This window comes from Cimex lectularius, unplaced genomic scaffold, assembly GCF_000648675.2.
Source record: "Cimex lectularius strain Harlan isolate CLEC.00 unplaced genomic scaffold, Clec_2.1 scaffold439, whole genome shotgun sequence".
Lineage (NCBI taxonomy): Eukaryota > Metazoa > Arthropoda > Insecta > Hemiptera > Cimicidae > Cimex > Cimex lectularius.
Genome location: NW_019393005.1, coordinates 721 through 72,809, shown reverse-complemented (window position 1 = coordinate 72,809; position 72,089 = coordinate 721). Strand labels below are relative to the sequence as shown.

At 34.0% G+C, this 72,089-nt stretch overlaps 1 protein-coding gene across 1 annotated transcript; it reads right to left on the bottom strand.

Moving 5' to 3' along the window:
- Positions 1 to 16,909: 16,909 nt before the first annotated feature.
- LOC112126129 lies at positions 16,910 to 71,533 on the bottom strand. Its single transcript, XM_024229745.1, has 3 exons — positions 71,477 to 71,533; positions 36,230 to 36,530; positions 16,910 to 17,074 (listed from the first exon to the last, which is right to left on the bottom strand). Exons 2-3 carry the CDS (start codon positions 36,443 to 36,445, stop codon positions 16,910 to 16,912), a joined length of 381 nt encoding a protein of 126 aa, XP_024085513.1. The 5' UTR covers positions 36,446 to 36,530; positions 71,477 to 71,533.
- Positions 71,534 to 72,089: the final 556 nt, after the last annotated feature.

The following is a 72,089-nucleotide window of genomic DNA, read 5'->3' as shown; positions in this document are numbered from 1 at the left end:
CTCTCTCTCTCTCACACACACACTGCTAATTTGCTATGTTTTTGTAATTTCTTATTATTTCATTTATCCAAACATAGTGATAAATAATTTTAATATATAATTAAGGAATGGCACTTTCCTAATAAGATTAGATCTATAGTTATCAGTGCAAATTTGCGATGGTTAAATAATAATAGTATTAGACGTATCTCACATTAACAAATAACAACATCGATCGAACGCAACGCCCCCAGCGACCAGCGACGGACCCAATACTATATAAACCGTACTCAGACAAAATGACAGACAGTTTCTCACTGAAGATGGCGCAATGCGGAAACGCGTTTGAATAAGTCAAACATTCATCCGCGTATGAAGACAGACCCAGTAGTGCTGTGTGCCGGTTCAACATGAGTTCACCGACTCGCAGACCAAAACCCATCATCTACTATAACATCAATTTTATTATACATCCTAGAAAACCGAACATTTTCCTCATTATCTCTCTCTCACTCTCTCTCTCTCTTTCTCTCTCTCTCTCTCTCTCTCTCTCTCTCTCTCTCTCTCTCTCTCTCTCTCTTTCTCGTTTTATGTTAGCTTTTGTTTCCGTATTGAATATGGACTAGTTACAGGTTAAAACAGTGGAAGTAATATGTCTATGAAGTAATATAACAAATAGATTATATCATTTTTCTTAAGATGTTAAAGAAAAATCACTTTAAACCCGAGAACAAGAACAATTCTCCTTGTCCAATATCTCTAATGGTGTAGCGTTTGACCGCAAGAGACGTAGTGGAGAGAGCGGGGAAGGCAGGGATAAAATTACAGTGAAACAAATTGAAAGAGGTCCCTTAGGTCCCAGAGCCCTTATGTGCAGCATTATTCAAAGACGGCGTTCTGTTCAGACGGGTGCACTTATTAAAACAAATGCACGGCCCTGGTCTGGGTACTTAGAGGGATTGGCTGAATGGTGCTGGGCCATCAGTCAGAAGGGGCGACCCTCCTATCAAATATACACGCCGATATCTCAATCCGAAGGCAGGAAGTTACCAATTGTTATGTTCTCCAGACACTTTCCTGCCCACTACGTGATCCCGACGTCCACCTTTCTGCCTTTATTGCACTTTAATTCACTTTCATGCTGTACCCTCTTACGTCCATGTCACTGTTGTGCATACTGATTAAACGACGTCTGCCTGCACTTCCCCACGTAATTCAGGAAGGGTAATGGCTGTGATTCATTTGGAATTAATTAAGACGGCTCGGTTAACTGTCACGTACAAAGAAGACATTGGAACATTTATTTTTTAGTAGACATTGAATTGGAAAATCTGATGACTGAAACAGTGTAACTTTTATCCAAAACCCTTCTTTCTCTTTTCATCTATATATATCTCCCTTTTAATCTCTCTCTCTCTCTCTCTCTCTCTCTCTCTCTCTCTCTCTCTCTCTCTTCTCTCTCTGTCTTCCTGATATTATTTCGTTCTTAATCAGTTTTTAATAAATTTTCTTCGAGTATATGCAACTTAGCCAACTACACGATAAAACTTGCTAATTGTAATAGCACCATAAGTGCAGTTTTATGTAATTAAACTTGCTACTTTCTTGGCTCAGCGAATAGGGTTTATAGCCTGATTAGGGTCTTTAATGAAACAAAGTTTAAATTAAAATGGCTAAGAGCCGGAGAGTTTGTAGGTCGGTTGTCAGTGGAAGGGCAGTACGAGTTAAATGTCCTGTAAAACCCACGACATCCAATGGCTCATTAGCATTGAAGCAGATTTATGTGCCATTTCACTGCAGGGATTCGTTTATGTCGACTAACAAGTCGAATGACCGGGTTGAAACTTGTATGTGCTATTTCCTCAGAAGACTTTCACAATCCCTAGCTCCCTTCTAATTACTGGCCCATTTTTCTCAGTTGGTTAAAACATCCCTTTTTTAAAAGTATCCATAAAAATTCTATCATGTAATTTACTCTCCAACTTTATCCCTTTGGCTGACAGCTCATCAACGCCAGTTAAAGCCAGACAAGTCGTTTAGCTGAAGTTGGGAGAACAATGAGATAAATAACTATCCTAAAAATTGAAAACGAAAAGTATATACGTACAAAAGTGAGTTTGTTTCCTCAAGGTAGCAATAAAATCAATATCATATGGTTATTTTCAATGTTCTTTCCATTGGTGTAGTTAAATTTGTAGTAGGATTAACTAAGATTCACATTTTAAGCGATATGCGTAACTTGTGCGTAAAGTTGTGATAGGTTGAAGCAACTTGAAAAGAGAGATATCTCAAAGATACCTGAAACTCAGACATTCCTTAATAGAGACTTTCTAGTCCAATTTAACACGTAGGGATGACCTCCTCCAGTATTAATCTCATCGAAGGTCACCCTACATATATGTTGTTGAATTTTTCATAATTTTCGAGTACGCATAAAATAAAGAACTATCAGAGCCAACTGTCGACTCTAGGTTATCTTATCCAAAGGTGGCTTATAATAAATATATGATAAGTTCACTAATTTCGTGGTCCGCCTGAACAATTAATACATTACAATTAATTAAGGTTTTTAGTTGAGATGAAAAAAAATTAATGGCACGAGCGGGATTCGAACCCACGATCTTCGGCTAGATAGTTGAGATAAAAAATGACAATTGAAAAATGGCAAAAAGGAGGGAAAATTCAAAAAGGTGAGGTTGAGATGGGAAGTTAGTATCCGAGTGGATCGAGGTCACGATAGCTCAAGTGGTAGAGCAGCGGCGTATCTAGCCGAAGATAGTGAGTTCGAATCCCGCTCGTGCCATTAACTTTTTTTCAACTCAACTAAAAACCTTAATTAATTGTAATATATGATAAGTGTATACTTATGCATATGGATTAATGTTTGTTATATGTCAAAATATTTTAAGTTTACAAACGAATAAATAAATTTATAATTATATTGTATAATATGTAAAGAACTCGTGGAATCGATGAAAACAAAATTTTACTTGTATATATTATTTATTTTTTACCATAAATAAGTTTGGATAAAAAACCAAAAAATAAAATTTTACTACAGATGTTTGCTTTTGTGTTTATATGTCATGGAGTATTTTTGTAGAAGCAAATACGAAACAGTTACACTTTCAGAAAACAAACATGTTCAAGATGAAGCGGGATGGCAACTAAGAAACTTTATAGATAAAAGAAGTAGTAGATACTCACGTATTTCTATTGTGGCTCATGTAAATAGATTAGCTGAACGTAAAAGGAAGATAAAAGTTGAAAAGTAAGTTAGCTGTATCCGATCGCTGTAATATTTCATCGGAAGTAAAATAAGAGAGTGCATTATAAATTATTGGCTGGAAAGCAAACGGATCATATTTTATACAACTCAAGGATAAGATCGAGAGCTGGTGAATTGAACTGATATTCATGGGCATAATGATAAATGGATGCTCTTGAATTATTTAACCCACCCTTCTCGGTGAGGACGTATCAGACCAGCGATATATTGTACAAATCAACGTAAAATCGAAAACGTTCCGGTGAAAATTTCTGTTAAAACAATCTACGAAAGAAAATCGCGCGCGCGAAGAAAACAAAACTTCATGAATTCGATAGACGTTTGAATGATATAAAATGGAGATATGGCGTTTTTTGGAGACGGATCATTGGGATTCTTGAGGGGACTTACCTAATAAAAAAGATTGTAGGAATCGATCTATCCTTTACTTGATATTCCAAAGGTGGCCCGGCAGCACAATGCATGTATTGCCGAGTTAAGGGAACAGAAACAAAGACTTGAACAACGGCAAATGTACAAAATATCTTATACGCACGTCACGAACTCCAGGAAAACTTTGAATGATGAATGATCCATACCTGTAACAATTTACGAAAAATAACGTTAATGATGTATACTCACACTCGTTTTTTCTAAATTAACGTTTAATATTGAACAGAATATCCCATCAGTAGTCTTCATGAAAGAACATATTACGCAATATATTCCATGATGTATTCAGTTTTATATTCATCAGTCCTTTCTATCTTTCATAAAATCTCTTTATACATTCATAAAAAAAAATTATCTACTGGCTTGTTGCTGTGTTTATTTTAAATGATTTTCTGCTGATTTAATTAAATTATAATCAGAAGTCATAGACAATGGGAATCTAGTGGCTTTAACTTTTTTGGCGATAGTAGGACGAAAAAATATTATCCTCCTGTCCGAGTGTTCTTGCCAATAAGCCCAAAGTACTGGAAAAAAATATTTTAAGAATGCTAAATATATTTTAAAATAATGGCTTCTGTTTTTGTTTTAAATGGATTTCAAGATTCAATATATAACAATAAGAAGCATAAGGTTCAGAATCATATTAAATTAGATTAGATATAAAAATTTACACAAATTAAAACGTTTCTACTAAAGAAGGAAAAAAATTCAACTTTATGTAGGCCAAGTAGATTTCAAAACACTTATTTTCTCTTTTTTTCTAGACAAGTGCATATCTCTTGACTTTTGTGGGTAATTTTTTTTGTTACAGTAAGCCCAGTTTACAACAATATTCAATATTGTCTTCGTCACATTTGAAGCATTTGATGGATCAAAACTTAACATTGAAAGTGAAATTCAAACATGTAAACAGGAGAAGAATGAAAAATGTACCCATTCTAAAAGATGAAGGCATATCCTTCTCCAAAGAAACCAAGGTCCTCCAACCCAAGGGATAGGAACAACAACTACATGCTGTCGAGAGCGTTAAATGCTAAAATTGGAGCTGGAAAAACGGCTTGGGAAAGATAAACTCAAATTAAATGAAAAAGCTGAAAAAGCACGTGGTATGAAGCAAGTTAAGAGATTTATAAATCTCTCAAATATATGCAAAAACACACCTCCCTCGCAGCTGGCAAGAGGAAAATAATACTCTATTCCGGGCACTGCCTTCTTAACTACAATCTCAAGATGGCCAAACAAGGGACAGTGACTCGACTCTATCGAAAGAACATCGGCATTATCCTTTACGAATATGAGCTACTAGCTATACGTCTACCTAGTACGGTAAGAAAATTTTTACAAAAGAAGTTAAGTGCTTAATTTTGTGGTAAAAACGTGCATTCCAAGGTCTTAATTCACGATAGTGTTCATCATGGGAGTTACACAATTAGACCTATACAGACGAAAGGTGCTTAAGTTTTCGTATTCAGTAAGTAAGTTATGAGCTGCCCTTAGAATCAAAACCGTTGCCAAATAATACACCAATCAGAATCAATAGACCACTGGCAGTTTAATTATTCATGTATAAACGGGGAATTAATGACGAAATCAATGATTATTGACATCGTGTGGGCTGGATGGGGGATGTCAGCATTGATTGTTCCTCATCATCGATGGGTCACCTTCAATGCCAACGTACAGTGGGCCGGATCACGATATTTTCGAAAATAATGGAACCCCCTATTAAAAAAGCTGAAATTGTTGACCAAGTTTAATCTTTAGGGGTACAAAATTTGAGAATAATTTAATTTACATTTAAAACGTTCTCACCGAATTCCACAGAGTTGTAAACAAAAATTGAAATTTTTCATAAAAGCGATTGATACGGGAGAGTTGTTGGTCCAATACGTAGTAGTTTTCCTCCTAAGTATTTTATCCTAAAAGAGATAAAATACTCGTAGAATTTCGGCAATGCTTATACGTAATCGATTCATACCATCGTTGAAATTTATTATAAAAAATTTCATTTGTCGCCGAGAATCAAATAGATTATACGGCATTTGAAAAATTGCAAAAAAGAGGGAAAATTCAAAAGCTGGGGTTGAGATGGGAAGTTGGTGTCAAGATCACTCAAGTGGTAGTGCAGCGGCGTATTTAGGCGAAGGTCGTGGGTTCGAATCCGCTCGTGACGCTGACTTGTTTATCTCAACCAAAACCTTAATTAAAGATTAATTAATTGAAAAGATTATACCAAAATTTAATAACAAATTGAAAAATTACTAAACAACCATACTACTACAAGCAACCATTTTGAGATGGATAAGTTAATTTTTAGCAGTAACAAAATTTAAAAATAACAATAATAAAAATATTATAATAATATGTTTGTATAAAATGTTAAATTGCGAGCTAAAAATTAAAGATTTTTAAAATAGTTTTAGAGCTAATATTGTCATATAAAGAATAAACTTGGCCCAAAAGTTCAGTTTTTATTATTTTATATTTTTAAATTTCCTAAAATATCGCGATCCGGTTCACCTTGCGACTATAACTCTATAGGCAATGAATCGATACTAAAAACTGTCTGACGATATCATTACAATATTTTGTTTATAGACCTTTTTACTCGTCGTTTAAATGATGATTAATCCTATTTGAACCTTTTGTTTATAATAGAAATGTTTTCAGTGAATGCATTTGGTACATCGTTACCAACTAGATGTGAGCGAATTTGCATTTACGTTGGTGATTTTAGCCAAATAGGAATGAAAGTTTATAAACATATAAATAACGTTTACTTTAAATCTTTTAAAACTTACTGTTTGCGCTCTTAAGTCCATAAAGCAAACCGGTTGTGGTTACTCGTGGACGAATTAAAAAGGAAATTCGTAAGATCATAAATCAACCAGGTTGGTTGGAAGAAAAGTCGTAATTTTCGTCCGGTTTATGTCGTTTCGACAATCCTTGATTTAAAACCACATCACTATACATTTTAATTATAAATTATTGCATTGAGTAAACAGTTTAACGTTTTTCAGCATACTATGAATTGAACTTTTCATTAGCAAAAGTCTTTTCTCGATAATATACAGGTGATTATGTCGGATTTTGAAGATTGATTGAAGTTAGAATGGATTCAGGCCCTTCAACGAACCACCGACAACATCCCTCGTTCTTATTAAGATAAATGCAATCTTGTAAGTCTACCAACAGTAAATTGGGTTATATCATGATGTATTTACATACTTTGTAATCAATCTTAGTTCAAATCCCATTGCGCAGGAATAAAAAAGCGTGGCACCTTGTTTTATAAATCATTTAATGCTTTGTCATCTATATTTGTATGTTTACATAATTGATTATCTGTCCAAGTGGTTAGGATGTTGACACATAGTTGCCACGCTAACGGTTTTGGTTCTAAATTCCTGCATAGACCTTTGAATATTATTTTAGATTAATTTGGACAAACTGGTGTAAAGTAATCCGACGTTCTGAATGACAGGAATTGCTTTTAACCGATTATCTGACTTCTGAACTGAGATATATATTTTCTTCGTATATAACGTGTATTAAAGTGCCCAAAAAATTAATGTTTGATTGAATGTTGACTTGAACATATTAAAAATCGGGGCATTATATTAAATTGCCACAACAAATTTAATATTCTTTCCTCGATTATTACCTTCAATAATATTCTCGATAACTAATTTTTTTCAACTGTAACAGTGTTAGTCGTACACAACGGTTTGGTTTTCTCATGCTGTTATGGGTCACTTCGGTGTCCCATCCTAGCTCACCACAGGATAGATCAGTGGTTACAACATGGGATTACAATGAGAGCTTAAAACATAAATGAACTTTGAACTGCTTTGACGCAGTTCTCCTGATGATGAATACAGAATTAGCTATTCCTTCTGCTGTAGGTTTGTTAAATCTACGCACATGCATCTTTAAACAATAAACAAAACACTAATTGAAGTTACAACTTTCGTCTTGAAACTGTTTCAGCTCCATTCCTGTATGCTTCGGCATAAGGGGTTTTAGCCAAAATGTCACCAAGGGCGGACAAAACTGCATGGTCTTTTTTCACTTTCTTGGCGTCCTAAACGCACATGATCATCTTGGGAAGAGTCTGAAAAATATGATGGACGGGATGTCGTAAATTCACCCTCACGTGGCAATACGATATGAATCGATGAATCTGTCGTTGTATTTTAAAATAGCACGGTCCAATTCCTGAAATTTCTTTCCTACCGGGAGAAAAAAAAGCAAATGCCATTGCGCTGTTATACTTCCATATACTGGTCATCAAATTTGGACAATAAAGGAATAAATCCTTCACGTTCAAACTGATTTGTGTTTCTCTGAGTGACGTAAGGCCATTGTAGCAATAAAACAGTCGCTGGTTTCCTTGGCCAAGTGATCAAACATCCCCATTGACCCCAAGCTGTGGTCAGGTGTTTTCATTCAACATATTTTTTTCGGAAATCGTATACGGCGCGAGTAAGAGGTCTTTTTCTAGGTTTTTCGTGTTTGAAACGGAAAACCTACCCACTCTTAGATGGGCGGGCACTTCTTCCTTGGTTATTCTAACTATCAGATTATTAAGATTAGTGGTTAGTACAACAAAAAACAATACAAAAATCTATGGTATATGAATAAATAAATACAACAATATATAATCCCCAATACAATACATTTGGGCAGTTATTTGGTTTCACAGACCACTGATTAATGCAACGATTAAAAAAAATAATGCCATAAGAAAAAATATAAAACCCAATATCAAAGCAACATTAGTACCAAGTTTTTTTTTTATCGCGTTGTTTTCCATTTTGTGCCTTTTTCTTTGAGGAGTTGGCCAAAAAAGAAAAACATTTAATGATAATTGTCGACTTTCTTTTCATCGGGCTATTTAATTAAAAACTTTATTATAACGATTATCTGCAGATCGTGAGATGCAGTCTAGTATGACGTAGGCTTTAGAAAATATTTTCTTTTACTTTATTGAGACATCAGGGCTAAAAAAAGACCGAAACGTTGGCACGATAAAGAAAATTTTTTTCTAAAAAATACGCCACCAGACCGCATCTCACCATCTCCAAATAATCATTAACTAACGGACACTAAACACCACACTTTATTATAACCCAAGTTAATATAAAAGATGTCGTTTAACAAAATTTGGATACACTGATTGAACCCATTATCCGCTAACACGGCAAGCCAGAAGGTAATAAGGCATGGGAATGGGTGTAAGGTGGCTTTAATCTTCGAGCTAACCAACTTGTGAGGGAAGAGTCGTGAACCCTTTGAGCTAAGGACAAAACGCAATTAAATTTTGCCGATGATGGTTCATGAACTAACACTAATATTATTAATTTATGTAGCCTAAATTGCTATCTTTAGGATACTGTCTAATGTAAGATCAGTAATTTTCATTGTAAGATAGAAAAAAAATTAGTGCAACGGTCGGGCGGTTTGTTACGCCTGATAAAAACAGTGGAAAAACACGCAAACGAACGAATTCGCCGTTACAATTGTTCGAATTACTAATAGTGGCAGGATACATAATAAAAGATACCGTGGAATTACTCCGGGAAACTCATTATATTCCTTAGTCTTATTTTGTGTAACGGGAAGAGGGAATGAACCGAGGCCCGGTCAATTAGCTGAGATATAATTCGGGGAAAGTTATACCCAGTTTAATAACATTTCACATGAAAGGCTCTTTGAGACCGGCCTAATGGAATTGCTAACATCAGTTTTGCCGAATACATTTTGGAGAGAGCGCAGTAAACTTCAAGTCCGATTTCAATTTCAAAGAGTGGTAACGAAATAAGTTAGGGAATAAAGCACAAGGAAAATTGCTATTACTAATCTTTCTCATATTTCAAGCTCCCTTATTCTGACGCTAACGAATATAGCGATGTATTTATCATTTTCTCCTTGAAGCTCAAGTCCCTTATTATTATTTACAAAAGAAGTGACGCATTCGATCTCCTTTCTCCGGTGAAAAATAGTACAGTTGTATTGACTGAACAACTATTTTTAGCGTCCACTTATAATACCATTTGTCAAAATTGGCTTTATTTGATTTTAAGAAGTGTAAATTAAATATTCTTGCAAAAACTTAAAATGCAAGAATAAAAATGTATTTGCCATTTTGAAGTTTAGGCTATATTTTGCCAAAAAGTTAGTTATTAAAAATATGCAATTTTTCATTCAACAACTATAGTTATGAAAGGTTCATATTTATTAATTTTTAACTAAAAAGTCACTAAAAATGTAATAAATAATTATTAAAAACAAAATGGCAGCGACAGTGAGTCGGATCGGCAGGAAAGCTTCAACATAGAAAATTCGGTCGGGTCGACCGGTGGCCTTCGGATTATCTGAATCGTAAAAGAGCGGTCATCCTAACCTTATTTTTGGGCAAGCCCACGGAAGTGTCCAGTATATAGAGAAGGTTGCTCGATGTGTTGCAATTTATAGAAGGGTGCCAATTTTTGGATCCTTATAGACAGCATGTAGAAATGCTGCCCGACATGAGAAATGTGCGCGTTGCTAGAATTTGGGCTAACCTGAATAGTTAAAAAGGAGGGTTCTATTAACGAACTGACGGAGTAGAACTGACTGACTAGCATATTCATAAAAAATATAATTTGTGAGTAGAACCGTCTGTTCTCATTCAATAGATCGTACATATTCAAGCCATCATAACCATTTTTTATTTTGTATCCCTGTTTCAATAGAGCAAACAAGACAGTTTTATTGACTATATCATTGATACTATCTCACATTGTGTTCCCATGTTGTAAATATGACGAGTAAATGTATTGATTAGAGTGAATTTAGAGAATAGTGTTATATTGAGTATATTAATATTTATATAGGGTGGTGGTGGCATATCTAGTACATCACCAACCAATTTCATTGAATGGTGGAACAGGGAAGAAAGTATTTAAGGATGAGTGAAAATGAAGTCAGTTTGGATTTAAAAAATGTAGGCCTTGAGGGCTGAAATTTCTGAATCTCTCTTTCTCACTCTCTCCCTCTCTCTCTCTGGATAATCATAATTTTAGAAAGTCCTTCATCATGACCTTCGAATGGAGAATACAATGTTTTTCAAAAGTTTCTTTGCTCGGATAGTGCTGAATTTCATTCGATTTATATCAATCAATCACATTAATAATTAAATATATATAATTTAATAATATTCAATTGATAATGCATGTTAAAGCATATATTTCACAGTCTTATTTACACTTACCATGACCTAAACAAACCTATTACAGGACAGACCAGATTATTAGGAATGAAAGTAGTTGGGCGTCAATGGTTTTCTTGGGGTTTCGAGGAGAAAGGGAATGTATGATGTGTCATTCAAAGATCAGTGTAGACTATGTATTGCATTGATATGTAATGCATAGGTTTGTAGCTTTAAGTAGATAGCTTAGACAATGGTTCCAAGAATTCTCGGATTGGAATGGCTGGATTGGTTGGAGATTTATACGAGGGTGTACTCCCGCAACAGTCCGATTCCGCCCAGATTGGTGTAGTGGTAAACAGTTGTAGTAAATTGGAAGAGAAGATACGGCGATTGGTGAAGGCTAGGTTTTGTTGAGAATGCTCACCCGATTTCTTGAATTATGCTTTCAAACAGGAGAGATGGTCGTACAGTTTTCTGAAGGCTAGTGGATGCTGGGATTTGAGGAAAGGGAATTAATGGTAATATCCGCTATGTATACCGGATAAAAAACGAGACAAGGAGCTAATTTACGGAACATATGACCTTAAAAAAATTAACACAAAACATACTTCAATTTCAGTACTTTTGAGGATATAATACCAATTGAACAACAATTACAGTACTATAACGAAAAAAAAACCCGGAAAAAGCTAAATAAACGTAATAAAATAAAATACTATGTTCCAAGGATATTTTTTTATTTCTAGTACATTACTACTACCTTCAAATAGGTATCATGGAACAATGGGAAAGGAAATATATATAAAATTAAAAACCAGAATGAAGGAAATATACATTGGAAGTACTCCAATGGTACTACAATGTTGTCTGTTTATGTAATTATCACTTTCGCTACCATCGCCATTACATCCTAAGAGATCTCGCGTCCATCGAATCTTCAGTCGGCGCGAGGGTTCAAGAGAATTCGAGTGGATGAGAGGTTTCTGACGTGCTGATTTACGGTAGTTGGGAGGGTTTTGTGAAATTTGATGTAACGGAAACGGATTTCAACTTGAAAGAAAAGAACATTTATGTCTGTATGTGTAGTTAGGTTGGCTACATAAAATAGACCGTTTAGTATTTTTCGTAGAATTTTTTTAGTAGAATTAAGAGGATTGGGCAGTTTCTATGGGACGGATGTTGGAATGTTTGGCTAAACCCCTAGCTTCCAGTTCCCAAGTCCATATCGACTTAACTATGGTGTTGTAAAGCAGCCTTTTATTTTTGAAAGGAAATCAAAACTTTAAATTCACTAATTTTGTGGTCCGCTTGACCAATTAATATATTACAATTAAGGTTTTTAGTTGAGATAAAAAGTCAATGGCACGAGCGGGATTCGAACCCACGATCTTCGGCTAGATACTTGAGATAAAAAATGACAATTGAAAAATGGCAAAAAGGAGGGAAAATTCAAAAAGGTGAGGTTGAGATGGGAAGTTAGTATCCGAGTGGATCGAGGTCACGATAGCTCAAGTGGTAGAGCAGCGGCGTATCTAGCCGAAGATCGTGGGTTCGAATCCCGCTCGTGCCAGTGACTATTTTATCTCAACTAAAAACCTTAATTAATTGGAAATCAAAACGTTCTTCAAGAAGTCGTGTAAGAGACATCGTGTCATAACTTCCAGACGTTTCAGTCGAAAAACAGATAAACTTATTTAATAAAACGGCACAAACATATATGATACAATATGAGTGTTCGTATGTTAACATTTCTGTAAGCAGATTTTATAGAAGAAACAATGCCGTGTTGAAAATAGCACCGATGGAAAAATAGCATCCCAGTGGGATATCGATAACAAAAGATTCTTCAACCCTATTTTTATATCTTTTTATTGTATCGAAAGCCTAGGGGGTGGGAATTTTACATTTCTAATTCGCCAGGTAGGCTGTTTGCATGAGAATTGTGCGATAGGCCGGAGGGCGGCTACTAGAGAGTCAATACGCCGAGGAAAGCGAGAAGAAAAAAAACCGAAAACCGGAAAGAAAAATTGTGTCCCATTCGTAAGAAAGCGGACAAGCGTGGATGGTAAATAAATCAAACTGAACAATTATCACGATTATAGACTCGGGTAAGTGCGAAGGCGCCGGGACCCCACCTAGAATATCAATGAGGTGTTGACTCCAGTTATGGCTCCATCTATCAATTTCCATTTTCCTTTCTACGATAAAAGAACTCCCATCCTTGTAACAATTGTATACGTTGTGCTCAAAGAGTAAAGTTATTCGGTAGATTTCACCGTAATAATATAAGAAATCCACATTTAAAATTGTTCGTTATTTTAATAATTTTTTTAAATTAAAAAAAATAAAAATGCCATATAAACTTTAACTAAGCATAAAACGACAAGGTTGTGTTTTTATTTTATTATTTTTTAAAATTTAATATACGTATATGTTTTGTATATGACCTGACAAATCAATCTGATTTGCAATATAAGAAAATAATGTGGGATTTTTTTTATCACGCGTACAGATTTTAGTTTTCAGAATTAAAAATATAAAATTTATTAATATACGATATTTAGTTATGATAAGTAAATAGATTGCTAGACAACAAAAACGAGTTTTTTCTTAACAAAAAAGTTCACGAAAGTGGTAATGCCTGTTTCGAAGGATTTATTTAAACATTATCTTCGAAACGTTTCGAGAGAATATTTAACATAACAGGTTTAACACTTTAAACATTATATTACTAAGGAAACTCTTTACTATCCATTACTTCTTGAGAATGTATCCAAAGATTTCCATATTTATTGTTGACCAAAGAGTGCATTTAACAAATAAGAAAGGTAGTATTATTTGTCAAAACTACTTGTAATTCGGAAATTCGAGGCAAAACATTACTTTGTTATTTGTATTCTTTTATCTTTCACAATGTGTTTCCACAATGTTGCGTCGCCCTAACACAATTCCACTGATTGTTAGGCCGGGGGGCGATTTAATTGTTATAATTGGATGGCTGTTACTAAAAAAAAACAACCTAAAACTAATATTCCAAAATTAATGCCGCCACGTGCAGATGATACGGTGAGGAAGCAGATAGCACTGCTTAACGGGCGTTGGGGTGACATAGCGAGGCGTGAATGGCCCGAGGAGCGTCTTGGACCGCTGTAAATTCATTAGTGTGAATTAAGCGGTATCGTCGAGAGGTGCATATGCTCTATCAGCATATATAACGGGTTAAAGCCCCCTCCAACTCCCCGTGTTGCACATTTTACCCTGGGGACGGACATGATTAATTTCGTAGCTCCTATTCCCGTTGTGCCCGACTGTTAATCTTCCAATTATAACCGGTAATTCCTACAATTTACCCTTCAGACCTCACGAACAATTACTTAGTAACTTTCACGGGCCGTCATATGATTATGGATGTGCATATCATGCAACACCCATTCCAATCTTTCCCAGCTTGCACAACACAATTTAAATATTAATTTTTAAGACATGAGTAAAATAGACAATATAGATTATTATATTTGCTACATGAAAACATTTATGTCAAATAGGAAAAATTGAGATAAATGTTGTGAAATTGCGAATATATGAAGAGATGAGTTTAATCAATATTTTTCTAATCGTTTCCACTCAAAATGATTTCGCCATAACAAAGGTCACAATCTAAGGGTAATCCATCTCGATCGAACAGCTGTCAACAATATCTGTGTAGTTGTAAGAACCATCAAACCTATTTCATACATTCGAACTGACGATTCCATTATTCATGACCTACTTTAATATCCGATCAAATTCACTTACACAATTACATTTATTGTTCTGAATTACAATAGATAGATTTATTCTCTTCAAAAGAAATAATGATTCTATGTAAAAGCCGATGTTTTATCCCGATCCGATGTTTCAATTATCTGATATGAAGGTCTGTCAAGATTTACGAACCACGTGTATTGATTGGTATGAGGTCGAAGAACTGTCAAAACCCATCCCGAAGTGTAATCGGATAGGTAAACAATCGAACAGATAGTACATTCGAAACTGGTCAATCTATATGTTTACTACAAGATGGGGTCCATTACGTTGTTTAGACAACCTTAATGTGTAACCTAATATAAATTAATTAACATGCAAATATAAGATCAATTCTATACTGACTGACAAATAACCGCTTTTTTGCTGAACATCCCAGAGGTCTATATAAATAGATTAATTTTCATAACTATGTTTTATAATATAAAAGATATAGAAAAGTAATATAAGGGACAGAGAAAAATAAACGGAGCTATAGACCAACAGTTCAGTCTGACTTCTAGACGTTGCGGGCTTAGCCTATTCTAGTTTCATATTTGATTATTAACAACACAAAAATTATATGTGTTAACATGGGGGTGTCTCATGGATTTTAACGACCCTTCTTTTTGGTGTTGGGTACTACATCGAAAAATATTAGACATTGTGCGTTCGTTCGTGCCAATGATACTAGGAGCCGAGAAAAAATATTTTATTTAAGTTAAAAAGATGTATTTCTGCTTTATTGTGAATGATTATTTGGTGATCGTGAGATGAGGTCAGGTGTGACGTAGGTTTTTACAAAAGCATTTTCTTTATCGTGCCAACGTTGCGATCTGTATTGAGATAATCGTCAGGGCCTGGGATTTATAAACATTGTTTAAATTTTACAAATACAAGTAGGATGTGGAAAAAAATGAATTTATATTATATTTATAGAAATTTTAGATTCTATCAAAGTATTTGTACTCACTCAAAGTATTTGTTTTCTGATAGATGTGACATTCTTGTGTTCTCACTAAACACCACACATTTATTGTGAATGTACCTCAAGATTATTAGTATATTAGACAATTTTTTTTTACCTTAGATAAACAAAAAATATTTAGGATCGTAATAAATGATATTAAATATATAAAATGTTACAGAATTCGAGAAAAGTAGGTAAAAACATTGTTTTAGCAAAAGCAATTAACATTCTTAATAACTACCCTTAAAAATATTAAATACGAAGTTGCTTGGCAGTAAAGTGCATGGTCTGATTCCACTGGGCAAATTTTTTTTTGTAACTAATGTCGTGTGTTTCACTTAATATCGCATAACATAACTAACAAGATTTTATTTAAATTAAACGCTATTAAAATCGTTTGAAGTAGAATAATTCTACTTTCAAGCTATGCAAATAATGTTTTATATTATCTCATTAAATGTGAGAAAAATAAGAAAGATATCAACAAAAACTCCTCAAATGTTTTATTTTTTTAATCACTGGTTGTAATCCATTTCGAAAGGCGACCTTTGTGCCATAACATGTAATGTATTATGTTCAAAACTCCAGTAAGTGTCCTATAGATGGGTTGGGTTATTTCAATGTTATCACTATTTTGGTTATTTAAAAAAGTGGAAGCAAAACAGTTGAAAAATAACGATCGTTTAATCATTTTCCTAAAAGTTTGTTTTCAGGGGATACTCGTATGTCGAGATGCCAAATGCAATACAAGTAGTGACTTGGCAGAGTAGTTTCAAGAAATAATTTTGCAACAAATTCACTTAGAAAACGTTAATGATGATTTCTTTCGTTCCAACCTTAAGTTTCTCACTTATGACATAGTATGTTGCACACATAGGATGAAAAACGAACAAGCTACCCAACGGTTACACTGAAGTTGGATAAAATCCAGAAAAGTTATACATTTTTAAGTGGAACACCGGACACGGAGACAAAACAATTTTCCTTGGATAATTGGGACCAAAAATATTTATTTTTGCGATGGAAATTCGTATTTTATGGTTTTTCAGGGTAGTGAAAAAGAATACAATTTTTTAAAACCATTTTATTAAATGCTTTATTCGAAGCATCTTTTAGTTTATGAGACTTTTTGCACATTTAATCTCATTTAGTACAATTCAGCATATTATTTTGTAATCCAAGATTTAAAAATATCCACTGGTATATAATACCATGAAATACATGCGCAACTATGGCAAAAGAACATAATTTATGCAATTACTTAAATTACATAAAATAGATTTATCGGCTCCAGGACTTGGCGTTGGCGAAAACGCTTAGATACGTGTTTGAAAGAATTATTCTGCCCTGTATTTTTCGCACTAATAATTTTAACATAGATCATCCATTTGCCTTGCCATGCCATGCCAAGGCTTTGCCAACGTTTCTAAAAAATAAAAGAGTAAAAGCTCGTATTGAAAAATATAAATACATACGTAAAAACCTATTAATTTTATATTAAACGGTTCCTATGGATGTAAACCAACCTTTGCATCTTTTGTTACCAAAAAACTGCGTTATCATCCAGTTAGAATCATGTGTTTTCAAACATTTCCAAAGCCGAATTAAATGCAAGTCAGATTGGAAGGGAAGCTCCAGGACGTAGCCCCCAGCTTTAAATCTGTGTTAGAACCAGAAGCTTTTTGCATCGCAACCCCTCCATTGTTAATAATCCCGCATACCGCACCCCGCACCGAAACATTAGTCCATACTAACGCTCATAGTTATCTTAATCACCATAATCCGTGTTTGTCCCGTTCCACTCCCATTATCTTGTACACCTGAGTCACCTTGACTAAGCGCATCATTTAAACATCATTCCGTTCTGTGGGAAATTTACATTTTTAAGTCACACTCGACTATCGAATCTCATTTATATTGTAATTTTATTCTCTCGGGAAATAGATTAAAACTCTCAACTTAAATGTAAAATTGTAAGGGTAATAATGGGTGGAATGTGTATTCGAAAATAATGTTAATCTTGTTGGTCGGCCTGTGATCAATGGAACTATTATTGCACAGATTTTAAAATTAACTTGACGTAGCTTAAATAAGAATGCAACGAAGAACCAAACGAGAACAAACGGACCCAGTAACATGGTCAGAGTCAGCCAGTTCAACATGTAGGTACTCGAAGAAATTTTCAGGAAGAAAACTGGTACAAGTTAGAATCATGATTGATTCCGTTGATATACATTTATTTCATTACCTATTTTTTCTCTTAATGAGTGTGTAGAATAAAATGATTATATATTAAATTTAAAATAGATAGAATTTAAACTGAAAAAAGTGGCCAAAGAATTTTTAAAAATAATTTAATTTGATTATAATTTATTTATTAAAATGATTTAATTTTGATAGCAATTTATATATTTAAAATTTAATTTGATAATTTATTAATTAATTTTTGTATTCATTTGATCTGTTTTAGCCTTTAATGGCTTACAGAATGAGTTGAATTCTCACTTTGATATATATAATCTTAGTAATTTGCAACAATTAGTCTTATTTAATTAGAATGTACGTAAAATAGAAAATTTCTATGTTTTAAAAATAGGAGTGTTTTAATAAATTACAATATTAACATAATGGCTGTATTGATAACTATGTAACCAAAATACCAACATAGTAATCATTTTAATAACAAACTAGCGACTCAGCTACATAATGGGATGGGTGAACTCCCTTTGATAACAATAATTAATAGTAATAATACCAGCTAGGTGCTAAAGCATTCCAATAGGAAGTGAGCTGAAGTATCATATTGCAGGCCAAAACAATGCATTTTCCGTCAGGATTCAATTGATAATTTTTTCTATTAAAGTACGAAAATTGATGCTTATTACTGGCCAATGTCAATTGGCATATTAGGAGAAGTTTTTTCGTTATTTTTCATAGGGAAGTTTCCTAAACAACTTATTAATCTACATTGGTAATTATACTTTGAGTTTATTCTATTTCTTATTCATGTTTCAATGTCAGCAAGTATATACTATGGTTTTTATATCTTTCAGTAAAATTTTTATGTCTTGTTTTATATTAGGACATTGGCTATAACTCTTGTGACCCGATATAAATAAGAATTGTGTATTAACGAGTACGCCAAAGAAGAGGTATGTTCTTATTGTCTTTTATGGAATATAGCCTTAGTCACGATTTTCATAATAATTTACTTATCTTCCTATTGATGTTTTCAGCCATTTTCTAAGTCTAATTAATCCTCTCAAGCTTAATTTTGTACTATGGCCAACGAATTCGCTGTAAATTACAAAGGGTATTTACGGCGTTTTGATGGACGAATTTGCCAATGCTTTTAAGATTAATTGACGTTATTAATATAGAACTAGAGAAGGAAGACAAAGGGAACTTTACTCGATTAAACCAGCGGCTAGAAAATGGTTCCTTTGTTACGAAAGACGACCCTGCGGTGATTGTCGGATCCCTTTAATTGTTCAACAATTTTGAACGATAGAATATGCATTCGGCCTGTGCAATTATTAAATTCTTCCACAAAGGATCGTTCATATTCTTTGGTTAAACCAGTTTGGTTGAGAATGCCAGTTGGTGTTTTTGTTTTTAATGTTTTTGAGAGATAAATACCGCTTTGTATTTCTTAGAATTGCAGTACCCGCATGCTACAACGATCAATACAACTCATAATTGCTTGCATGCACGTATCGTTAATAAAATATCTCTCTCTAGAACAAAATTACAATAATAAATAAACCTTACAGTTCCAATACGACTTTGTTAGGAAGACAATATCATACAACTGTAACATGCTACATATATTATAAAATGTAATGGTACAAAAGATTTTCTGTTTTTTATTTTGAAAGGTACAAAATTTTAAGTACCAAAGATGTCCATATCTTAATCTTTAAGAATATGAATTATACTGACAGGAAAAAATCAATTATGTGGATTTTTGGGTAGGTCCACTTAATTGATTTTTTTTTCTTTTTCTTGATAAAAGAAAATTCTCCCCTTAATTTTTCTCATTGCTTTTACCAATAAATATTTGCTTATGCTATGTTTTAAATTGGGAAGATTAATTAGAGGTAAAAATTAAGTGAATCCTTAATCCAAAACACGGATAAACAACTTTTCAATGTTTACTTTTTACGGAATTTAAAATGTTTATTCAGTCCCATTTGAATACTGAAGCAATAAATTGCTTAGTTTTCATCTTTGTTGTCTAAATTACAATTTTTAAATTTAAAAATGCCACTTTGTGCTGAGAATGTAGCGCGTGGTGTAGATGGACGTTCCATCGGGTAAGCGGCTATTGCCATAGGAGTTTTGTACGAAAATCTGCGAAAATTTAGAGAAAGAAAGACTGAGAATTTTGCGAAACCGGCACCTGATTGTTGTTAAAGCGTTTCATCAGCTCCAGGAAGTTCGAGGTGTCCAAATTTCCGAATGACTGCTCGAAGATGATTCAATCTCCCCTAAGAGGACCAGAATTTACAAGAACTCACATAATTGCACGGCTCCCATTTGCTCGAGAACACAGCCATTGGTCTTTAGATGATTGGTCCGTTGTACTTTTTACAGATGAGTGCAGATTTGCTCTACGATCTCTAAAAGGGCGTGAAAGTAGGTGGAGAAGGCGAAATGAAAGGTAGGAAGTTAGTAATTTTTCCCAGAGCCGACCTTTTCAACGTAGCTCAGTGATTGTCTGGGCTGGAATTCCAATGGAGAGACGCACTGAATCGGTTGTTCGTGGAGTGTGTTTGCCGGCCACTTGCTATGTGGAGGACATTTTGGAACCTCATGCGTTCCCTGTCCCCGAAATCAGCGACAATCCTATTCTAACACACGATAAAGCCCGTCCACATGTCGCTGGCATAGTACGATCGTACCTTCAACAGCATAACATCAGGGTCTTAGCCTGGCCAGCTTATTCTTCAGACTTGAATCTCTATGCTCGAGGATCATGAAAGGATTCTTCGTGAAGAATGTGCTAACCTCCAGCACAGAGACATTTCCAGTCTGGTAGAAAGTATGTCGAGGCGTCTTCGAGAAGTAATTAAGGCAAGAGGATATTAATTAAAAATGTAAAACAAATTTTATCTGTCCGTCTTTTTTATTTATTATTTATTACTTTTCTGTAGCAATTTACATATGCCTTTAAATTTTTTAGACAAAGACTCAATTAATAAACGGTAAAAAACGTGAAACTTTGATTAATATGTAAAAATATTTACAAATCAATTTATATTGTAAGTGGGCGTAAATTTTTGGCTGTCAGTGTACTGTTTGGATTTATTAAAAAATACATCGCCACTTTGAAAGCCACGTCCTCGATCATCTTTTAATATAACCGTATATACAAGTTTTAATATATATTATATATACAAGTTTTTTCCTCATGATATATTAAGAGTGTTCACCGTGGATGAAAACCCCTGATAAAAATTAAATCGTTTAAATCCTTTTTCAATTTATAGAAACATAAAAATAAACTAGGCCCTCGCGCCCCGGTAATTTGTCTTTGTGAAGAGGGTGGACCCCAATCGTCCTAAGTAAGATATGTAGTGGTTGTAGAGAGTGGCACGGAGTAAATACATCATTAGGTCCCTGTTTACTACATGGACTATAAAAGGGGCGGCTTACTCAGCCAGTGTCCCCGGCTCCATTACACATATTGCTGCCTCAGGGCACTCACCGAGTGACTCCGCGGGATACCGAACGGCCGTTTTATTTATGTCGCCGCTATCCTCTAGGCCCTAAGGATACGTTGCAATTTGGAAAATTTAAAAAATAATGAAAACCGAAGTATGCCGATATATGTTTTCGTTTTTATCATGATTTTCCGTGTAATTATAGTTTTTTAAATTAATTTTTTGATCAAATTAATTTCTCAGCACTTCCGGTGTTTCTACTAACTCTGGTCTTCCCATCTACGCTGGTTTGGTTTGTCAGACGCTATTTGGCCATGCGCCATCTTCAGTGGTAAAACATCAATCAGACCAGTTTTCAAACATGCAAAACACGGCACTATGCTACAAAAAAAAAACACTCCAAACTAAATAATTTATACAGTATAAACAATTCAACGAATCTAAAAAAAAAAATCCATAAAAAAACCGAGTCAAAAATGTGTGGTGATTAGTGACCGTTAATCGATAATTATTCAGAAATCGTGAGATGCGGTCTGGTGTGATGTAGGTTTCAAGAAAACATTTTCTTTATCGTGCCAACTTTTCGATCTTTGGAAAAATGGCAAAAAGTAGGGAAAATACAAAAAGGTGCGGTCGATATGGGAAGTTGATGTCCGAGTGGATCAAGGTCACGATAGCTCAAGCGGTAGACCAGCGGCGTATCAAGCCGAAGATCGTGGGTTCGAATCCCGCTTGTGCCATTGACTTTTTTATCTCAACTAAAAACCGTAATTAATTGTTTCGATCTTTATTGAGATCATCTTCAGGGCCTGGGATTTACAAACATTGTTTACATTTAACAAATACATTTAGGATGTGGAAAAGTGAATTTATACAATGCAAAATATATTTTTTTATATTCTATCAAAATATTTCTACTCACTCAAAGTGTTTGTCTTCTGTGTAATTGTGCCATTCTTGCGTGTCGTGTTGAGAGTGCCAGTGAGATTTTACTGTTTTATGTAAACAATGTTTGTAAATCCCAGGCCCTGAAGATGATCTCAATAATGATCGAAACGTTGGCACGATAAAGAAAATGTTTTTCTGAAACCTACCTAAATGTTTTTCACATCAGACCGCATCTCACGATTTCTGAATAATTATCCCAGTCAAAACTTGAGTATTAAAAATCCATGAATTCCCGTATATTAATGAAGATAACAAAATTACTTCACCTTTATGCAGTAATATACTAACTGTAGGGATGAGCAACTAAGATTATACACTCCCCTAAGGGTTAACGCACTCTATCTCTCTTCAGGCCTTTTATTAGCCTCCGTAGCCTTGATAGTAGTGGGTTATCAATTATGAGACTTTGAGGTATTTATCACCAACGACTATACCTTTTTATAGGCCCTTTAGAGTGACATGTCAACTTGTAAGCCGTTTTCTATCCCTTCTTTGAAAAACCTACTTGGAGAATCTTTAGCCACTGATACATATGTATGCCTATTGAGTTCTAGTGTCCTGTTGTGCCAGAACTACAATAATGTTAATTTTTCTAAAGGTATGTGCCATTAATTCCGTAAACTCTCCTCTTTTGTGTCTTTTGTGGAATATTGAAAGTCGATAGCTTCTATGAGCGTGTTTACGACTGATCCTGTTTCTCCCTGGATGTAAATATTCTGAGGTTGGAGTTTTCATCAATTGGCAGTGTGGTTCTCAATGATATTTAAGACTCGACATTCTTTTGGAATCACTCAAAGGTTCTCTGGGAGCTTCAGAGCTTTTTGTAACACTAAATCTCTCTGCCAGACTTGGGTCAAATATTGAAGAAAAATGTTACTAAAAATACGTTCAACACTCCACCCAGCAATAAATTTTGATATTGCAGATATTAGGAACAAATACATTTGATTATTCATACATCGAAACTTTGATTTGCAGTGAGTGTAATGATTCTATTCAAAATAATGGTGTATCAGGTAGTTATAAGGTTAGTAAGTTTATACGTTCATATTAGATGTTCGATGAGGACCAATCTAACTAACAACAAACTATCAAACTGCCAATGGAAAGTTATGGCTGGAACGCAGTTCGTAGTCCTAAGCACATCTCATTACGGTTAATTGTCCTAGAGCGAGCAATTCAAAGCAAGACATTTTCTGAATGACACAATCACAATCGGCACTGGAAATAAAACGGAACCCCGGCAATTAATTCCACGGCGTTAGGTCCGCAGGGTAAATCTGATTATTAATAGAAAGAAGGATAAAATAGGATTAGGAAGCAAATGGATCAGCCTGCCAGCCAGACGTTTCCCTCAGTGCCGTAATTATACTAAAGGGGAGAATTCATTGCATATTATTGTTAACAAAAAAGACCTGGAAATGATGGTATATCCATTTCAAGCTAATTTAATATTAGAATAATTTTAGTTATAACAAGCCTCTGTAATATTTTTGATTTACACAAACAAATTTTAGCATTATATATTGTAATTAGTGTGCTAAAGAATCGGAATATTCTGACGATGATGGAGGGATAAAATCAGCAACATGGAAAATGAACAAGAATTATCATAATAAACTGACAAAATTAAATATCTTTCTTACTTTGAATGTGCTTTCCCTTGTAATTTTGGTGCAAAGGGTATCAAGCAGAATGAATGAGCGGTTTAAATTTAAATTGCTTTGTCGCTGTCAAAGATTTAAATTTAAATTTGATACGGTTGTTTCTTCAAAGCAGGAAGACATTTAATTATTTTACAGCTTAAAGGGGGTAGTAATTTTCCAAGCCAGTCGGTAATAATCCTTAAGCTATTAATTGAAAACTTTTAATACAAAATTAAAGTTTCGCTCCGGAGTGAAACTTGGTACAAGTTCAACCCAGCCGTCCGTACGACAGGCAGCACTTTTTCCGGCTGGTGTTGGAAGTTGATAAATTAACGTTAGATAATGGAAAGGGTCGAGAAACAAAGGGGGTGGTGAGCAATTAATCAAAAGAGAAACACCTCTCTTTTGAAAAGTCCAAGAAATATGAGTCGGGTACTCATGGGCCCTTCTGTTTAGGCACACATTAGAGTCCAGGCCTACACCGTAACCCCATTACCCCCGGCACCATTCCCACCATCTTCATTAAGATAAATCGCTGCAAATAAAATTAAACCTTTTGAATTCCACTTTTACACGAGAAGGGGAGAAGAGTATCTCTTAATTCTAAACCGAAGACTATTTATTTTACTTTTCAGGTTTTGTATATGTCACGGGCATAGTGAATAACTGGTCATTATGTACAATGACCGGGCAATATGAATAATGAGCAAAACTACTAGACAAAGTGACAAATAAACTTAATTTTATGATACTGACTGGTCATTACGCATAATGTCCAAACCTATTTGGACGGTATGAATAAAGAATAAGTCAGATGTTGAGTTTATCATACTGACCAGTCATTGTACGAAATGTTCAAAAACTATAAGTATTCCAAATATTCCAATACTGTTATTTACCAAATCCCATTTCAGCAATATAATCAGTGTATAAATTGAATAACAAATTATCATCATAAAATGTTGTTCACTTTGCCCGTAACATACGTCCATATACATTATGCCAAAGCTTAAAAAAAGACTTCTGGTTGTAATTGTATATTTTTTAGTTTTCATATAAAAATACCAAATATTTCTTAGATATGTGAATATTGAACTTAGTTTCATGGCTCAATTTTTACCCCAAATACGGATAAAACATAAAAGAGGAACCTCATCAAATGAACCTAAAGAAAATAATTATATATAAAAATTTGATTTACACACATTTAGTATCCTCGTAATTCGAATTGTACTGGAGAAATAACCCAGGTAAGGCATTTTAAAAACTTCAATTTATCGATGCTAAACTAACAAAGCTTTCGAGCTGAAAAGTTAATGATCCCCGATATAGAAAAGTTTGTTTTATATAGATATTGCCACACAATATTTATACTTAATTAAGGAGTGGATTAAATAATCGGCAGCTTACCTATGATTTCGAAAATTTCGTCCGAACAAATAAATGATCCAGAAAAATTCGTAAACAACCCAGAAAAAATTGTGCTCTAAATTTGACAATATTTAAATTATATTAATCCATATATGTATAGTCATAACTGATTGGATGAATTATTTTAATTAATTATTCTTTTAATTTAAGGTCATGGTTGAGATGAAAAAGCAAGAGTCACGAGCGAAATTCGAACCCAAGACCTTCGGCTAAATACGCCGCTGCTCTAACTATTTATAAAGGGGGAGCTTTTTTTTGCTAAGTAAGCACTTCTGTGATTATTATATTACTCCATATATGTATTTAGTACACATACTCGGCCGTATTAATTACGTGGTCAGTGAAGCCCTTACATTAAAGAATAATTTACTAAAATACTTAAAAATGTGTGGTGATTAGACACCAGACCGCATCTCACGATTTCTAAATAAATACTTAAAAATATTGTAATTTTTTTCACAATTGAGAACAAAATGAAAATTCTGGATACTACAAAGATCCAAAGGAAAAGAGAAAAGTCAATGTTTCTTTTCAGACTGCCAAACCACGAGAAATCACTTGAAATAGCGCAAAGGTTCCCTACCTGTGAAAAGGTGGAACCGTCGACAACATGAGACTCATTATATTTGGCAACTGTTTCAGGAAAAAGAAAATCCTTGCCCTAATTGCCAGGAAAGGATTATTCTTTGTTTTCACGAATTCACTCTCTGTAGACACTTGACAAAGGCGTTGTTATAAATCCAACTTTATTTCCTTTCAACAATGGCAATTTATTTGGCGAACAGGTCGAGGAAGAAGGTGTGAAATGGGAAAAGGGAAAGGAGGAAGGGTTGCGTTCGAAACCGGGCAGGTGTTCACAGAGAAACAGGCTACCCTCAGGATTTAAATTTATTTCTGTACAGCGAATGAAAAAAAACAACATATTTTTAACATCCAGAATATGCATTCATTCAAATCTTTGCCCAATCTGCCCAAGAAAAAATCCGAGGGAATTATTATTGAGGGAAAATAATTTCAATATTTCAAGAGTCAATGCCAAAGTTTAGAGGTTTGATCAGAATAATTGTTTTGTAGTTATTAAACAGCATGTATCAAAGTAAACTACTTACAATACAAATGCGAATTTTTATTAGCTACCAGGTAATTCTATTACTTTTAACATATTAAATAAAATCAATATACATTTGCATGTAATAATATTATATATAATTTATTTGTATCCTTAAATGAATTAAACTCATTACAAATTGTTCTTAAAGGTACAAAATCCTAAATACAATAATACTACGATTAGTACTGCACTCGGAGTACACGTGTTATTAGAAGCCAACCAAAGCTGGCACTCAGTTTGTTATCGCGTTAAAACTATGAGGTCTTGGGGCGATCGTCGTTTGAGGCGCCTTGGAGGGTTCTTGAGATGGGAAGTAGTGAAGAGTGCTTGAGCAGTGGGGTTGGGATGAGTTGAAAGATTGGAGTGAAATTTGAGCAAGTGAGAACGGATCAATTCTATGACAAAGGGAATGTTATATAATGGATAATAACAATACAATAACAAGTCTTTAACCTTCCGTGGATTTGGAATCAATGGAAAAGAAAACCGGACAAGTTGTCAATGAGCAAAAATATTCAAGAAAGACCTTGAGGAAAATATTATTGAAGGACGTATCACATACAATATTTCCAGACAAAGCAGCCAAAAAATTTAATTTTTAAAATTAATATCCTTCCACAGCATTGTTTTAAACATGAAAACGAGAAAAGATTAAGTAAAACCAGAGTAGTATAAACTAAATACTAGAAGTGTTTTTGTAACAGGAAAATAGAAAGGAATGTAACAGTGACGTACTATCAAAACCCCTGTGCCTACCTTGTGTATTATGTGTGAATGTATTTATAAGCATGAATGTTTAAGTGTGTGGGTCGCGACTATGGCGGAAGGATTTACCATAGAACCTTCCATTCACATAGGCTAATTAATATTGCGTATGCGTGTAGTAAGGCATCGAGTTAAAAACCCAATGTCTCCCTAACATGTAACTGTAGATAATATTCATCTCTGCACGAGTGTATTCATCAATGTTAATGTTGGGAGGACGCTGGTTTAGGAGTGAGTCATCAGTGTTACTTCAGATACTCTGAGTCCCACCAAACTTATATCAGGTTACGTTTTGTAATGAGATGTGTAATTTATCAAATCATACGTGAAAATATTAAAGACAGCAAAGAAAGAAGTGTCCTGAATGGATGGATTGCCCGGCCGCTTTTCGTAAGAACTGTTCTGAAGACCCTGGTAAGAAGGAAAAACCTCGAGATGGGAGGAAAAATTATGAAGGGTCGGTAATGGCCACAGCGACCAGACCATAGCAACATTAAACTGGCCAGTATTTGAGTCTTATGCAGGAATCAATCAAAGTAAGAAATTGGTATTGAAATCAATAATTCATTTATAATGATCCAACAGACCTAGATAAGTAACGTTGTTACTCTTGTTGGGCGTAGCGGACGATACAGATAAATCAATTTTCTAAAAATTTTAGTTAGCTTGTAGTTAAATTTTATAACCAATAATTATTCTTTTTGTCTAAGGTCTAGTGCCACGAGCGGGATTTGAACCACGACCCCATTCTGTGTTCGACTCGTGACACTAGCTTTTTCAAACTTAGATAAAAAGAATATTTAATTGAAATAATTAATATGGTCAATTATGAACGTTAAACATGTATGAGTTAATTTTATGATTTCCGGTAGCAAGTTATGTGTGACTTTTTGCAGGCAGCGATACAACCATGGCTTATCAATAATCTGCATAAGTCATATATGTATATGCAAAATACAAAGACAATAGTGCAAATACAAATGCAGTCTGTTCTAATTTAGAAGTGGAAAATCGTACTTTTTTTCTTTAATTTACACGATATTTGATTCTACCCCTTAATTCAGATATTATGTCCATTTGAAATGCCAGAAGTGTAACGACTCCGTCAATGCGGAATTTCCTTTAGTATATAATTAACTGATAACAGTTTATTCTTTCTCCGCCACCGGACGTTGCAAAACTGGCACGACCCGGTATGTAAAAATTCTAATTTAAATTTTAAATCCGTTGAAGGAATGGGGTGTAAATAATTTCACTTAAGCCAGGACAAAAATTTCAACGTGTCACCGGCAACAACGAGGCTGATGTATGTATGTTTTACAAACGGTTGTGGAAACAGGCGGACCCAGTTTAAATTATGAAGGCTTTATGGAAATCGGAAGCCGGGTCCGCAAGCCTTTACAACAAATGCCTAAACGATGGAATTTCCTGACGGGCCGGCCAGCGGTTTCCAAGAGGGAAGAAATTTAATTTTGTAAACGACCAGAATATGGTATTTATACAAATAAAACAATAAACACTTCTTACTAACCACCCATAATAGCTTCAGTAATAATAATAATAAGAAGAAGAAGCATAATGAGGAACGACATGATTGAAATAATATTTACATGACAGTTATTCATACATTTGTATATGTCAACTAAGTAATAAAGTTTTCTAACCAATCTAAGGGAATTTTTATTGACAATAAATTGACGAAAACATCTTAATTAGTAATCATTTCTAATCAAAAATCTATGTCGTTATATATATCGTACGTAACGTGGATAAGTTGAGGGCCCCAGCAGAATCCCTGGCCCTCTTCTACTTTGCAGTTCTATTCCTTTCCTTATCATATTTGATTCTTACTATTTCATTTTCTGTCGCTACAACCAAGTTTTATTCAATTAGGCTTTGGGTACTAAAGTAACGAGTCTCTCTTTAATCCACCATATTGCCAGCCTCTCTACCTCATGGCCACATCACTCATGGTTACAAATATACATAAAATAAGTAACAAAATTAAAAAAAACAGAAAAAAATATACACAGGGTGGTCAGCTCGTCGTGTTAAAAAATTTCCGATGCAGTACATCTACAGTAGAATGTCTTAAACCTCATGGTTTTATCTCAATCCATTCTAAACTACGATTTTTTAGTGTGTATTTACACGTATTACACAGGAAACAGTTTCTATACATAAAACCTGAGTTTTCATCACTCTAACATAACTTTTCCCAACTTTTGACCCCTTTTTTATATTTAGCACCGAATTTCCTTTTAGATTAGTCCAATTTTGTTCTGACAATTGCCGGTTTAATTATAAAATAACTGCATTGACGTAAGCAAATTTGCGCAATAGTAATTTTGGATCTTGGAACTTCTTTAAACCGTAGCCCCCTTACATTACATTTTTAAAATGTCAAACAAGCTAAAATTTCAACATTTTATGAGTTTTCCAACAGTCTATTCGAAACCTCGATTATTTAGATTTTTTCATTGGCAATTTCAGTTGAAAGTTAATAAAACATGTTCCGGGGTAAAATTGTAGGTTAACATTCTTTTTAATAATTATTCAGAAATCGTGAGATGCGGTGTGGACCGGGTTTTGGGTACTAAAATAACGTGTCTCTCTTTTCTCCATTATATTGCCAGCCTCTCTCTACCTCATGGCCACATCACTCATGGTTAAAAATATACATAAAATAAGTAACAAATTTAAAACAAACAGAAAAAAATATATACAAGGTGGTCAGCTCGTCGTGTTAAAAAATTTCCAGTTTTCCAGAGTTTTCCAAAGGTTATTCGAAACCTCGATTATTTAGATTTTTTGATTGGCAATTTCAGTAGAAAGGTAATAAAACATGTTCCGGGGTAAAATAGCAGGTTAACATTCTGAATAATTACCGAATAACGGTCACTAATCACCACACATTTTTTTTAATGTTCGTCTCACATTCATTTTTGCCAAAGTAAGAAGTTTGTGCTTTTAAAAAGAGTTAATTTTTATTCGGAAGAACAGTTTGTTTCTTTACTAATAGATTATATCAAATGTATTTACTAATTATTAATTTACTATATTATTAACTATTCCTTTATTTTAATTAGATATTGACGATAAAGATACTAATAATGATCCGTTTAATTTATATGTTAGCGTTCAGACAACCTGAAAGTCAAGTCCTGATTTTATTGGCCTAACGGACTTGAAATAGCGAAATGTCAAATTTGTTATCCATGTCAACATCCAGGGAGAGTTGGCGTACCAAGGGTTATTTCCAGCCAAACCAATCCGTTAACCATTCTATATCTAATACTAGTCATGCTGGTCTCCAGGTTTGACCTTAACAAATCTGTGTTCAATTACAGTAAGTTAACAATTCTTCACCTTTCTGGTTAAAACTGATATAAAATTACTGAGGAAGGAAATAATTAAGTTCATTATCAACGCTTCATGTTTACATTATTGATTATGTTTACGCGCATATAATTAACTGTTAATTAATCTTCCTGATGTTATACAATATTATTTGTAAATTCTTATTGTAAGAATAAGGTTGTGAAAGGTCCTACAGTACTTATATTTACTTACTTACTTTACTACTTAGTTATTAGTTACTTTATTTTATATTTATAGTTATTTATAGAGTTACTTTATATTTCTAATATCTGGAAATTAGTGTATCGTGTCTAATCGTAGAATTTGAAATGTTTTATTCTGGAAAACCGCACGCATACCCAATATGATAAAGTTTTCATCCGCATGCCAAATGTTTATTTGTATTATTCGATAGTTTACATTACGCAACTGGTTAACGTTTTGTTTGAAGTGTAATTTAAAAACATTTAATTTGTAGTGAACAGCATTTAATTGGACAATTCACTTTAAAAAAAAAAAATAATAATAGAGTAACCGAATCAATTATTCTCAGGTTTTTAAATGACTTCGAAACAGAATGAAACGAAAATTTTAACAGCTACCAAATAACTGATAATACCGTCACCAAGAGCCCCCCCCCCCCTGTAGTTTTTACCACGGTGATTCTTAGAAGATAAACAGTAACAACTGGAGGAAGCAAGTGCCAGAAATTCAAAAACTCTTGAACAAACAAAATAATAATCTAAATGATCCATGAATTTCATGAGTTTTATGCTAGGAGGTTTTTTGAAAAAATTAATTAACTATAATAAACTATAAAATAATGGAAAGTAATTTTGTCTACTAGAATAAAAAGAATTGATCAGTTTAAACATCTGCCTTCTCGAAAAGCTCCAAGATATGATTTAATTACAACACAACTATTACAAAATTTGCCCCGCGAAGGCTTACTTTAATTAACATACCTATCCAACGCTATTCTCAGGGAATATGTCCTATTGCAATGGAAGTTCTCAATAATTAAAAATATTCATAAGCCAAATAAATTTTCTGATATTCCTAGTTCTAACTATACAAGTCAAAATTCTAGACAAACTACTACGAAGATTATTGCCCATAACAGCAAATTCTAATATTGTTCCCGATCAACAGTTTGGATTCCGGTCAATTTACTCTACAGCTGCATCATGTTAGTGACAATATCGCCTTTACCCTTCAACAAAACCAGCATTGCTTGGGTGCCTTTCTTGATTTAGAACAGGCTTTCAACTGACTGGCACTCGGGTTTCCTTTGAAAACATAAAAACTTTCTCCCTCAAACGTACTATCTCATATTGAAATCACATCTGACTGACTGATTTTGTCGAGACCATCACGGTACTTAATACTCACCTTACGCATTAGAGCAAGTGTTCCTCGGGAAAACAAGCCTGGCCCATTTCTATTTTCTTTATACACTGCAGATATTCTTACACAATGTAGCCCATACATTCGTAGATGATGTAGCGATTCTTACACTAATTCGGAGTATGTTTCACAAAGTCGAGAATGAAAATAAACCTAAAGAAACGAGTACAGATAAATCTTCCATGGAAAATTGGAACCCCACTGACTACGACTGACGTGTTATCTTGGACTTTTCATGGATAAAAGACTGACTTGGATTCCCCACACAAAATTGAAAAGACAAGAAACAAACCGACATTATAAATTATTAAAAAGTCTAGTTAACTCACGATACAAATTATACATTGAAAACAAACTTTTAATTTACAAGACAATGATGAGACCTCTGTGGGGGTTGTGAGGTGTGGGGCTCAACGAAGGATTTATGTTTCAAATGTTCCTCTATAAAACAAAAATTCATCAATCACTGAACATCTGAACAAGTACAACAGTTATCACTTCCGACCCTACCCGAAAATCCTTCAAGACGATTGAGGCAAAAGTGGCAATGAGACTTCATTAAGTGAAGATAGACGAGGTTTCAAAGTGAAGGAGTGTATTCGCCGGGGGACTTCTACAAGTGACTCAGATGAGAAATTCAGCATACATGAAAATCATGTTGATCCGGCACAGTGTATTATTAAAACTTATAATTATAATATGAAAATATTTTAAATTCAGTAATTAAAGTTGTAAATGTGAAAAAAATGTAATATTAATAAAGATCAGGGAATTGTAACTTGAAAGGCTTGAAATACGTCCCGGAATTTTTCAAAGATTATTTTGTAAAAAACAAAATTCATTTTTTATACAAGTATCTAATTATAATTTGATGATGCAAATATTATTTCGGGTTATCCTTTAATCTACTGACAGAATTGGAAAAACTCAGTGGACAGTTTCAGTAAAATTGTTCACGAGTTCACTCCCAGTTAATTAAGTTGATTAATTAAAGCGTTGCCCTAGAGCCCCAGTACAATCATCACATCTGACTGTTCGTTCGCTTTGAACTAAATAATTTGATTCTGCAGAATAACCAGTTTTAAAGACATGCCCCAGCCTTCAAGCTTGCTACAAATTAAACGGAAAAAGGAAGAAAAGGCGTGGCGAAATTACATTACGATCGAATGGCAAAAGGAAGAATCAGCCACATAGCTCGTATCGTTCCATTGTTTCATATTCCTGGGCCCTTCGTCACATCTTAAATACGAGATTGTACTCTCGCAATACACAACATGAAAACTCCTAAAATGAGTTCCACAAAAAATTAGAAAAGTAATGAAAGCCACAAATATTTGTAGCAATAAAATAAATCGAAACTAAAAATATAATGTTATTTTTAGGTTTAAAAAGAATCAAGTAAATTGGTGTATTATTTTTTTTTCTCGTAGGAAGCAGCCAATTTTCTTTTAAATTTCAGTCAAAGCATTTTAAACAAGCACATTATTAGAATATTGTTGGTACTTTGTAAAAATAAATTTGCTGGGAATTTCATTTGAACATTAAACTTTTCTTTTTGTACGTGTCTCCTGACGTTCTTCCTGAAGGGCTTTGTTGGTATTTGTTAAATTTGTTAAACTCACAAATATAATCGACCGATATGTTAAACCGTTTGAATGATCTGGTGTCTAAATAATTTGTTCTCTACCTCATCACCATCATTGTTATATATCGAAATTAAGGCGATTCGGTTGTTCAAATACGTCTTAATACTTTAATAATTACAACCCAATTTTAGCGTAAATTTTTTTCCCGAAAAAATATACATTTATGAGTATCTTGAAATTCGAAATAGTCAAGCCCCATTCCCATCCCGATCTCCTGGAAAGTGAGATCCAAACATTTTGGCTCTTGAGAAACCCGACAAAAATCAAAGTTTACGTGTCTAGTAGTTTTTCTCAAAAACGCTCCAATAAAAAACAGTATAGGGTGTATAGTAGAAGTTAAACTCTCCCAGTATATTCATAAATATATTATCCCAGTATTTACATTCTGTATCCTTGCACTAAATTCTTTAGAATTTTTTTATATGTAGTATGGCTTATGTTAACTTATTGTTTACAGATAAAGTTTTTTCTTCTACCTTTCTTTTATAATACTCTTCTTAAGCTCTTTAATGCGAAACCTGTAAATTTTGTTTAGCATGTCCTCCTTCAAAATGAACAAATATCCCAATTTTACCGTTTGCATTTTTGACATTTGTACTCCGAAGTTTTAAAATATGACATCATTAGATTTCCTGGTTGTTATTCATATGTTCATATTATATTAATTTTTTTCGTAGCTATAGAAATGTTACATCTTCCAAAGTACTGACCAACTGATTGACTCAGATGTACTGAGAATGAAAGTGTGAAACTTAGGCTGCGGATAAAGTGTTTTCACGCAAATAATATTAACAGGACGTTGTTATACCAGTTTCTACTTTCTGTTGATTATTTTCATTACAAAAAGGAGTTTTATGTAAACGTAAACTAATAGATATTGTACTGCAATGAATTATTTTTATAAAACCTAATCGTCGTTTCTATACCGAATACGAAGATGTATAGAAGATATTGAATACAAGGAGAGAAGAATGCTGTTGTGAGTCGTAAATATGACAGGACCGGGGAAAACTGTTATGGAAAGAGCGCTTAAAATAATAACGGAGGACCCATCTGGGTCTAATGTGTTGGTTTAGTGGAACAACAACATATCTTCTGATTTACTAGTCATCCCACGACAATGTGATTCTGTAATAGGGTTCCGTCTTATCTACATCCTGACATGCCACGTATCCCCTTTACTGAGTCTATAATTTTTCATGGGAGGGAGAAAATAGCCTTCCGAATAAACGGTGAGATCAGCGTAAAAAAGACCGCGTGGTTATTTTCTTGGGGGTTAATTGCGTGGTTAAGTGCGAAATTGCTTCAGTCACAAACGTGGTGAAAGTACAATAATGAAACAATATTATTTCCAAAAATTTGTGAACTAGTTTGAAAGACATGACTTTAAGTAACAAAATTAAAATAAGTTCATTCATAGACACTTAGAATTGGCCAAAGGACACATATGTATCTGGAATATAGAGAAAGATGGCTCGATGTGCCCCACAAATTGAAAGATGTCGTTCTTCGGCTTCATCCACATGGAAAGCAAGAAGAAATGCCACCCGATATTAGAACTTTGAGCACAGGAGCGCGTATTTTCGCCACCCGTATTTAGATTTTCGAGTTTTATCTTATGTATATTTGACACATTTTTGGTTTTGTATTGTCATATTAAGTGCATTTATTGACGTTAGTGTGACGTTTGTGGAATATTGCAACCCATGGACCAATTAGATTATTCATATAATATGTGTAAGCGGTGATGAGGGAATACTGAGTCCTCCACCACCTGACTTGTCTAAATGGTAATTTAAAAAAAATCTCTTAAGTGAGAAAGTGAGTCTAGATTTACAAACTGTCATTGAGGCTAAAACGATATAGTTGTTGACAGGCCCTGGATTGTAGTATAATCTTAATTCTGTACATATGCGTATGAATCTGCATATATTTCCCCACTATTTTTTTCTATTTTTTTTATGGCGCTTCTGAGAAAACACAGAGACATGTAACCTTTTATTTTTTGGTTAGCTTCTCATGCCAAAATATTTAGACGTAACTCTCCAGGATTGTGAGGGCGATAATAGAAGCGCAATTATTATCAATTTCGGGATATTTTTCAATGTGCTTTCTGTAATAAATCTGTAACATTGTAGGAATAATCTTTTTAAAATGGAGGTTAAGGATACAGCCAAAACCAACAGACCTAAACTGATCAGCTAGTAGGTAATGAAAATTTTTTTGAATGCTAAGCATGATTTCAAAACATTAAAAAGAAGTTGCTTACTAAATTTTTATTGGAAAAAAGCTGCTGAAGATCTAGTTACTAGGAAAAATACAATTGAAAATACACGTTATTTTATCGAATTAATTTTTCAATTTTCTGCAAAGAAACGAATGATTATATTAGATAATAAATAAATACGTCCAATCAGAATAGAAAATTAAAAAAAGTTGATAAAGGGGTAAAACCGTTTACACCCTCAGCTAAAAAATATACGTTGTTGGAAAATAAACTTGTCGTTCTAAAAACTGCTTATGTTTAAAAATATAATTACCCTTCATTTTCATAGAAAACATGAAAAAATATTATTTATTCTGACTTTCTTCTGGGCTTACCTTATCTTTAAGTAGATCTCGCACCTTCGACGAATGTAGTTTGTACTTCTGTAGTTCTAGCTGCAAGTTGAGACACCTTCGCTCCCAATCGATTTCTTCTTCAAGTTGAGGCGATCCCGGGGGACTTCCTGACCATGAAGAACAAGAACCGAGGTCGGATAACCTGGCCAGGGGGTCCCCGAGGCCCGAGGAAGCATCTGAGAAACCGTCGTCCATTTTTTCGTCGGGGAGTAACAAAAACGTTATCAATTGATAAATGGACTTATCAATGGCATAAACATCCTCGCCGTTTCTTTTCACTCTGAAACAAAATTCGCAAATAAAAATTAACAATACAACAAAAAGTAACAAAGAGAAAATGCACCCTGAAAGAGACTAGGGATCACATATAAATGGCACAAAAGGACAATAGGGGAAATCTTCATGAAAACACAAGTTTGTAACAATTACAATCTAAGAACAAGGGAAGCACGCAGTGGAAAATGAAAGGGCGTTTGTAAGAATGGGGGGGGGTGTCTCTTTGTGATGCCAGACAGTCCCTCTCGGGACATGTTTTGTGTAAACATTGCGAAAAAGGGAAATTAGTCGTCGTCTTGGGAGTTCGGAGTTAACACGGAGTGTGTTCTGGCCTCCTGCCAAGCACAGAAGTGGCAGTTGCAACAATGTTCCCAAAATTCCTTTATCCTTAGAGAATCCTTAAGGTCGTTTAATTAACGTTGTAATACACTGAAAGGCAAAAAAAAGTGGCCGCCTTAATATCTTTAATTTTCTCTTAAACAATCCTCCCTTGATTACGCTACAACAATATATGGTCCATTTTAAAAGATTAGAAGTAAATAAAACATAAATATAATCTTCCACTTGTGTTTACAATTGTGATTTTTTAAATAAATATTTGAATAGTCAATATCTTCTTTGTTGGTTTTTCTGTAAAGCTTCTTTCTAATGTTCCGGTTTGATCTTTTTAAGTTGTACAATTTTTATGTTTCAAATTTGTTCGAGGTTTTAACTGATATAGATTTGGCTAGAAAGAACATTGTTGGAAGATGGAAGAACTCAAGCGTGTGCGGCCAGGGTACTTACATTCCCAGAACTACTGTCCGAAGGATCTTCCATCATATCTCAGATTGTTTAGAACGTACAAATCGACATTCTACCGCCGCTGAGATCGAGCAACGATTGTCACTGGTCCAAAATTTCTGACGTAATAGCTCGGTTAAGTATCGCAAGAAATCACATCATTTGGTCTGAGCAAAATTGGGTTAAAATCTTGTTTTCTGATGAGTCAAGGTTTTGTTAGAGATCTTCTGACAAAGAATTAGGAGAACAGGAGAAGCTACGGACGGTTTTATGGTTTGGCATGCATTCCTATGAGAAGACCCACTAACTTGATCTTCATGCGCGATACGCACAGCTAAAATGGTTGGTGACTACTTGGACCAATTCAATGTTTGGAGTGGCCAGGATGTCATGACTTAAACCCTATCAGACACCTTTGGGACGAATTGTAAAAAGAGGGTCCCAAAAAGGTCTCACAAGTTTTTTTTTAAATTCATTTTTTCACATCTTACATATGTTTGTACAATTGAAACAATGTTTATAAATCTCAGGCCCTGAAGGTGATCTCAATAAAGATCGAAACGTTGGCACGATAAAGAAAATGTTTTTCTAAACCTACGTCACACCAAACCGCATCTCACGATCTCCAAATAATCAACTTCATATTTTTCTTTAAAAATATCCGTCAAACAACAAAAAATAAAAAATATAAAGATTTATATATAATATTACAAGTATTACTAAAGAAAAACCTGGGTGGTCACTTTTTGCCTCTGGGTAGTTAACTGAACGCTGTATCTTGGTTTGTTGACTTGTATTTTTAACAGTGTCTCTTATGGTTAAACTATTACAACCTACGGGTTTCTCTCCGTAAAATAAATTAATTGTTTCTAAAGTGAAGAAAGTTTATGTTCGATGAAACAATAGGGAAGGAAGTGGATGTGAATTTGTTTGGGCACAATTTGAAAAGAAACCGAAAAGTGAAAGCAAACAGGAAATTAGAAGTCTGTCCCAGCAGTCGAGGCCCTTCATTTGCCACCCCCCGAGGTTCAGATGATATTTGCCGTCGTCTCATGCATGGCGGTGGCCCTTCTTTCCTTAATTTACAATTCCAAGTCAAATGAACGGCTCGACGAGGATTATTCGCACTCCACCCGGGCCGACTCTTTTTCGAAAGGAAATTGAAAATTTAAAACCGACGTGACGTCGGAGTCGAAGAGTTGAGCGTCTTGGCAGAATAAATTATTAAAATCACCAAAGCAAGCGGGAGACAATGGAGTTATTTACGTGTATATTGGTGCTGAGAGATAACACAAAACCGCTTAAAATATGGTGGGAAACATTCTATCCAGCCCGCTTTGATATTATTTCAAATCAAAGTTCAATACAATCAAGCATAGATCCGATTATCAAACGTTTTACAACATTTATATGTACAACTGAAATCTCATTCCAAGAAAATAGAGAGCTATTGGATTGATGGCTTGTAGGAATGTTGGCAAAAAATTTTCAATATACCTATATGATGTAGTGATGGTTATTTAACTATTAGATGGAAATTTACCATTACCTTTCATTTTTACAACATAATTGATTTCTCTTTTGCTAAACACACATTCACGCTCATGGATACATTCTCATAAAACAGTTAACACAGATGACATCTATAACCAACCTTTTTATCCATATTTACAATAAGATTAAATGCGATAAACAAATCTACACATACAAAAATACCCCTGATTTCTCAAGAAATCGTAACTACTTAATGATTCGTTGCAGTACTCGAGCAAAATTTTCATATCTGTTATATCATTCCTACTCACTCTGTAGGGCCAAGCAATGGCATGTTAATTAAGCGAGACGTATTGAATAACCTTCTCCGCATAGCACATACGTGGATTTTGGTGCAATGTCGGTCAACAATCCTTACGACGGGTAAGGATGAGTCATTCCTTCTTCTATGGTTTAATCTGGTTTGGGATGTTATTGGGTATGTGGTCCTTCAATGAATCATACACTGCATTATACAGTTGCCTACTGATTCATTGGAGGATCACATACCCAATAACATTCCAAACCAGATTATAATTAAAGTTGGTCGATAACTGAACAACCTCGTTCTATGGTTTAGACCAACTGCAGACAACTATCGACCGTGCTATTGACGCCCAAGAGCCTCTCGGACGACCCAGTGAAGAATGTTTTCAAATGTGGATAACGATTGATTGTATGAAATTAAGAAATATTTATTTTTCAACTATCCATCACGTAAAATATTTCATTTAATACTATATATTATTTTATAGGAACTAGATTCTTTCTTTCTTCTAGTATGATGTAGATTTTGTCAAACATTTCAGATAATCATTGGAGGATTATCTTCCCTTAAGGTCTAAAATTTAATGGCAGTCACTTTTTTGGCCTCCCAGTGTATATACCAAGATGAGGTCCGTGCTATTACCTAATTCTGTGCATAAGGGTCGATAGAGAAGAAAATGAAAGGTGTACGGATCAACATTTGGACAGTCAGGCAGCAATATAGGCACTAAATGCGCATTCTTTTAGCTCCAAACCTGTTTTGGGAATGTGTGACAATAAGGCATCGCCTTAGAAATACCGAAAGCACCGAGGAAGTGCTAATTGTAATTAGAAAAGGCGCACTAACCACGATTTGGTCTTAATTAGACGGATGTGAAGGTGTATATAATATCAACACTTAAATATTGTGGATACTTAAAAAATAATTTTTGGTCAAGAGAATCAATACTATAATGAATATTTGTCAGAAATTCACTCAGCATATTTATTTGATCTAATGTACATTTATAAAGGGTGTCCCAGTTCCTTCTGACGACACTCAGGGAATCGATTCTACTCTTCGTTTGGAGCAAAAAATGCTCAGGAGAAAATTTTCGGAANTAACCGTTTTTATGTGCTAAGGTAGTGAAAAGTTGAAAAAACCTAAATTGACGAATATCTTCAAAATAGAGAACTTTCCGAAAATTTTCTCCTGAGCATTTTTCGCTCCAAACGAAGAGTAGAATCGATTCCCTGAGTTTCGTCAGAAGGAACTGGGACACCCAGTATTTCGTTGGTAGAGAGAATCGATTCAGTTATATGTTAAAAATTAGTATTTGGAGGCCGTGAGATGCGGTCTGACGTAACGTAGGTTTTGGGCACTCTCAACACGACAGACAAGAATAACACATCTACACGGAAAACTAACACTTTGAGCCCTGAAGATGATCTCAATAAAGATCGAAACGTTGGTACGATAAAGAAAATGTTTTTCTAAAACCTATGTCACACCAGAACCAAATAATCATTAAGTAACGGTCACTAAACACCACATATATATGTTAAAAGTTAACCGAAGTGATTGTCGATTTGTTTTCAAAAGTAAATTATCGTGGACGATGAGGAAAATGTATATTTAGTAGAAATGATTGATAAAACCTGAACTGGAAATGATTGCATGGCAGTTTTAATTGAAACAGTCTGAAGGGTTGGTCTGGGGTCTGATATGCCTGTTGGAGGCAGGTGTCAATTTAAACTTTCCTCTCTACCAATTCTCCTTAGAGGAAAACTGAATTTTCCGCTTGAGTAAGTTTTTCGTATTTTCATGAGCATATATTCTTGCCTTAATACAGAACGAGTGATTCGATTGAAATGGTGATATTCAAAGTGGATTTATTTATCTTTCTCTCTTTTTTTGTTTTGTTTCCGTTCCGAAAAAGGACATTTGAAACATAAATTGTGATCCTTGTCTGCTCCTTCATTTGCGCAATCGTTCCCCTGTGTATTCAAGGTTGTAATAACTCTCCGTAATATATCGGTGCTGGTTGCATTTGCAATGCCGTCAGTCCCAAAAGGGCTCTACGGTAAATGGCCTTTCCTCGTATCAATCCCGTTCAACTTGAAAAATCTAACCCCAGCCGGTAAAAATTAACATTTTTAGCGATCCTTAAGCGAGCGGAGTACACTTTCTGAATTAACATTTTACTACCCTACCTCGTTTCGAGTTTACCGCTTACGGTTATTGGGCCGTCTCAAGAATTCTTTAATGGAAAAATAGTATTTATATGTAAATTATTGTTCATATCATGAAGATGGTACAAGTCGTTAGATGAAAGAGATAAAAGTTGTACACTTAAATTAGTTGTAATCTGTTGCACCTGCCCTTATTTGCAATTTTACCCATAATTTATCAGACGGACAGCAAATAGCCTCAGTGCATTGGAATATCATTATCTATAAATTAATAATGTTTATACTTAACGGAAAGTATAGAAAACAGTATTATTTAGAGATCGGACTTTGAGCAGTAAAACACTGTAAGTGAGTAAAAACATGCAAAACTTAAATAATCTTGTTTAATTGAGGGTAAATTACGACAAACCTAAAAATGTTATTTATACGTCAACGGAAACTAACTGCAAAGGGGACACAATTTGAATAAAAAGAGTACTGATTAAAGAAAGTGAACAAAACATACACGTAAAAGTATTAACATATTTAAATGTTAGGTTTCATAAGTGTAAAGTGTCATATTTACATTGCAATTTTTTTGTTAAAAATGTTATTTATACGTCAACGGAAAATAACTGCAAAGGGGACACTATTTGAATAAAAAGAGTGCTGATTAAAGAAAGTGAACAAAACATACACGTAAAAGTATTAACATATTTAACTGTTAGGTTGCATAAGTGTAAAGTGTCATATTTACATTGCAATTTTTTTGTTTAATCTTTCATCTTTAATCGTTCTTTGTTCAAACTGTGGTTTAACCAATAGAGACTTCATTTGATAGGAATGTACTAAGCTCATTATTTTTCAGAAAACGGAATTAGGTTGGCGTTCTGTTTTTTTGCCAATGTTCAAATATAAGTTCAATAAATTTTTTATGTCATGCTGTGCGCTAATATTATGTGGACTGAAAAGTGGGGGAAGGTACAAAATCGATATCAAGCGAAAGATGGTATGGAAGGTTGTCTCTTCATTCTGAAAAATAAAACCTTTAAATATATTAATTTTCTTTCATTTAAAATATTTATAAAAACATTTGGATGAAATTGGAGCGATTTCGTCCAACGAAAATCGAATTCGTGCAAGTAAGATCAAAAATACAATTTTGTGCAATTTAAAATATGAAAAAATTAAAATTACAAACAGGGCTGATAAAGTATTAAAATCAAGCAAATAAAATGCGCCACAACACTTGGACATCGTTTAACATTATTGAAACCTATAATTTCAACCATAATGACATTGGGAAATATTGGGTTGTCCGGAAAATAATGCAGGATTTTGGTATTAAACAAAAAAAAAGAAACTAGTTACTTTAAAGCAATGTTCTTTAATCAAAATAATTTCCCATACTCTCAATACATTTCTCCCAACGTGTTGGTAACTTATTAATTCCGTCTGAGTAGAATTCAGAATTTTTAGAATTGATAAAGTCAATAAATGCATTTTCCAGTTCCGTTTGATTTTTGAATATTATGTGTTGTAAGTAGTGGTCCAGGTGTCTAAAAAAATGGTAGTCAGTAGGCGAGAGGTCCGGAGAGTAGGGTGGGTGAGGCAAAGTTTCATAGCCAAGCTCCAATAATTTTTGTGACGTTACACGTGACACATGTGGTCGAGCGTTGTCATGCAACAAAATGGGCCCTTTCCGATTGACCAAAGAGGGCTTCATTACTGCCAATTTCTGATGCATGGTATTAATTTGGTTACAGTATGATTCAGCATTGATGGTTTCGCCAGGATTTAAGAAGCTGTAGTGTATTAAACCAAATGAAGCCCACCATACCGTAACTATTACCTTTTTTTGATGAGTTGGGGGCTTTGGAAAATGTATTGGAGCTTCTCCTTTGTCGAGCCACTGTCCAGAACGTCTAGTGTTATCGTAGAGAATCCACCTTTCGTCACATGTAACAATTCTGGCCAGAAATGGGTCATTTTTGTTTCGACAAAGAAGTGATGCACAAACATCAAAGCGCTGATTTTTTTGGCGATCGTTTAATGAGTGTGGAACCCAATTTTCGAGTTTTTTCACTTTTCCAATCGCCTTGAGGTGGTCAGCAAGTTCTCGAACAGTTGTTTTGGGGTTTTCTTCCACCACTGATCGCAGAACATCATCATTAAGAGAGGAAGGCCTTCCACGACCTTCTTCATCTTCAAGGCTGAAATCTCCCTCCCGAAATTTTTTAAACCACCTTTGCACAGTGCACTCATTAACACAACCCTCGCCCCAGACTTGGTTAATGTTTCTAGCCGTTTGGGCTCCGCTTCGGCCGAGTTTAAACTCGTAAAAGAAAATCGTACGAAATTCTCGCTTTGACATTATAAGGATGACTGAATTATTTCCAAGTAGCGGAATGCTACAGAGGTAAACAAACAATATCATTTGGAAGAGGATTAATAAGTGTTGACATTCATACAAATGAGTAATCCTGTAAACGTAAACAGAATATTTTATATAGATTTTTTTTAATGAAAACTTAAAATCCTGCATTATTTTCCGGACAACCCGATAAATATATGATGATGATGATGATCTGATGGTGAAGGATTTAACGAAACGGATGATTTCAGTTTAGATACGTAAGAATTAGGTTTGGAAGCAGTTCTATTTGATCTGATAAAGGTTGAATTATACTGTGAAAAACTTGTATTTTCCATTCGTCATATAGTTTGTGTTTACCGCACTACTGAAACATACTGGAAGATCTGATGAGGGTTGATGATGATAATATTGAAGATGATATTGGATACAAGGAAGCGGGGAATCGGTATTCTCTAATCACTGAGCCTTTTGGCTCGTACTGTTCTTTAGCTCCTTAGATCAGTAAATGATCCGATCCATCTTTTCAACCCTATTTGGTCATTGGCTGTCATTGCTGCATTTCTTTTTAGTACCCTAGGTTGTTTCCATTGAGCGATTGCGTCACACTAGAACATAATGCTCGTGGCCGTTTCTTCCTCCGAGTTGTATAACCACAAATGGGAAAATCTCTGAACACATGTTGTTTAGGTGTTTTCTCAGATGCCTGTGGCAGCTAATACTACTCCCTTGAACTTTACCCTAATTGTGGCCATGGGTATGTCAGTTTTGGTTCAGGTTCTTTAATCATTAACTTACTATTCTGGCACCTCAAAGTTTTTCCATTTCTTAATTTGTTTTTTTACCTTGTTAATCTTATTATAGGTTCTGGGCCTTATATAGATGTGTAGATCCTACTTGGGCCAATTTGTCTGCTTGTTTAATATCCAAAATACCTTTGTGTCCCTGGCACACAACATCAGGTCGGGCTTTCAGTTTTCCTACGTTTTGGAGATTCAGGATGCATTCACCGACTTTTTTTGGATTTGATCTTTTAATCTGTGTACAATATTGTTGTGTTTGATTATCCCCTGATTTCTTCTTTCCTTATGAAATTCGTTAAAAGTTTAAAGATGCTGCCAAGGATCATGTAATCCCATTTCCAGGAATGGGTGTCTGATTTTATTTATTATTATATGTCCGCAATGTTAATCTTCATTCAATTTATTTGTTTTAATGGGGCAGGTTTACTAGTGTTTCTGAGACAGTTGGTGGACATTTTAATTGCCTATCTTTACTCACTGCCCAGTTACTAGTATATAACAATATACCTATATATATTTCAGCCATTATATTTCATGGTCCGATTAATCACGAACTTCTTTCAATTAATTAATGTTTTTATGTAAGGTATTGGTTGAAATGAAGGCCGAAGGTTGTGGGTTCGAATCCCGCTCCTGACATTAACTTTTTAATTTCAACCAATTTGAATTTGACAATCTAATCGAGCCAAGAACAATCACAAATTCATTTCACGGCACAGTCGAAAGTAAACCTCCCTGTAGGTGCCGTTTCGCCACTACTGCTTCGATATTTTTGTGGAACATGGACGCCTGTTCTTTTCTGCCTTTTAGCAAAGTTCTTCTTAAAAGTTGTGCTGTCAAATGTGCTTTTAATATCCGTGAAAGTCTTTTATTTGTTGATTGTTTATTAATAGCTATTTAATGTGATTGAGACGATTTTCCGTTTTGATAGGCATGTTTATTTCTGCGAAGGGGTGTCTTTTAGGGAGCTGATCCCCGTGTCTTTCAAGACTAGCGTAAGAGTAATAAGAACGTTAGCGAAAATACTATGTATAACTTTACCTCAGTCTTCTATTCCTTATTCCTTTTTATAATACTGTAAGTAAACTTTATAAATCATGTACGTTATTAATCATTAGTAAATCATGTAAATTAAGTCAAAACATAATGTGGAAAGGAATTTATTCCTCAAATGATCAACATAGAAACAAGCCTTTCAAATTGTCATAAACAAAATCATTCAAAATCCCTAATTTTAATGTAAACTTTATTACTTCCACTATTATTTCTGATCAATTACGTTGCTAACAACACCCAATGTTTTACATATTTTCTAGGTGTGTAAACGGTTTATAGAAACGGCGGTAATACAAAAGTTTTCAAAATATAGATTAATTTTTCTCGAATTTAAGTCCATTACAAACAACAGACTGCATTGAAAAATTATGATTTGGGCTCACATGGAAAATTTTTAATCATTATCAAACTAAACTAGTAACAGAATTCAGTGCTTCTTTAGTTTTTGAAATGACTCATTTTATTTTTATCTTTCAAGTCGATGATATTGTAACTGCCATCTATTTGTACGGGCTAACAATCCCATTTTTATCAAATAAAAAATGTTTTAGATAATTTAGATGAGTTATTGAGAAGTATGAAAGTTACTTCTATTGCGTATGTTTCCATACTGAAATATCATTCTTAGGGGGATGAATTATGTAGGTAAATATCAAGCATTTTTCCAGTAGAGCACGTGTTATTCAAAACGTTTGTACGTTCATATCACGGGCAATTGCCGACCCTACACATTTCATAAGCCCGCCCCTTTACGAACAAGCTAAAAGGTTGATACTCGCATTACAGCATCTTAGGTCTTTTATTGCCGTGTTGAATATTCCATTGCCGGAGTCCCCCTCATCCCTTCACTGCAGGAAAAAAGAATTACGTGTAAACTACGTTCCGCCCTGTAGAAGGGAGGTTAACGAGCTGGTTTGTTAAAGGACTCCGTCAGAACCCCGTCAGATGGAAAACTTGGCTCTTCTCTTACCTTAAAGTGTTAATTCGTTTTAAATATTGAACCTAGTTTAACTGCTTGTTTTTCTTCGTTTTATACTGGTGGGATTAAATGAAAAACTGAGCTATCGAATGAAATGGATGGTGAAAAGCAGTAACTATTAACAACTTCATTCCGTGTTGGTAAATGTTGTTTGCTTAGTGGAGGTCGCTGGTCAAATTTCGGTCAATTTATTTCAACAAAAACACAAAAATTTCTATAGCCGATCGTCTGATTTTCTCAAAAATCTTCATTCAAGGAAAATAGTGCAGATATATTAGAAAAAATGAAAATTAAACCTTTGTCACTTTTTACCCAATAAATCATTGTATTGATTTAACCCGTACGATTTAATGCCCTTATGCAGAAGTTTTTATGATGAAATAACATATCAAATAAAAACATTTTGATTTATTATAATCGATAATTAATTTTTTGAGAAATAAACTTCTTCGCTTTGCTTCTTCAACTTTCTGAACCCTCGTCCAGGTTCCACAACGTGTAATTGAATGTAAAATGTGTGACAGGAATTTCTGCACTTTCCTTACTTTCCACTGAAGCTTCATCATATCATAATTGCTACATGTGCGTCCACAGACCTCAAGAAGAAATCTCACTTTAAATAATAATGTTAGAACGTAATAATGTAGCAATGCAACACAATATGGAATATTTTATACGATTATTATGGTACTAACATAATATAATAAGTATATTATGCGGTTTCAGTATTATAATAATTCCACGTTAAAATGAAGGTTTGGTGACTGTAGCCAATTAGTTTTGTAACTTTTGAGGACTGAAATGTATACAATGTTTTGGTTACCTTATGTATATCAGAGCTTTATGTATTTGGTATTACTGAGGGTTTTCCATTCATAAAACAGTGGTTATTTAGTAACTAAGTAATTTATTAAATATGTAATCTATGATTTCATACCTGATCCAAAGTTAACTTCTATACTCTTCACTTAGTCAATTATCACTCCTGAAATTATATTAAACGTGGTTAAAAATGCACATACATTTCTATTATTTTTCTTAATTTAAATGTTTTATGATAGAATTCTTTCCATTTTGCGCAATTAAAAACACACTTTTAATACAGTACAGTGGATGATAATAAACTTAAACTATCTTTCCCCTTGCACGAGTTTCAGATTATCTTTTAAATTATATTTGTCGAAAACAGTTGGTGAAAAGAGGACGTAATGGTCAATTGAAATTGTAAAGAGTAGTATTTTTAATCACTTTCGTATTTTTATTGTTATGGTTTTGTTGCTTTTGTTATAACATTTGTTACTCTTGTTAATCTCTTAAAAGAATCGCAATGCTGATGTTACAATAGGTTACATTAAGTGTACATAAGTTGTAATTTTACAATTTGATGTTGCCTGTTAATGATAATGTTTCTGATATCTAGTCGAAAGCTTGAGCCAAAGGGAATATGCCAGTCAAATTAACAAGAGTGAAATTAAAAATATTAATAATGTTATACTTATATATGAATTAGTTCAAAATAAACAAGATCTTCAAGGTTTGGCTATAAATAAGCTTTTATTTTATATGTAAATTAGCAGTTGCTTCAACATCATTTTGAGAACGAAGCATCTTAAAAATAATATTACACAATGATTAAATACGCTAGTCAAAATAAAGTAAATATTAACCACGTAAATTGAAAGAAATAATAAGTGGTATCCAAGTGAAAAGTATGAAGATCTGTACAAACAATTCCTGAAAAAATTGAAGCAAAAATATCTACACAGACAATCATCAAACGAGATGTCCGGAATAAGAAAGAAGAATAAAATATCGCACACATAAAATAAATTCTGTCTGGGTTTGAAGAAAAATAAATATTTTCTTTTCTCAAATAACCGTTCTTCTCGTTTAGTTCGTTCCAGTATATTCTTGTTGTTAAAAACGTTGAATAATTGTATAACAGTAAAGAATTATATTATTTGTGGGGGACGGATTATGTCAAAGGATGACATTAACACTTACACTCATAAAAGGATTAGTGACAAGTAGACAAATTTTTCAATAGCGTTCTGCGATTAGAACCGATTTCACAAATTATTCCATAAGATCATCAATCTTTCTATTTAGGCAGTAAATTATTCCCGGACTGATTACTCTTCAGCATTAAACCATTTCCATTTAAATTCCTTTTTAATGAGGAAATTGCATTGCCGTCGCTAAATTATCTTTGTAATGAGATAAAAAGCTGATGACCAGAGACATCAACTGCTTTCAGATTGATTTATTGTTTTTAATAGTTGAATTTTTATATTTTATTTAATTGAAGTTATCCAAGATAATTCCCAATGTAAAATTAAATTTTTAACTGTAATGGTTTTCTAATGCTAAGCGTTTTAAGCATTTGCAGCATTTTGAAAGCGAGCGGCCTGGAAGACAGGGCTTAGAGTTGAACGCCATTTTAAATTCCTAATTCTAAGAATGGCTTCTCTTAGGGATTGTAAACAGATTTTGCCCGGTTTGGGTTTCCTCCTTGTTAATACCCTAATCCCCGATAAGAGGAGAGGCGTGGGGCAGCCATGGTGAGGGTTCATTAAGGGAATTGGACGCATCACTGGTGTAGCCGGCGACAGCCGGGCCCTTTTACTATAAAATCCCGCAGGGTAATTGGGACTTTAAAATAACGGTGAAAAAGTACCCCCTCCTTTAAGTGTTCTGCCATCCTGAGAGGCTTAGTACATCCACCTATGCCGTTACAACACCAACAAAGTTGTCTACAAAAAAATTCCCAAGCCGTAAAATAGATTTTCATATTAAACTGAAATTAACTGTGAGGATATTGTGTTTTTTAAATGAACCTTCCTTAAAGAAGAAAGTGAGAAACGCCGTGATGGAACATTGTTAGTAATTCATGGCTCAAGTCGTCAGTTGGCCGGTATCCCCCTGCTTATTAAGTCAGCCTTGCTTTAGCGAAGGGTTTATCAGATAAAAGCCATTGTTTCTTATATCCTTTCCTTCCCCGCAATATTTTCCTGTAGCCCTAATCCCGTTTGAAACCTCATAGTGAAGCCGAATCCCTTCTACCGTAAGCTACGGGATCGTTATAACTTACTTGGAGTTAATCTTGTAAGTGGTCTTAGCCTTTGAAAACCCTTTATATAAAAGCCGACTACCTGAGAGAACCTAATGATAATAGTGTTTCCTTAATTTAGAGTCTGCTTATATTTCATAAGTTTAAATTTTCATTAAAATTTTATTTAAAAGCGGGTAATATTGATAACAAATGTAATCCCAGCTTTAAGGCATGGCAGGCAACTTCAAAGCATTAATTAGGCAGCACTTAATAGTACGAGGAGCTGCACAATCACAATAAACGTTAAATTCATTGATATAAAACATAATTCCAAGATTTCGTTTAATTCTTTCTAAATAGAAGTAACTTCCCTTAGTAGGAATACTCATGATTAAGCAGGTGTATTTGTTGCAAAAAAGTCTGAAAAAACCTATTTCAAGAAAGTACTTATTAGATTTATTACATTAGAAGATTTATCTTGGCGAGTAATTGAAATGTTAAGTTTCTGGGATTCTCCATATCTTTAAAGAACGAAAAAATATCTTAATTGCACGATTGAGATAGGCCAAAACTTAATTTTTTTTCGTTTTAAAACTTTCAAATTACTGCTGAGAAACTGTTAGATGGGGCATCTCGTTATCGAAACTTTCTTTTCTTGAGTTGAAGAAACATTGATCTAAAAAACTACGATCTTAACCTAAATATAGTAGAAGACAAACAAATTGGTGATTCAAATTAAAACCAAAAGAAAGTTTTAAAATTTGGTAAAAAAACTGAAATTTATGGTTATTGTGATAAGAAAAATTGATTTAAGTCTAATTAGCTAATATTAAATAAGAATTTATTATGATGCACAGCAAAGATCCTAAACAACATCATATAACAAAAAGGTTATGAGTTTTCGCTTAAATTAAATGTCATTTAATTTTTTAATGATCTTATTATTTGAATATTTTATATATATCATAGCCATATTTCATTAGAAAATCTCATTTTCCATCAGTACTGAAACGATCAAAAATCGAATATATGTTTATGACAATTAAGGATACATTTATTATAAATAAAAAGGGTAAGAGATAAACGATATCGATAAATCATAAAATTAGTTAAATAATAAAATAATGCCCTACATTTAACACTAAAAGATTATATATAAAAATTATAGAAAATAACGTATATTTCCTAACAGAGGCAATTAAAAGAAACAGAGAAGTAAGTTTGAAGAGAATCAACAACAAACAACTTTTTCCAGCATCAATGTTGTAAGCCATATGCCATTATTATGTATGAGGCCATTTAATCGCTATTCACGGTGCTAAAGTTGGCTGAGTTGGACGACCGAAGAGAGAAAAAACTTCGCCACCATTGCCCACTTCTTTGGGTCTTAGAGTGCCTAATGATTTATATAATTTCAAGTACTATTGAAGAAAAGGGCTCGTTGCTGCAGGCGTTAAAAGTTGCTGTAGAAACCGAGTCAACTTTGGGTGAAAAGTTGGAGCATGGAGGCAATTTAAATTGTCTACTGGACTAACTTATAAAAGTTTAAGGGCCCGGTAATGACATCTAAATATACCTTAGAATAACCGAAGAAAAACCGAATACCTCCGCACCAGTTAACGTGGGTGTTTATTCTTTCTTATTCTGTTTTATCTCTGGGCGTACCGGTTGGACAAGCTAGTGAAATTTTGATTTGGCAGCAAAAATCTTCACTCAGAAAAAGGGAAGTTTAATTCTGTTTGATTACTAGCACAAAGTTAGGGTTGTTTTTGAACTGGCTCGCTCTGAAAAATGAGTTATTTTAAACAAGCTAGTGGAAAATATTACACGGTCCAAGAACTTCCAACATTAAATTATCAAATGAGATCGGAAACGAGCAAATTTTATTTTATTCGTAATCAATGTTCATAACGTGTTTTATAGAAAAGCCCGATATCTATATCTAAAAAATTTCAAATTAATAATAGAAGAATAATTTATTTTTATCTGTTTTTACATTTAATTTTATGTAACTTTTATTTTCAATTATACTTAATTTGAGTTTGGTATTATAACTGCTCAATTATTTTATGTTTAAAGACAAATTATATATGTAAAGTAATTACTTTACTTAATACCATCTCCTATATTTGTATTGCTTTAAAATTGTATCAATTTCAAGTTAAGAAGCGTTAATTTGAAATTTAAAAAAAGTTAGTAAGAAGTTAAAAGGTTTAATTTGACGGAAAAAAAGCTATGCTGATCCTAAAATAATTTGTACTACTAATACTATGTTCATAATTTACTTTTAATTTATTGCACTATTATTATTCTATTATAAGACATTTAATGTTAAATATAAATAAAAATGAATAATTAGTTATAATTAATATACAACAGTGAACAGTTTTTCTTAATTTATTTTCTCGATTTTGAGAATAATTTAATCAGAATTGCAGCTTCGCGACAATTCCACGCCTTCCGGTAAAATTACCATTTTGATTTCAAAAGTGCTCTTTAGCTTTGCTCTTCGTTTGTCTACCTACTTTGCACAAAACGTTAGATGATAATAAATAAGCGTACAAAACCATTGGCATGGTTGTAAGCAGGATGAAGCAAGGTTCTACCTCCTACGCTTCTATTGATCATTCGCCAAATTTGGTCATATTTCTAATTGTGGAAAAAAAATGGTATTTTAACAAAATCGCCAACACCTAACATATCTATATATGAAGATCTCTAGGATAGCGACATCAATTAATGAATATTGTTCTAGTTTCATCCGAAAGGTGTTCCAGTTAGTCTGTACAAAAAATATATCTGTATATCAAAAAATACGATTTTACGACTTGCAATCACGTAAAATTTATTTTAGTTAAAGTAATCCCATTTGGGTAGGCTGTTGACTAAAAAATTCATCATTTTAAACAACTATATCATTTAAATAAACAATGAACTCAAGCCATAATTACTAAGTGACGAATTCTTATGATTTTTACTTCTTGAAGGTGGGATAATAGGTCATCTCAAAAACAAAGAACAAACGTTTGTTCGTAGTCTGAATAAGTACCACACTGGCTCTTTTTTAAAATAAACTGTTATAAAATATTAATTACTGACGACCACTGTTTTAACCATTGCGTTAACTCACCTGAGGAAGGATTAAAATAAATCCGAAACGTTGTGGATAAAAACTGGTTGTGGTTTTTTTGAGATGACCTATTATCCCACCTTCAAGAAGGAAAAATCAAAAGATTAACAATTGAGGTCGAAATATAAGAAAACATCGTTACTCTAATTATTTGACGAATATTCTGATGTACAATAACTTTGGTTTATATCAATCTAGTAAAATGATACTTAACGAACAAAGCTATAATAGATTGAAGACCAAGTTGACAGGAATATACATTATTGCGGTATAATCTGTACAACAAATCAACTCCTGATACATCTACCTAATATAATATCTAGTAGAAACATGTACGAAATACGTATGTTTTAGAAGATTTTAAAAACATAAATATTACAAAAGTTTTAGTATGCTATCATTTTGTAGCAAAGCATATCATAACATCCGGGTTTCTTTGTTAAATCATGTTATTGTTTATCCGTCGTTTTGAACTATCACTCCCTTAATCTGTGTTCGTAACTTTAATCGGCTCGCTCAGACTTCGTACATATTACTTTGTTGCTGTAACGAACTAAATGCGACATCCGCGGCAAACTGTGCGACTAACTTTTTGGACTATAAATCAAAACGCTTATTGTTTAAACTGGTTGTGGTTGTTCGTAATTGGTCTTCCGTCTGCCCACTTTTTGAACCACTTACTGATGTCAAGATGTACAAACAGGGCCTAGGATCAAGAATAACGCCCGTTCTAAAAATAGCGGAGCCAACACGACAACATTTTATTATTGTCGGTGACGCCGAATCTTGTAGCTGTTGAACCGAAATAGACCATGGGCGGTAATACCACTCTTAAATAGGCTTAGAATACATATACTTTAAAGCATTTTTTATGTTTTCATTTACGGAATAAATCTAGGATATCATGACATTTCTTGTTTGTGCAGAAAAAGTTAAATGTCACATTTCTTTATTTATAAAATACAATATTTGGTCCGTTTTAAATGATTAGAGGTAAAGTAACAATTTTATTTTGTAAATAAATCTTTGAATATGCAATCTCCTTTGTTAGTTTATCTGGAAAATTTCTTTTTAATTGTTTCATAGTTCAAACAAGTCCTAGTGTCAACTTATGCCTTATTTCTGTTCAGCAGTACTGACCAACATTTCGGTGTATAACAAATACATAATGGTAGTGTTGTTTCCCCCGCCATCTATCTCACCGTCTTGCAGTTAATTTTCAGTACTAATATTCTCAGTATTATAAATATCGACCACTTTTTCACTCACAAACACTCTGGATCAATGTATCGGAGAAGAAAGCAAATTCCGTTGTTACTGCAAGCTTTCGACCTGTTTTAATGTCATCATCAGGGCAAAACAATCTTAAATATGTCTACAGATTGACATATTTAAGTTTTTACGGGTGATCTCAAATTTCCTTTAAGACTGAACATCGCTAGGATTGTTAGGGTAATACCTCCATTCTATACTCGGAATTATGGGATTATATGATTATAACGTGGCAAAACGGATTCGGAATAGCAAGTCGATAGCAAGCAACTATAAAATTGCTCATCGTTTACGGCAGTTTTGCTTTCTCATGCTGTTTGAGGCCATCGAGGCTCACCACAGAAAAAGAGCAATCATCACGGGTTCGCAGGGAGAGATAATGAGAAATTAACGTTGAATAAGGGGTCTTTTTCGATAGTTCACTTTATTTTCGTTACTGAAATCATTAGTAGTGGGATTTTTGTACATGCGCGTCATGTGGCAAATCCGATAAAAGTTGAAACGATAAATTAATTGATAATAATAAAATCTAGCTGGAAACCCCCCCATTTCATTGATCATAGTTCACAAAATCTAAACAGACAGAGATTGGACACAGGCAGAATTTTGGATTCAAATTGAGAATCGAGGTAGAGAATATGCAAGGGGTTTTGGCTTCTGCGAGAAAGGAAGCAGGTAGGAGTCTGCTTGCACGTGTATATTGTTATTCTAATGGGCCTCGGATCTCGTTAGGGAAACATCTCCATTGTTTTGCCACCCACGACTTTTCATTGTTGCCAAGTCCGGGTTTGTGGACTCATGGAAACGTCGTGGAAAATAGATTTCCGACAAAGAAAAAGAATGAGGGGACAAATTAAATGAAAAAGTAATAAAACAACAAGTATTGTTTATAAGGTATATTCAGAAAAAGCGAACAATGCAAAGGTTGTTGAGAATGCCAGGTTTTCTACCGGTTATAAACAATTCTTTTTATTAATACATCCAATTAACCCTTATTTAAATGTATTTGCCAAACGCCCACATGTTATATTTGTGAAATGAACTAAATCAATTGGTAAAAATGGTAATATTGGCTTGTGATCTAGATAAATACAATAGCATATAAAAAAATAAAACAAAATATGCAGATGGATTATGTTAAATAATAAAAAATGACACACATTAAGTATTACATTAAGTATCGAATTAAGTACAAGCAGGTAAATATTTCCTTAAGTTTATCCAATGCAACATATCCATAAAGTCTATAAGAAATTTAACCACAGCAGCAATATTATTCAAAAAAACTGAATATCACTATTTTATAACCAAAATCTACCTAAGAAATATAACTGTTTCTTGAAACAACAAAATAAAATAAAAGATATGGTAGAATTTCATTGTAAAATATTGTTAATGTTAATATAATAATATAATATTTTGTATTTAAGAGTTATCAGTAGCAACGGTTGTAATGGTGAAACGCGTTTGAGCAATTCAACAAACCCGCGAGTTAAACGGACCCAATGATTCTAGACAGTTCAACACGGCTTCACCGACTCACAAACCGACACCCATCATCAACAATAAAATCATCCCTGAAGAAATGAAAACTAATAAATACCCAAGTGACCCTATGGCAGTTCAGCAAGAATGGTTTTGTTCAGCAAAATTTATTATTTTGCACTTTTTGTTGTTAGGGCAGGGCAGTAAACGACAATTACATGTCGTTTAAATTAAGGTTGTCATTCCGTGGCTCCGTATAGAGAGCTAGTAGTGGAGTGCCATCCAACGTGAGCATATAGAATAAGCAAGGCAGCGAGAATTTGGAGAAAATTAACTTTTTGGCGAATTTAGGTTATAACTTGGACTTTTTGGCTGTTTGATCGTACTGATAGATATCGAGTTTTTTGAGAGTATTTTGTCTTTCCTTTTATGTATATTGAAGTTGAATGCATTTGTCAGGGTAAATATGTCGTGTGTGCGGGGCGAGACCAATCGACATAATCGAAATCTGTGTGGGTAGAATTGTTGTTCATGCTTCAATAAAGAGATATTCGAGAAGATTTAAAGAAATAAACATTATTGAAACTATATCCTCTAAACAGTTTGCTAAAGCGTCAACAGTGATTTACTAAAAAAATCAACTTCATATATACATAGTTCAATTCGTACGCATTAAAACATTTTGCATATATTTTTATTATAATTGGTCTTAAAATAAAACTGTCATTTTTTCCATAGTGAAAGTAATAAGTATTTAAATAACTTTTTTAAGTGGGACATTTTAAGTGTTGACATGGCGCTCATCACTGTAAGGTAAAGGTCCCGGGTTCGAATACAAGGCCGCTGGATCCAAACATACTTACAAATGGAGTTTTTATCAAAAACACCGGCACCCCGAGGGTTGATATCTGCTGTTGGGAAAAATGATTTTTTACTAATCAAACAAGTCTTTCTTAATATACATATTTAAATGATAAATTTTGTTGGTTGTGTAAATATTCTTAGCTATAGTAGCAGGTTCACACATAGTGTTTTTCCCTCATTGATACCAACTTTTTTTACCCTCCATGAGTGAACAGGTATTTATGTAAAAACGAAATTTATTTAGAAAGAAAGTATGAGAATATCTTTAGTTTTAGAACTGGCATGCCTTTTTGAATAGAAATGGACAATACATTAAAACTTACTTAGTTATTAAGAATCGATAACTCAAGGGCCAGCCGTGATTCGATATTACCTTAAACTTCCCTTCCATATTCAGCGAAGGGTTCCCCGTTGAAAGTCGACCGATGGCTTGGACCTTTGCCGACGCCGTCTGTTTTCTCTCGCGAAACTTATAGGGGCGAAAATTCAATGGGGAGTAAACTTTTCGCTGACTAAACTCGTATTGAGGGCCGAGCCAAGCCCCTCGATCCCCTTTTTTCCAGGATGATAATCTCAGATCAAACCTTAACTCACGAGAAAAAAAATCTGAGATCGAGATATCAGCATTTTAGTCTAACGGTGTCGTATTTCAAGGAACAAGATGTGATAAATGTGCCGGCACACGATTTTTTCTAGATTATAACATTAAGGAGAATTTGATTCCTAACAGGCTTTTCACAAGTAATATCACATTTATAAGCGTTTCGCAGTCTCGATAAAATCAAATCATACATTTAAAACCATACCGAACAAAATTACAAGATATCTAAGAAATTTCATTTTTGTAAATTGGAAGTGTCAGAACAAATATCCAATAAGTAGCCAGCTAGTTTAAAAAGCAAGTTTCATTTAATGTCACTAATAAATATGTTCAAAAATACATAATATATTGGTTTTGTAGATGGCAAACATACGTGAATTTCGTTTTTTTTTCAAATTTTCTAAATTTTGCGATTTTTAAAACACAAATAACAAAAAGATGGGCGGATTCAACCAATGGAGAAGCTCCTTTAAGACTCTCTCTTACACACGTATTCTCCTAAGGTAGAGTGTATAAAATTTTTCAACATTTCTTACTTCTAAACTAATTTGGCGCTGTACAGAGTACACTCAGAACAATTCTTTTTTACTTCGCCTGCCGGCATGAGTCACTCAACAAACGTGTCAGAAGGTCGGAGTGCCCCCGCCCGGGAGAGTAAAGGGTTGTTTTATTTACATCAGGCATTTTTGGAGGTTGTGAATAAAAGCCACTTACAATATTATCCCACTATGGAAAAGTGCCCAGAACTAGTTACGCTACACAAAGAAGTCCAGGAACTGAAGAAAAAGCGACATGAAATGCAGAAAGGGAAAAAAATTAAAAACAATGATACTCGCATAAAAAATCGTGAAATCCAGAACACGAGGATGCAAATTATTACAGCAATTCCGAAAATGACAGCGGAATGACATCCATGATCAGGAGAATTTCCTGTAGGGTAGGCCAATATCGAATCGATTTACACACCATGAAAAACTAACACCTCTACAACGGACAGCTTTGATTTGAGAATTTTCTATTTTTATTGATAATAACTTGGCTTATTTTCTACTGATTGCATCAGTTATTATATAATATGCCTCAAACTGTAACAAAATAACTTTAAATCGATAGTGTTAATTTATATAATAATTCTAAGGTACAATGGATTGCATTCAAAGAGAGGTTTGAAAGCAAACGCCTCAAAAGAATAATGAAATTTTCAGAGATGGTCCGTGCTATTTTATAGGAAAACCCAAGGTTTTCCGAGCGCATTCCACTGAGCCTACGTTTTCGTAATAATGGTTCAGCGAGAATACAAAAAAAGTCAAGAGTGCGTTTAAGAGAAAATCCGACGTGGGAGAGCAAGAGGTACTCCTTTAAAATTAATTGTGGAACTTAATTGTTATGTACATGTTATGTATAAATGTATTTGACAGAAGGAAAAATGGGACATTTATATATTAAAAGATTTCTCGATTTCAAGTTATACCGTCGAAAGGATGTTGATATTAAGAAGCACCTTATTTAATACAATGCAGGAATAAGTAAAGAACATTGATATTATTGCATTTATTAGGCATAATATTATTCATATTTCTTCTGTTGTACCTGCCACAAAATTCTCTATAAAAGAGCTATTGTGATTTCATTTTTCTGAAATTTCTGACAGTTTAATGTGCTAGCATATATGATAATCTGTACACATAAATTCATATTTAATTTATGTTTGGAGTATAAATAAAATATAATAAAACCCAATGTAGACCTTTCATTTATGTCTATTTATCGTTGTTTTTTATTGTTACATTTTGCAAGAACATTGTGTGATTCGATAAATACACTGTGATAAATAGTGCATTGTTTTCTTCAATTGGTAAAAATTGAGATCGATGAGGTCATTTTTACGAGGTAATGAATCGTTTAATTGAAGTCGTAAACATAGCTCTACATGAAGAGTGTACTATATTAAGGAACAATAGAGCGATAATTTAATTAATTAAAGTCCTCATCGACTCAACAGATGATATAAACAACAATTCCTGAAAAAATATTATCTTCAAAAGAAGAAAAAATGTTTTTGTTGATGAACCTGGATCCGGCTAAAACAGGAAATCCTGTTTGTATTCAGTTGCAGTCCACGTGATGACAATTTAGTGAGAAGAAAACAAATCAGGGTTATAAAACTTAAAACATCATGACGACCAAGATAAAAATGAATTGAACCCAATTTCTCACACTATTGTTAAGGAGAAATTCTGCTAATTATGTGTGGTGGTTAGTGACCGTTAATCGATAATTATTCAGAAATCGTGAGATGCGGTCTGGTGTGATGTAGGTTTCAGAAAAACATTTTCTATATCATGCCAACGTTTCGATCTTTATTGAGATCATCTTCAGGGCTCAAAGTGTTTGTCTTCTATGTAATTGTGCCATTCTTGCGTGTAGAGAGTGCTGCTAATTATGATGTGATAAGAAATACTCTGAAAATATGTAAGAAAATTAATAAAATCATTATTTTTTCGTTGATAGCAGACCAAATTTCTATGTTTTCTTTTTTTAATAATAAAGTAAAAACAACATTTATTAACAACATCTATTATAAGCAATCTTGTATAGTATTAGAATAATAATTAACTATATCCTTATTATCATCCAATCACATTATAAAATTTATAATCCATCAACATTATCTTGACCATGCGACTGTCACAAACAAATTATTCTTCCTTTTTCTTTTAAATACTACTGCAAAGTAATACAAAAATGTATTAAAATAAACAAATTACAGATGCAAGATTGCCATATCTTTTAAAATCCAATGTGGATATAGTAAATTATTATTCTATGACTATATAAGATTGTTGATTGTAGGGGTAAATTCCCGAAACGCCAAAATAAATGTTAATAAATAAAGTCTTCACTTTATTATTTAAAAACAAAACCACATGGAAATTTTGTTGAAAATAAAACAATAAAAAATAAAAGAATTATATTATTTACGGCCAGAAATGTGAAAAGTACCTTGGGGCTCCATAAAAATCGTAAAGACGAAAAAAGAAAGCTCAATTTAAATGAACAATAAAATTATACTTGCTACGGAACAAAACAAATCAAATTCTCGTCCCACTCCATGAAAAGCTTTTATAATACGAATAACAACTTTTGCGGGACATTTGTCCAAAGGAACGAAATTGTTTTTCAAACCTAATACAATACAAACTTTCCACCACAATTGTTTTAAAGGTCAAAGTATAAAATTTAAATGTTTTACCGAGGAAAATAGTCCACGAAGAATAAGTTAATATCATTGCAAGAAAAAAAAGTATTTATATTATTTGTTATATTATTATAATTACATTTTGTAAAAATACAGAATTTTTAACATAGCAGAGAAAACTCCCAATACCATAATATGTATTTGTGCTGTTAAAAAAAATACTCAGCGACTAACAATTATAAAAAATACATAACGACATAATTAGTAAATATTCTCGGTTAGCAGGTAGCCAAATGAACCTTTCAACAAAGTGTCAAAATTAACTTTTTAATTATCTTGTATGATTTTTATGTCATTTTTGCAGAATTATTAAAACACAAATATTTGTCCGTCTCTAAGTGTTAAAGTGGTTTTACATTAAATGTATTAAGTCTGTTTAACATTTGACTTTAGTAATGGTACATATTGCAAGTTTCATCGTATAATTATTTTTTTAAGTATATGCACCGGATAAATTAAAGAGATTTCTTCTTGCATACTGTCCTTAAGTACGCTGTTTACATCAATACGATTATCATCGGATTAAACTGAAGGATTTGCTTGATGTTCGGGGATTAGTTGACCCTGCGATCTCTCGTGCGGAATTAACGCGGCTTTTCAGAGTGAGTAAAGCACACTGCGAATTGTTTAGAAGGGCGCTCAAAAGGGACTTAAGACCCCGGCTTTATTTTAAAACAGTAAATCAGAGTGGGGGAAGTAAGAGTAAGTGACGGCGTGATCTACACTATATCACCCCAGGAAGAAAAAAAAAAGAGTAGCAATAAAAGTATTATATGATTGCGGGCTCTGCTGGAAGGGGTGGGTGCTGGTAATACACCGGGGCTGAAGCATTAGTCCCCCTATCCTGACCGCCACAAGGTTAACGTAATACTCCAAGATTTAGGCCCTAGGCGAACTAGTATGGACCCTTCTAGTTGCAGGATTAAAGGGACGTTACCGTCTTGACCCTTCGTATTACTATGTTGGTACTTTTCTTACCATGCTACACTCAACATTACAATTTCTTTTCTACTAAATATCAACAACTTAATAATCCTAAAAATCAAATGTCTGGGAAACATTACTCTCATGGGTCAGATACCGGTTTTTCGAACTAAAAAATACATTTGTTAATTTTTTTTTAAATTTATTTATTTGTAGCCTATACATACTTGTACAAAAACAAATGTGATCACAATGTATATTGTTCACCGCTCGGTCACAGCACTAACACTGATGCACTGCACCCGGAGGACGCATGCCATGAGAAGCCAGCCAGTGCTGGCACTCATTTTAATAGATTAAGGGGCAAGGAGGTCTCGGGGCCATCGTCGTTTTAGGCGACGTGGTGGATTCTCGGGATGGGAATATGTGGAGAGGGCTCTAGCGGTAGGGTTAGTATGGATCGATAGGTTGGTATGAAATTTTTGGAATCGGAAATGGATCAGTTCGTGGACAAAAGGAACGTTGAGGTCTTTGTGGATAGTGAGGTTAGAGACGTAAAAAGGAGCTTTGACGATTTGTCTGAGGACTTTTGATTGGAAGGACTGGATACGCTGGATATTGGATGGTTTGGCGGAACCCCACAGTTCCACACCGTATGTCCAAAGTGGTCGCAGTAAAGTCTTGTATAAGGTCAGTTTAGTGCTGACGGTTAACCCGGATTTTGGTCCTAGTAGTCTGCGTAATTGTCCAAGTCTTCTGTTGAGTTGTTGTCTTTTAAGTCTTGTGTGGGGATTTCACGTCAGTCTGCTGTCAAGGTATAGTCCTAGGTATTTGACTTGAGTGGAAGTCGGTATCTCTTCATTGTTGATGTATAGTGGAGGGCAAGACTGTTTTTTCAAAGTGAACGTACATTGGATGCACTTTTCTCCGTTTAATCTTGTCCTCCACTTTTTGCACCAACCTTCGATGAGCTCAAGGTGTTCTTGGATATTAGAGGTAGCTTGGGTAGGATTCAAGTTAGAGGACAAAATTGCGGTATCATCCACGTAGGTGGTAATGATGGTATTTGGGTGAGTAGGTAGATCAGCAGTATAGGTGGTATAAAGGATAGGACCAAGGATACTCCCTTGTGGGACACCGGCTTGTATTGGCCTGATTTCAGAGAACTCGTTACCGCACCTCACTCTGAAGCAGCGGTCTGTTAGGTAGGATTTCAGGATAAGGTAATAAGGAGTGGGTAGGAAGCGTTTGAGTTTATAAAGCATGGGTGCCACACCCTGTCAAAAGCTTGTGCTACATCTAGGAACGCACCCAGGCAATACTCTTTGTTCTCAAGAGCAGAGGAAATGGTGTCCACAACTCTAAAACCTTGTTGGGTCGTAGAATGATGTGGGCGGAAGCCAAATTGCTGAAAGGGAATAATATTATAAGTATCTAGGATAGGGATTAGTCGTTTTAAGAGGAGCCTTTCAAGGATTTTGGACATTGTAGGAAGAAGGCTGATGGGTCTGTAGGAGGATATCTGGTCGGGAGGTTTATGAGCTTTAGGAATGAGGATAACGACGGAAAATTTCCATAGAGGGGATAATAAGTAGTTCGTAGGATGGCGTTATATATGGTGGTTAAGAAGACTATGGCCTTTCGTGGTAGGTATCGGAGTATGGTGGAGGTGATTAGGTCATGCCCAGGAGATTTTCTATTTGAGGATTTGTGAATGTAATATTTTACTTCAGAAGGATGAAAAGGTTTGACGGGGAGATGAAGTGGAAGTGGAATATTAAGGTTATCCATTACATCTTGTGTGTGAGAGGCATCGCTTATGTTTTCATGAGGAGTAAATGTGGATTCTAAATGGGCTGCAAATAGGTTTGATTTCTCTTTGTCATTCCTGCCCCAGGATCCATCATGTAGACGGTTGGGGGAGTCAACTGCTTGATATTTTAATAAGGTTTTTGTAGCGTACCAGAGGGAGTTGTCATGTGAGGAAAGGGTTTCGAGGTATTTATTGTATTGAGAAGATCGGTAAGAGGATAGTTGAGTACGAAGAGTCACAGTTAACCGGTTGAGGGTTCTTTTAAAGGAGGGATAACGGGTTTGTTGCCATCGTCTTCTAGCCTGACGTTTGGCGTTTAAATTTGTTAAAATTAAAATTTAACCTTTTTTAGCACGAAATGCATCCAAACGATTCCGAGATGCAGAAGTGCTTCAAATAATATTTCTGAAAGTTTCAAATCAAGTGTTCTTGCGTTTCATGACTTGATGAATTTGCAACTACTCATCCTTTACGTCTTTGATATATGTTCTATGTCAAAAACTACCTACTTGACTGAAAACAGCGACTATCAACTCCCTACTAAGATAGGTGTGTTTATGGCGTAAATTGGACGTCAACGAAAAACATTCGGGCTAGATCAGAAAATCGTTTTTTCGTTATTATTTGGAGGTGTCCGAAGGGATGGAAGTCACGATAGCTCATCAAGTGGTTAGAGCAGCAGAAGGTCGTAGGTTCGAATGCCGCAAACCTTAGATAAAAATAATAATCAACTGGTTTAATTAATTGAAATAATTAATATGGTCAATTATTACCGCTAGACATATATGGATTAATACATAATAACTTTAATATAATGCACACCAAAGACAGAAATACACATTAAAAGAAAATATATTCAAATTTAGGCTAAAAGTATTTTTTCCTAGGCTCTAGGGACCATTGGAAAGAAAGCATTGGCACTTGTCTAATATATTTCGACCGAGTATCACATAAAAGTTTCGTTAAAATTGGTGATCCCACGTCCCCATGTCCTATTATATCAACTTCATTATCTTCATAAGTTATTTAATGAAAATTAAAAATATTATAATAAAATACAGAGTTTTTATGATGTGCTTTTACGGAAGCAAGCGCGCACACTTGGGGGCTCGTGCCTGATTGTACTGGCAGACATACTGATAAGGACGCACTCTTAATTACTTTCGATGTAAAAAATGGGAAATTTAATGAGAGCACGACTAAACCATCCAGGTGTTTATTTTATATTATTTGGTCAATGCAATGAATTAACCTCATAAAAATATATCATTAGCACAATTTCCCTAAAAAAACAATAGCATTGTAGACATTAGGCCTAAAAGCATTCATAAACATGCGGATACTGGCAACTTTTATTTAAATACAACTCCAAATAATAACATTTATGAAGAAAATTGGGTACAACAATAATATGACCAATAATAAGTAGACATACGATAACGGACTAATTAAATTATCATGACCCTTCATTAACATTTACTATTGACTTTTAAATCTAAAAAATTCTAAAATAGAAGTGAAGAGTGTGAGAAATATAACAGTACACAAAACAGATATAAAAACAGTTAGCACTACCATACAGAGTGAGGAAAAGTCTACTTCAATTGCTTTGCTTAAGAAACAATCGGATGTCACGAAAATTTTTGATATACTTGTATTTTATCTTAAATAATACTTAACTTGTTGATTCGGATGTACTTCTGCAATATATACTATATCATAATTGATGACTACTACTATGTTCTATGTATATTTTATAAACGATTCGCATGTAATTAGAACATCGTCAATACCCGTAATATAAAAATGCCAAAGAAAAACAAAATTGTCCATAATACTGCGTCGACCAACAGATTTCATAACTTCAATGTATTCATGGAATGCGGAGAATTCTAATTTCTGAAAAATCGGTTGACAACCAAGGATCTGAATTGTTCCTTTAGGCAACCAATAAAGCGTTTCAGATTGGGGGAAGGAATTAATGAAATTTCACATTCTTATGTATTGTTGTTGTCAAGATGTCCCTTGTGAAAAGGCACATGCTTAATAATGTAATGTTGAATTCCTGTGAAAAACCAATATCTAGAGGTTTTATGATGAAAAATTTATGAAACGTGAGTATTAAAAAAAACGAGAGAGAGTGAGTGAGAGAGAGAGAGAGAGAGAGAGAGAGAGAGAGAGAGAGAGAGAGAGAGAGAGAGAGAGAGAGTGAGAGGGTAATGATGAAAAAGAGATACTTCTACTCAATAAATCATTTATACAAGCTTTTAATAAAGTAATTAAGTTATTATTTATGTTAGTAAGTTTTAATAAAACCAAATAGTAATTGTATATATTGCTGTCATAACGACAAATAAAGTAAGTCTTTCATAGATTGTACATTGAACGAACTAGTAATTCGAGTTGACGTGAAACAGCTCTTGCTTTGCTGGCTGCTGTTCCATTATGGATGTCCATTCTGCCCCTTTCTACCTGAACGGTACACTTCACATAACATCTGACGAGACTTTCAGATTTTTACTCACGGAAAAACGTAACGGTATTTCCAAGGGGACAATGTGCTTTTTGTCTCAACTTTCTTCTCATATCGCGACAACTTTTCCGAGATAAACATTCGCCCTCAACACCCATCCCGGGCATCGTGTGATTGTCAGTTACCCAGAATTGGGGAAACTTTTAATCTCTTTGAATTTTTATGTTCACTTCTCCGTTCTGGTATACCTGCACCTACACCTACGCCATTGGCAAAAAAATTAAATTATTACAGCGAGAAAGTGGGGCAACACATCAGTCGGATTCGGTGGTAAGGCGGCAATTTATAATGCCATAAATCTGGCCTCTGCCCGGCTCGTACTATCTCTCCATCTGGCCTGATCGATGAGCAAAAATGCCATCTAAATAAAGTTGGGGGATTTATCTTTCAAAACCCGCGGAAGTATTAATCCAAATGATTTTCATATACTACAGTATATAATGAAAAGTGAAAATAAATAATGAAAATCCTTAAATCGCTAATAATTTATATAATAACACAATTAATAATTATTCTTCCTATAACACTTAATAATTTTGATAGAGAATGAGAAGCTCGTAGTCTTGCCCACTGCAAACATAACTTATAAATTCAGTATGCTTCAAACAAGAAGTTAATTAATTACAAGTAGATGTTCATATTTTGTTAGCCATGTGAATAATTAATAATAATTTTAAAGTCCTCATCACGGAATCGAAAGCTAATCAAGAGAACTGAATATTTTCTTTTCTTTCAAAGTCATTCATATCCTTGACTTTTAATAAAAAATTATAACATTTAATAAGAAAAATAAATAATGTTAACCGACTTCCTGACAATCCTCTATCCATCCAAGCTCTATTTTTATCTTTCTTTATTGTTACATTATGTTAACAGTGTATTGTATTTAATAAACGTGAGCCCAGCTGGAAAAAAACTCAAACTTGCGGCGAAGGTAGATCACTGATAAAATACAGAAGGAAACATTTATTACTCTCACTTTTTTTCCTACACACTCTCTCTCCATCTCTCTCTCTCTCTCTCTCCCTCTTTCTTTTCTTAATTTTATCTCTACACCTCACTTTTTCTTTTTCTAACTCATCTCACTTCCTCCCACTCACTCCTTCTCTCTCTTCTCTCTCTCTCTCTCTCTCATACTTTTTCTCTCTCACACTCCCCCTTTCGCTCGCTCACTTACTCTCTTTCACGCACATTATCTTTCTCCCTCTCATTTTCATAATCTCTCACTCCTTCTTTCATTCACACACTCTCTTTCGCTCTCTCTCTCTCTCTCTCTCCCGTTATTTCGCTACCTATCTCTCTCTCCCCTCTCTCTCTCTTTTTCGTTCCCTCTTTCTCTATTACTCCCTTATTCCCTCTTTCTTTCACTCCCTCTCTCCCTATATATTTCTATCCTTATCTCTCTCAATAAAAATTTCTTTAAATGCTGTGGATAGCTAACATAACGTAAAAACATAATGTAATTTTTGTACCAAAGGATTTAGCTAAGCTAAAACTACGTTCAATAAATAACTTTTTCACGAATGCCAATTTCGAAAATTAAATGAACGAAGGATTTTCACTTCAAAGCTTTATTCGAGCCATAAGTGGTAGCATTGAAAAACCCCAGCTTTTAACCACTTTGAATAATAACGAGAGCACTTACAAAACACGATGTTAACATGATTTACATGGTAAACAGGAAAATGGCTTTGACGAAAATCGAATGGGTGTGTCAAAATCTAGAAGGAAAATAGTATAGGGAAATAATCACGTTTCAGACATTTACAGAGATTGAATTTTCTATGAAAAAAATCCTCAAATTTCTATATCATTTTTGTTGTACACGTATTTTGATCATTTGAGTTTATTTTTGGTAATGGACTATTTCTTATTTATTTTTATATCTGCTTGAACGTCTTCACACAGTCTTATACCATCCGAAAGTTAGAAAGAAACTGATAATTTTTAATTGAATTGTATTAGTAATGATATTTATATTGTTAGTTTTCTTTGACCGATGTAGTATGCCGTACTTATCAATTGGGAAGGATTTATTTCTGTTAACTTGATGGATGTACAAAACGCCAAAATTAAAAATTGAGTTGTGAAAGGACTAAAACGTGCCATAAATCGCATGATATAACGCCATCAATAATATTCTGAGTTGATAAAGTATTAAGGGTGTTTCCGCACGGAAGATTACCAACGATAAAAACGGATAGGACATTTCTAAACAACACTTTTAATACAACGAGGTCTTAATTGACGTAGTGAAAAATCATCTTCACCAAAGAGTACGGCGAAATCACGGTCTCTTGAGAGGTTCATCGATTTATTGAAATATATCGTCGATTAAAGAATAAGTGGATTGGTTCTAAGCACGCCAGGCGGTTTTCTTCCTCATCAAGTGTCCTCATTTACACTTATTGTGTTATAAATTACTCTTCTCGTTCCCCTATGCCATTACTCGTGACCATTTGCGGGCGACGAGCAGTATTATTATTACTGTCGACAATCATTTACCTCGTGTGCCTCCCCTTTTAACGAAATGTGTAACAAATAAACACAAAGCCTGCGATTGTCAGAGATTTATACAGACGCATATAGGCTTTAGGGCTCTATATTTTATTTTTATACGGTTATCTCTCTTAAGAGTTTCTTCAATCACTTTGTTTTCTTACTGCAATTGGTATTGCTTGGAATGAGGACAGAAATCTTCCAATTTTCTCAAGAAAACGACTATTCTTATAGTCTGCTTGAGTTAATATCTCTTGTAGCCATCTTTCAATCTCTATCTTCAGAAATCTAATACGTGTAGATGAGATTATATTGTCTAATGCTCCAAATGAACAGATGAGTTTAAATATGACAGTTTTATGTATTTGCACATTTCCTTCATGTAGTTGAGGACGACACTTTTTAAGGCGTTTAATGAATGCATAATAACATCTAATTCCTGTATGATTGCACCCTTCAGTGATTTCTTATTTTATGGAAATCATACAATTCCAGGAGATTTTGCTAATAAGACCAATCCCCTCCTATCGGGCCGTCCCTAATTCCCAAGCCTCACAGAATCCTGAAATATCCCATTCTAATTTAATTTATATATTAATCTGTTTATTTTACGCGCCGACCGAGGGTTGGTTATACTTAAGAGGAAAGTTTTCTGAAGGGTAGGACCCCTTAACAAAGGGAGTTATTAACCAAGTTGTAACCGCGGTGGGCTCAAGCCCTTGGGAGTGGCTGGTAAGGGACCAAGAACCCTACAACACGAAGCGGTTTACAGGGTAGAAACACACTGTTAAATTTATTTGGGGAATAATGTCTACTTATGAAAATTACAAAAAATTCCAGGCTTACTAGACTAATCCAAGTTGAAGACATTATTTCAAACTACGAAAAACGAAACCTTTTTAAAATAACCACGGCCTGTCAGTGTAACCAAGCAAATCTATATTAACTCGAGTGAATGACTCGATACATTAGAGCAAATAACATCAGCGTGATTAAACTATATGAACAATCACTGAATAAACTAGAGTGTGTGTCTGCATGAGCAAAGAAGAGTACGGTTTGATTAAACAAGAATGAATAAACACCTCTTTCAATACAATGGAAATACTTGCTACCTGAATAAAGAAGTCTGTATAACTTTTTGTCTGATTATACAAGAATGAATGAATTCCTGCATGAACAAACTATATTGAATAACTATCTGGGTAGAAACGGGCGAATATACACGAAAAATAATGAATTAACGACTTAAACGATAAAAATGGACAACTGTGTATCTATATAAACTAGAGAGAATGACTATCAGCTTAAACAAGAGTGAAGGACTGACTGACTAAATGAAGTTCAGTTAAACAACAATAACAGCATGTCTAAATAAACTAGTCTAAAAGACAGTCTGAGTAACCATGAATACTGATACTGCATGATAACTGAAAAATGGTACTGGTACTAATTACTGATTAAACAAGATTGAAGGACTGATTTAATGGGCAAAATGAACAGTTGCCTAGCTATATAAACTAGAGTAAATGATAGTCTGTCTGATTAAGCAGGAGTGAAGGACTGACTGACTTAACGAAGTTCAGTTAAAGACAGCATGTCTAATTAAACTAATCTAAATGACTGAATGAAATTAATGAATGGCTTGATGTCTGAATAAATAAGACTGAAGGTCTGAATTAGGGAGCAAAAGTGAACTGCTGTATTTCTATATTAAACTAGAGTTAATGGCTAACAGATTAATGAACTAGAGTGAACGACCCGCAGCATAAATTAACATTGAAATGAGTAATTTATTATTACTCATAATACATCATTATTTAAATGAATAACAAAATGGATGATTTAAATAATGTGTTCAATTCGCTGTTTCGTGAAATATGGAGAACTTGGCCTACTGTTTGATCAAATGACTTTATAAATAAAAGTAGAGAGAACGATATTTAATACTGAAAAAGCAATAATGATTCGAAAAACAAAATAAGAAAATAGCCTAGAGCAAAGTTTGATCGTTTAAAAGTTATGATCATACGCTATAAAAAAAATTTAAAAAATCCCATATATTTGTTTACGTTTAAATCTTTGGTGTGGTTGGTATGTAGCGGAGGATTTCATTTTACGTTTTGAAATAAAACTGCCAAGGTGTAGCAAAGTTCCAAAGTTGAGATTTTACCTCTAGACGGTAAAGTGACCGAACAAGATAATAACGCGACGGGATATAAGAAAGGTGCTGCGTCTTTAAAGTCACTTAATTACTTAAACATTGATTTTTTTCTCTGCCGAAAGTTAAAAATGAGCAGCGTTATATTGTCAAGAGTTGTTTTATTCCGGTTTTCTAGCGATATTTAACTTTTAAAACTCCAACAAGAAAATATCACAGTCAATCGTAGTGGCATTCTAAGTTTAAAGTACTTCGACGTTACACTAAACACAATGTACGATCTTTGACAGAATTCAAAAAACGCCCACGGTTACGCACAATTTACGCGTGTTATATAATGTGTTTATTATTGCAACTTGTCCTCGCGAAATAAGTCATGACCATCAATTGAAGAGGCCGCAAAGGTTTAGGCGTTGACACGGCGCTCATCACTGTAAGGTGAAGGTCCGTGGTATGAATCCAGCGGCCCTGCATTCGAACACGACATACTTACAAATGGTTTTTTTTTTTTTCAAAAACACCGGCACCCTGAGGGTTGATATGACCTTTGCTGTTGCGAACCCTTGTAAAAAAAAAAAAAAGTAAAATAAATAAAAAATAACTTCGGGTACACTTTTGCAAAATATTCAATGCAAACATTAATATAAATGAAAATTAAAAACGTAAATAAAATAAGGATTGATGTTTTAATGTTAGAATAAAGGTTAAAAAATGTTTTTTGCACAAGAACCTTTGAAATAAAATACTTCTGCAGGGAAGCTGATAATCACAGTGCCCACGCTTGTTAGTTTAATTAGGTGAATTTACACACTCGGAATTATAGCCTCAAAAAAAAGATTAGTTTATAATTATGCCTAATAGTGTGAATAATAAATCAATTTTCAAATCTGTTGTAACCGCAATGCGCTTTAACAAATTAATGCTTAGGTTGAAAGGAGAACATCACTAGGTCTTGAAACTATTCTAAGTAAAAATTGTTACACATTTTCATTACTAGTGAGGTTTTATTTTAAGTAATAGAATGTAATAAATAGTGATTTCTAAATTAAAACATGAAATTTCTTCTCGTCAAAATGAGACATCTTACGAGTATTCAAATTTTTACGGGAGGGGGCTGCTATGGGACTAAATGGTGATCATAAATGTTATGGGAGTACTTATTAGTAGTCATTTATGAACAAACAGAGACTTATTAAATTATATTAGTTGATTATTTTTGGTTTAAGTGAATCTCTAATGATATTAATGATGTACTTTTCATACAGATAATTCCTAAAACTTAAGAATTTTTAATAAGTACCGATTCAAAACGCTCAGTTAGCGTACGTGTCACAACCACGTAATCAGAATATTTGCGAGGTGTTAACGGAGGATGTGGACTCAACGTTACATTGTTAGAAGCAAAACTTACGGAAAATCGTGGTAACAACCGGATCCGACCACTTGCAGGAAACTGCTAGAAGCCGGAGGAAAGACTGAATGGGGCAATATTCCCCATTCTACAAGAGCGCGTATAAATATAACTTCGTAGAGAGCGGATGCTACGCCTAGAAATAAAAATATCGGCTGTAGATGTTGCTACTCCTGGAGCGACCGAGTCACAAGACCCTTCACGTCTCCAGCATATGTTTTGGCTATTTGTGGTACACCGGCTTGAAAATGTAAAGCATTACCATTTAGAAATTAAACCGTTCCACTGAAAACGTTAATTCCCGTTGAACACAAATGCTGTTCAAAATTTTCTAAACTGTCCAATACGTCAATTATTATGAAAGTACATCCATCTTCGTCAAAGTTATCAAACAAAAAATGTTTTTCGTCTTAACATGGTCGGCTGGTGATCGATTGATGAAGCTGGGTTCAATTATACTCGAAGGTATACAAAACAAAAATAATCAATTACTGTCTTTTTCTATTCATGACAAAATCATTTTTTCTGCAATAACAGAATGTATTATCTCGGAACAAACTTGAAAAACAATTACGAAGAGAAAAAGGAGCGAGGCCGTTAGATTAACGACGCC

Excerpts from the sequence above, each read along its gene's own strand:
- LOC112126129 (XM_024229745.1), bottom strand. The coding sequence starts at position 36,445 with ATGGACGACGGTTTCTCAGATGCTTCCTCGGGCCTCGGGGACCCCCTG. Across the intron at positions 17,075-36,229 it reads GAGATCTACTTAAAGATAAG|AAACGTTGGCAAAGCCTTGG; the intron begins GTAAGCCCAGAA and ends TTTATTTTTTAG.